The sequence below is a fragment of the Elaeis guineensis genome, chromosome 1 (genome assembly GCF_000442705.2).
Source record: "Elaeis guineensis isolate ETL-2024a chromosome 1, EG11, whole genome shotgun sequence".
NCBI classification, from domain to species: domain Eukaryota; kingdom Viridiplantae; phylum Streptophyta; class Magnoliopsida; order Arecales; family Arecaceae; genus Elaeis; species Elaeis guineensis.
In genome coordinates, this window is record NC_025993.2 from 167,025,466 (window position 1) to 167,097,554 (window position 72,089).

At 35.5% G+C, this 72,089-nt stretch overlaps 1 protein-coding gene and 1 long non-coding RNA gene across 19 annotated transcripts; one reads left to right on the top strand and one right to left on the bottom strand.

The window, feature by feature from the left end:
* Nucleotides 1–6,585: 6,585 nt before the first annotated feature.
* LOC105060271 (dol-P-Man:Man(5)GlcNAc(2)-PP-Dol alpha-1,3-mannosyltransferase) lies at nt 6,586–28,440 on the top strand. Its single transcript, XM_029260504.2, has 13 exons — nt 6,586–7,248; nt 7,371–7,405; nt 7,661–7,798; nt 11,666–11,734; nt 13,057–13,214; nt 13,361–13,427; nt 13,520–13,573; nt 19,961–20,049; nt 22,397–22,513; nt 23,333–23,451; nt 23,564–23,642; nt 27,899–27,955; nt 28,076–28,440. Exons 1-13 carry the CDS (start codon nt 7,113–7,115, stop codon nt 28,242–28,244), a joined length of 1,287 nt encoding a protein of 428 aa, XP_029116337.1. The 5' UTR covers nt 6,586–7,112; the 3' UTR covers nt 28,245–28,440.
* A 1,270-nt stretch (nt 28,441–29,710) lies between these two features.
* Nucleotides 29,711–38,473, bottom strand: LOC105060270 (uncharacterized). Of its 18 annotated transcripts, XR_012136237.1 has the most exons (5): nt 37,151–38,468; nt 36,984–37,065; nt 36,800–36,870; nt 35,265–35,445; nt 29,711–34,340 (listed from the first exon to the last, which is right to left on the bottom strand). It is a non-coding gene; the product is annotated as an uncharacterized lncRNA (long non-coding RNA). The 18 variants fall into 18 exon arrangements; XR_012136238.1 differs by having other exon boundaries at nt 35,265–36,870; nt 36,984–37,388; nt 37,650–38,473; XR_012136240.1 differs by having other exon boundaries at nt 35,265–36,870; nt 37,297–38,473.
* Nucleotides 38,474–72,089: the final 33,616 nt, after the last annotated feature.

The window sequence follows — 72,089 nt, forward strand, 5'->3', positions numbered from 1 at the left end:
ATAAGTGGCACCCTAGCAGTCCATATGTCATGTCCAATTGTATACATCTGCAGTAATATAGCCAATATCTCATGTGTATATGTCTCCCACAAAAACTGACAGAGTTAAAATAAAAAAAATTAGTAAGCTAAAATTTTAATAGATTATAAATACTGTAAAATGATATTTGTAAATAAATAAAATTTATCCATCTATGTGTATCAACTAATGTATCCAGCTGGCACCTATAAACCCATGCCACTTTCGTCGATACATGATGAACGTTGAATGCAACGTTCCATCTGCTTGACAGTCTACTCATATTAAATAATTTTTTTTAGATTTAAAATAGTACTAAATTTTAAGTAAATAAAATAATATTTTTATACCTATATCCCAATAGTTCATCTAGTGGAATATCGGGGTCATGCTGCTTTGGTGACATTTCGAGCAATTATCGCCATAATGAACTAATAGTCGGCATCTTCTCCCATACCCAAATCTGCAAATTTCAAAAAAATCATACATGATATATCAAATCAGAGCTATAATATTAAATTTTTAAAAATATTAAAAATATAAAATTTTAATTTACATACCTGTAGTAATACAAGATAACCATCAATCTCGCTCTGATCAGCATAAGAATCCCGGCACATAGCTCCGTACAGGCAAGCTAGTACTGCACTACCCCAACTGAGCCTATGAACGAATTCTAAATCCTCCAATAATGATAAAAATATTAACTTCATCTTGTTCGATGAAGTATCAGATAATAGAACACCACCTAGCAACTCAGCACCTGACCCCTGACATACTGCTGCACCATCTCCTTTGGTGCATCATCCTCAATATGAAAATATCGATAACGATCATCCAAACACTCTATCCTGAGTCGTGAATGATCGAAAAACTGGACGTCGGGCTCAAATCCTAGCAATCATAAGCATAAAGCCTGCCACTCTGAAATGATAAGTATGGGATCAACTCCGGTAACTGGATTGCCATCAACCGATAGTCTGGTAAGAATGTTGACATCCTGTAACATGATGGTCGCCTCACCAAATGGAAGATGAAACATGTGTCTCTGGATGCCATCTCTCAAGTAAGGAAATAATAAGACCAACGTCCATCTGTATGCGACCAATCCGATATACTCCATAGAATCTAAGATATCGCAAATAATCCATCACTCTAAGTGGGATACGCTCTATCCTCCAGAAGTTAGCATCGGATCATCGTAACCGAAGGTGTCTGGACTTCTACAAAAAAAATATAATAATTAGATAATTATATGATTTTAAAAAAATATTAATAGTAAGAGTAGGATTGGAATGCTTATGCCGCTATCTAAAATAGTCTGTGACCGATGGTGCTCCTACAATGTAAGAATACTCATGTCTCGAGGGTCTGGATACCGTGGATCGTAAACTATAGCACGCTAATGAATCTAAAATAATGATATTATCCTAAGTGTCTTAGAGTATGAAAAATATGATAGTCATTCATTTTATGAGAAATATATTTTAAACACAATATTGTTATATAATACAACTTAAACATACAATACAGTTCATCTTCGAATAGAAAACATAAAATACATAAATACATAAAATAATATTTCACATAAATACATAAAATAATATTAAAAATATATCTTCAGAGCTTTTAATTTTTTTCACTGCTTGAAGTTGAAGTGTGTTGAAGTATCCTAGGACAGCGGCCAACAATAGCTTCAACTCTAACACCGGGATCTTTCTCAACAATATGTCAGACTAGTGTGCCAATCATCCTTCTACTGACATGTTTGTAGTCTCGACTCAACCCCATAAACAAACAAGTGTGAGGATTCTCATATTTTGTAATTTGAAAATATTCATATTTTTTCAATAATGCAGCACGAAGCCTCCATTTACAATTTTGAATATTATCTGATGATGCGCATTGTATGGACCACAACTTTAAATGTGACTGAACTACATTGTATGTTCGATGCTTCATAATGTAATAAAGATCAACAGCTCTCCTTACATAATCTTTACTCTCAAACATTAGACTTTTAAAAAATTCAGTCATCGAGGAGTCTCAAAACTGATAGTCAGAGTTCAATCTTCGACCAGCACTAACACAACCACCATAATCTAAATTTATATCGTTAAAAAATTATGGAAGTTCGTTCAAATGAGGTTAAGGTTCTCCACATTAATATTAGGCTGAACATCTTCATCATCATCCTCATCTTCACCATCATCATCGTGACTACTACTGTCCTCATCCATCCAATAGTCTTCATCTCCACTTTCATCTGACTCAAAGCTTAGATTATCAAAATTTATTCCACCGCCTGCCCAGTCATTATTTTCTATATGAGTATCATCTTCCGCACTTACCACTACTTCTACCAAAGGAGAAGTCACCATAGCAGAAGACACAAGAGAAGTCACCATAGGACTTTGAATAATTGGACAACTAGGACCGACAGTAGTAGAATATTATTTTACAAATATGGCCTCAACACTATCAATTTGCACCATAGGAGTTACGAAAGGTGAGGAAGGCCCAACAGTATTATCCGCTTGGGTTAAAAATTGATTATAGTATCCAAAGTTCGGAACATCTTTCTTTTCAATATATAATTTTAAAAATTGATATTCTGAATATTTCAAAGCAAAGATCAGTATTTCTTCGACATCTTCATCGTCATCAATTGGAACTAAGATATACTTGCTCTGCATTAACTGTTCCGACAGATTATGAGATCTCCATTTCAATTTTATTTCATAATTTTCTTTGTCTACAGGAATACTGCTGTATAAACAGTCTAATAATTCTTGACGTAATAATGATGAAGATATTCTAATCATCCGATCTGCAAGGTGACTATACTGCACATCAGTTTCGCCATTCTGTATCGTGCCATCATAATACAATAGTACACAAACTCGAGTACTAATCATTTTCTCAGAGAAATCTATGACAAAATCAAAATAAAAAAATTTAGTATTAGTAATTATTTTATCATTTCAAAAGATTTATATAATAAATATATCATATCATCAACAAATAGGTACAGATAGGTCCTATCCTATTCAAAAATTATATTAATTTTATAAGTTAATTACATTAATCAAATGATATGCAATAGGGATCGAAAAAAATTTGGACAGTATTTTTTCTTAGTTCTCCCCACACGGCTGAAAATATGTGAGGAGAACTAAAGGAAAATACTGTCCGAAATTTTTCTCGAACCCTCTGCATATCGTTCGAATAATGTAATTACCTACAAAATTAAATGCAATTCCTAAACTATCCAAACTGGACAATCAATTGACCAATGTATATATTTTACGGTACCCGTATAAAAATATATAATTAAATATATATTTTATACAGATACCATAGAATATCCTACATTGGTCAACTGACGGATCTATCGTTCCATGAAATGCAACATATTTTAAAATTCTTAAATTAGGATCGAATCGAATTTTTAATCAAATCTGAATCTAATGAGATAAAAATAAAAAATAAAAAATAATGAGATAAAAATAAAAAATAAAAAGACTGAAATAGGAGGTGGGGGGAGCGAATGGGCCACCGTCGGTCGGCCGCTGCAGGGCCTTTGCCGACCAGCCGTCGCAGGGCTGCGTCAGGCCAAGGAAAGGGGGGGTGGGGGGGCGTGGCGACCGTGGTGTCATCGACGGGCCAAGGACGTGGGGGGGGGGGTGGTGCAAGGCTACCGTCGGTCGGCCGCCGCAGGGCTGCACTGGGCCGCTGTTGGGGGGCCATCATCGGTCGACCGCAACAGGGCCATGCGGGGCCGCTGCTGGAGGGCCGCTACCAGTCGACCACCGCAGGGCCGCGCGGGGCCGTCGTAGGACTGCTGTCGGTCAGGAACCGCAGGGCCGCACGAGGCCACTGTTAGGGGCCGCCGCCCAGGGGCTGCCATAGGGCTACCGTCGGTCGGCTGCAACAGGGCCGTGTGGAGCCGCCGTTGGGGGCTGCCGCAGGGCTGCCATTGGTCGGCTGCAGCAGGGCCACGCGGGGCCGCTGCCAGGCCACCGACGGTCGGTCGCCATAGGGCCACCGTCAGGATGCCGCTGTCGGGGGGCCGCCGTCGGTCGGCCACTATCTGCCGACGACGGGGGAGGGCCAACGAGGGGGGGTGGGCATGTGGGGAGGGGGCGGCCGCCGCCTGCTTGCCGTCGAGCCAAGGATGTGGAGGGGGGGTGGCATGCGGCACCATCGCTTGGGGGCAGCAGCCGACACGCCGTCAGCCGACTGCCGCAGGGCCACCGCCTATCGAGCAAGGGGGAAGGGCGCGGGGAGGGTCGGTCGAGCAAGGGGATGGGGCAGACGGCCAAAGGAAGGGGAGGGGCGGCCACCGCCGGCCCACCAACGGGCCAACAACATGGGTGGTCGCGCGAGTCCATCATTGGTCGGCTGTCGTCGGCGGGCCAAGGAAAATGAGAGAAGAGGGGAGAGAAGAGGGAGAGAGAGAGGAAGAGGGAGCTCACCACCGTCGGAGCTCGCTGCCGTGCCGCTGGAGAGGAGAAGAAAGACGTTGGAGGGAATGCCGAAGCTCGTCGCCAAGGTGAGTTCTGGTTCTGCTTTTTTCTCTTTTTTTTTTTGGATCTTAACCAGCTAAAATGCCATGGGAAATGGCATTTTCAAAAACATCATCTCCCATGATGTTTTTAAATTTTTTTTGAGGTATTTTTTTTAGAATATTTTTTTGAAAAAAATAATTTGATATGGAGATAGTAATTTGAAAAGATAATTTTTATTTGAATTAAAATTTTTATTTTTATTTTTATTTTTAAATTTTAAATTATAATTTTTATTTATTTTTATTTTTTTCTCATTTTTTATGATATTTTTTAAATTTTTTTTTGAGATATTTTTTGGGATATTTAAAAAAAAATAATTTAAAATGGGGATAGTAATTTGAAATGGTAATTTTTATTTGAATTAAAATTAAAATTTTTATTTCTTTTAAAATTTCAAATTATAATTTTTATTTTTTCCTTTTTTTTCTCATTTTTTCTCATTTTTTTCTCATTTTTATGGTATTTTTTAATTTTTTAATTTTTGAGGTATTTTTTTGGGATATTTTTAAAAAAAATAAATTTGAAATGGGGATAGCAATTTAAAATGTTAATTTTTATTTAAATTAAAGTTAAAAATTTTATATTTTTTTTAAATTTAAAATTATAATTTTTATTTTTTTCTCATTTTTCCCTTTTTTTATTATATATTTTTATTTGAGATATTTTATTAAAAAAATTAATTTGAAATGAGAAAAATAATTTGAAATGATGATTTTTTTGAATTAAAATTAAAATTTTTATTATTTTAAATTTTAAATTTTAATTTTAATTTTTTTCCATTTTTTTCCTTTTTTATGGTATTTTTTATTTTTTTTATTTTTTTGAGGTACTTTTTCTCTTTTTTGGGGCATTTTATTAAAAAAATTAATTTAAAATGAGAAAAATAATTTGAAATCATGATTTTTTTTGAATTCAAATTAAAATTTTAATTTTTTTATAATTTATAATTATAATTATAATTTTTTTTATTTTTTTTTATTTTTTCTCTATTTTTATGATATTTTTTTATTTTTTTAGGTATTTTTTTGGTATATTTTTTTTAAAAAATTAATTTGAAATGGGGAAAGTAATTTGAAATGTTGCTTTTTATTTGAATTAAAATTAAAATTTTTATTTTTTTAAATTTAAAATTATAATTTTTATTTTTTTCATATTTTTTTTATGATATTTTTTATTTTTTTTATTTTTTAGGTATTTTTTTGATATATTTTTAAAAAAAATTATTTTGAAATGGAGATTATAATTTGAAATGATGATTTTTATTTGAATTAAAATTAAAATTTTTATTTTTTTAAAATTTAAAATTATAATTTTTATTTTTTGCCCATTTTTTCTTTTTTTTATGGTGTTTTTTAATTTTTTATTTTTTTGAGGTATTTTTTTTCTTTTTCTGGATATTTTTTTTTAAAAAATTTTAAATAAAAATAGTAATTTAAAATTATAATTTTTATTTTAGTTAAAATTAAAATTTTTATTTTTTTAAAAATTAAAATTAATTATTTTTATTTTTTAAAAAAATAAATAATAAAAATCATCATTTGAAATTGACGTTTTTGAAAACGCCATTGTAAATGGTGTTTTCAAAAAAATTATTTTAAATGATAATTTAAATTTTTTTTTTTTTTTATGATCGTCCATATGGAACAGGGAGAATGATGATAGGGGTACTATAAAATATCATTTCAAATAATATTTTATAAATTTATGTTAATTTTATAAATAAATTAAAAAGTATGTTATTTTGATAAATATATATTTTTTAAATTACTTAGGTAATGAATTTGAAAAAGAAATGCGGTGGTCATTATTATTTTATTATTATTATTATTTAATAATAATAATAATAATAATTAATAAATTATTAATTTTAAAAAATAATTTTTTAAAAAATAATTTTTTTATTTTTTTCCCTTCACTTTCTCTTTTCCCCGCACGCTACAATCCCCCCCAACCCCCCGTTGCTCCGCCACCGACCCCTGGCCGTTTGCGCCACCTGCTGCACCGACCCCTGGCTTCCTGGCGAACCCGCACCCACGCCCTCCGTGGCAGCCTCCATCGCCGCCCTCATCCACCCCACCTCCCCTCCCGCCTACCGCTGCTCCGTGCCTTCAGCACCGCACCTCGATCCTCTGGTTGTCTGCGCCGCCCCGATCGCCCGCCCTGTTCACCCTCCCTCAAAAATAAAACCTGGAATCGCCGGTCCAGTGGTGATTTCGATGAAATCGTCATTTAGAGCGGCGATTTCAATTTTTCACTTCATCTGTCTATTTGGTGAGCTGAGGTAGCCGCGCGGTAGTTTTGGAAATAAGTTGGGGGACGGGATATTTTTGGAAATATATAATAAAAAAATAATAATAAAAAATCCCCTATACCCCACGCCTCTCTCAAACGTTGCGCCGAGATAGAGAGAGAGAGAGGGGTGGGCAGCCGGAGGAGAGAAAGAACTCCAGAATCGAAGATTTACAGCGAGTAGCGGCAGAGCGGAGCAGAGGAGGGGTCCTTCAAAACCCCCTCCCGGACGCCATGGCAGGAGTCAAATCGGTCGGCAAGAAACCCTGTGCAGCCCTCAGCGGCCCCAGAATTTCAAAGCCACTCTTCGCTTCAGCCTTGCTGATTCTTGATTCAATCTTGGTCTCCCTCATCATATGCTACGTCCCATGTAAGAGAAAAAAAGCTATATCTGCTCTCGTCTTTTCAATTCTGTCTCTTATTTAGTTCGTTTGGATCCGTTTCTAATGTTTTTTCCTTTATTTTCGTTTGCAACGCTTTCTTTCGATTCAGATACCAAGATAGATTGGGATGCATACATGTCTCAGGTAAAGATTCCGTGAAACGAACCTCAGTTTCATTAATTCTTTACAAGAAATTACGAATCTTGATTGGTGCCACCATTCTTTCAAGAAAGCTTGAATCTTGTTTAGAGATGATCTTTCGTTTCGGATCCTTCTGATGGTCGAGACATTTCGAATTTTGTTCAGCGCGTCCACTCTTTCCAAGAAAGTTAGAATCTTGGTTAGTGGAGATCTTTCTTTTCAGATTCTTTTGATTGTTCCGTATTGTGCGAAAGGCAGGTAGATGGGTTTCTTGGTGGAGAGAGGGATTACACGAAGCTGAAAGGGGACACAGGGCCTTTGGTTTATCCAGCGGGGTTTCTCTACATCTACTCTGCGATCAAGTTTATAACTGGCGGGCAGGTCTTTCCTGCTCAGGTGAAATATCGCGACATCTTGATTTTTGTTAATAAAATTCAATTTCAATGTTTTTTTGAATGTTTTCAATGCAAAATACATTAAGATAGTATGTGCTGAAATTTTCTATTCTTTAATAGCTCTTTAATAACGTGCATTATCTTCAGTTTCTTGGTTCACAATGCTTACATCTTTTCTCGTAGAACCTTCATAAGTGCTTTCTTCTTACACAAATGTCTAAAGTGTTGCTTGACGTGAAGCTTGATGTGAAGCAACGGTACTCAATACTGAAGGCTTTTGAAACCCTAAAATTGCATGAAAGTCGTGTATTCTAGTTTTCAGAAGTTTTTGGAGAACTGTTTCTGTCATTAGTTTGGGAATTCGATTCTAAGCATTCACGATTGTCCCTGAAATAAAACCGAAGTTAACTAATTGGCCAAGAACTTTGAAACAGAAATTCATTGTTAGAAAGAACATCTGCAGAACAGTCATTGTACACAATTACAGGAAAATAGGTACCGGAAAAAAAAGGCACATGCCACAAGGTGGGAATGTAAATAGGTACTTTCCCCGGTTTCTAATATATTCTAATACCACTTAATGTTCAAATATCTGTATTATTATAATTCAAGCTTCTTGGACCAGTTGAAAGACTCCACAAATCTCCACTTCGCACTTCTCCATACATTCTCCCTTTTCCTTTTTTGATGGATGAGCCCCACTTTCCTTTGTATCTCTCTTTCCAAGGGAGAGAAACAAGAGAAATTCACGAGCCAGAGGTGGGAGTTTATCTTTCAGGGCTTGTTTGGGATATCCAGCAGGATTGGGTTGGATTTCCTGCTGGATCCATGGATTTGGCAGCCTTTTTGGGTATAGCCCATATCAACCTAACACCCCTGCAGATTGAATTCTGCAGATCTCCATGGGTCTTTATTTCTTCCTGCAGACCGATAGACCCACAAGCGGGGATTTAGGCTGGGACTTAGACAGGCTCTTAGAAGATTGTAGACTGGGCGGACCAACAAGCTTGATCCCTACAGGATATTCCTATAGGAATACCCAAGCAGGCCCTCAGGTTATATTAATAACTTACAGAATCTTACATTATTCATGAATCACAATGTACGTGCTTTCTTTCACACATTTTTTATGTTTGTATCATTATTATCTTGAACTGAAATATAATCTCATCAAAGAAAATGTACAATATTACATTATATGACATTGAATTAAAATAAATGTAATACTTGCATACAAATTAAAATAACTCAACAACCTTGTCTAACCTGTCTTCTATACTCCCCCGCGCCCCATCCTATGTTCTCCTGTTATTTTGCCATTATTGGCACCTCCCTTAAGTTCTGCTGGTTGGATTTTAGTCACAATCTCTAATTGGGCCTTTGGCTATCTATACTCATTAATCATTGCGCATTGGGGGTTGCCTAGCTGTCATTCTCGATAGCCTTGGTGATTGTTGCTGTCTCTTGATGTGTGCTTGTCATGCCTTTATTCTTCCTAACCTAGCATTGATCATGGTCCTGTTTGGGATTGCTGTTGGCAGTAGAGTTTATGGAGCTTTTGAAAATAGAGCTTTTGAGAAGCAGAGCTTTAAGAAGTAGAGTTTTATAAAAAGCTATTTGCTGTTTGGTAACCACATTTATAAAGTGTTTTAGAACCTTAACATATATTTGGTAACTAAAATCAAAAAGTACTTTTGGTATGATAAAATGACAATAAAAGACATTATATAGTATTGTATAGTAGAGAATAATATAATATAATATTATATATTAAAATATTGTTATACTATATAATACTATTATCATGTAATATAATATAATTATAATATAATTTATAATGTAATATTAATATATTAGTTATAATCTAATGCAATAATAGATTATGATATAATATAATATAATATTATAATATAATTATATTATTATTATTAAAATATTATTATGTTATATTGTATTATTACAATTTAATAATATTATACTAGATTATATTATATGTCTATAACATAAATATTATTATATTTTAAAATATTATTTCATTATATAATATTATTATCATAAAATGTAATATAATATAATATATACTATAATATATTATTATTATAATTATGATATAATATATAATGTAATATAATATAATGGATTATAATCTAATCTAATAATAAATTATAATATAATAATATAATAATACTATAATAGATTATATTATATATTTATAATATTAATTTATTATTATATTATATTTATAGTATAATGATATAATATGATATAATTATGAGATTTGTTAGTGGATATTTTTGTTATTAAACAAAATTCATTTAAATCAAAACAGCTTTCCGACATTAACCAGAAAGTACTTTTGGGGGAAGCTTCAGAATAGAACTTTCCTCAAGTAGATCTTTTCAGTTTTTTAATAAAGTCAAAATAGCTTCTTAATTTTTTTACCAAACATCACTGTATCATTCCAAAGTGTTTTCTGAGGGATAGAAAGTGCTTTCTGATACTCCAAAAGCTTAGGCAAACAGGATCTAGGTCATCGCTGCCTTTTTCTTAGTAAGCTCCATCATGGCCCTAGAAGTCCATGTAGCCTCAAGGCTAGCCCCATTCCAATTGCATCGTCAAAGGTACTGATACAGGTTGTCTCAGTGTACTCTGGAAGATCATATCTATTTTAAGTTCAGATTTGATGATACTTTTAACTTTGTACTGAATATATACTGATGTTTTCGCTCTAATGTGTTCAACCTGGTTAGATTTCAGATCCGATGTCTTAGATTTGGATGAAGTATCTCAGGTGGAATTCACATTTGCTTATTAGATTTATTGTATATAGCAAGACAAGCCTATTTAGGTGTATTCTGGGCAATACATAATGCAGTCAATTGTGATACATGCCATGTGGGGGGGACCTTGGTATCATGCATTATATTCTCACCATTAAAGTTGCAAGTATGATTGAAAACAAATGCTGTAAATTCACAACCAATTATGTTCTAGAAGGATTGGAAGCTTCTATTGTCAGGAAACAAAAATATAAAACACCCTGACCGATGAGTTTCCATTACAAAGAGTTTATTCATCTTATTTTATCATTGGTGACTATAAAATACAGATGCTTGCATACTTTCATGCTTATGTATAAAGTTGAATAGCATCTAGATAGGGTAATGATGCATATGAAGACCACAGTTATCTTGCTATCGTGATTTTATAATACCAACTTATGAAGCAGTAATTTTTGAATATATACTATTTGAATGATATCACTAAAAGATCGATGACATCATCATCATCATTTGTTCAAATTGAAATAGGGAAACCCGTTAAATCTAGCAACTAAGAACCCAAAATAATACTTAGGATAACTGCACAAATTCTTATGCATCATGTAGATATTAGATGCATATTTATGTATACATACGCATTTCAAGGATAACTTTACACAACACACATTCTATTTTATCATGTAAATTTACTTGCATTTTATGTATATATACAAATTCTATACGCATATACACCTTGCAACAATCATTTTGCCCTGATGCTCGTGCATTCTTTACCCACCATTTGCTTCATGCCATATATTTTCAAGGCTTAACTCTACATTTTCGAAGAGAATGAACAGTATGCTTGTATGTTAGGACTGCTAGCAGCAATACATGGTCAAAACAGTTTTCTTTCTTTTCTTCTTTATCATAAACTATGCATAATCATTTGTTTAAGCCTTTAAGGTACCTTGCTATTTAATGTGTTAGATTGGATGTAAGATATATGGTACTGTCATTTGTAGGTCGATTGTTGGTTTAATTATTAAATATTTCTTTTGTTGTTTTCCAAAACTCTGGTTATGTGTTATTTTGTGCATTTGCAGATTTTATTTGGAATTCTGTACATTGTTAATCTGGGCGTTGTTCTGTTGATATATATAAAGAACGACATGGTAAGAAAATTTTTATTTTTCAAAACTCTGCTTATACGTTACCTTGTGCCTATGCAGATTCTATTTGGAATTTTGTTCATTGTTAATCTGGGCATTATTCTGTATGCATGTAAGTATGTATGTATATGTACTTATATAAAGAATTATGTGATAAGAGAATAGTATGAATATTTTTTTTAATTAAACAAAAAAATGCAAATGGCATTTAGGTTTTGCTCTTTGTTATCCTGCCTATCCTTGCAGCATGACAAATTTACATAAGCACATGAAGGGTGTGGTATGAGTAGATTGTTTGAAGTATTGTACGCTTATGTTTGTCACTTGCGCATCTTTTTGCTGCTTGGTTGATTTCATGTTTCTTGGATGTGTAGAAAGTTTATACTGTCTCTTAGCAAGCTGCTTCAACCTTTTTGATTGTTCAGAAGAGCTTATCAATTGAGAAACATCCAATGCATTCCTACTAATTAAATTAATTATTGTTGCATGTTTTTAATTGTTCACAAAGTTGATTGGTCGGGTTGGAGCAACTGTTGGATGAAATTGTGACATGCTAAAGCATCACTACATAGAGTGGTGATGTGTATTGTAATTTGTGAGGTGTCACTCTCTCTATCCAGATGTACATAGAAGGAGAGAGTTTGCACTTAGGATATTGTTCATACTATTTGGTCAACATGCGAAAAATACTTTCTGTTGTATTCTGGTTATCCTTGATCAGACATGCTTGCACAACTAGCACTCCGGATCCTGAAATACTTCCATTCTAGGAGACTCTGCTGTAATAGAGGACCGACAGCCCTCTTTTCACATACAGTCACAAACATATAACTAGCATTCCTGATCCTCAAATACCTCTGTTCTAGGAGATTGTTTTCTATAACAACAAACAGATGGCTTTCTTTTCATCCATTTGGCTGCCGGTTCAAGTTTATAAGTGGTCCATTTGATGGTTTTCTAAAGTCCTCTTTAATTAGCTGAATTATCTTTCACTACTTACATGCTTACAGATGACTAGATTATGGATGCCTTGGATTCTAGGCACACACATTGGCTACTAAATATTTTGGTTGAGATAACCTTCTGTGTATGTTGAAGCAAGTGTTTGTAGGCTGTAAAACGTTGAAGATGTCTCAGCCATTCTTTACTTTTCCTCTCAACATATGAAACTATTTTTACGTGCAGTATGTAACAGTTCTTTAGGTTACTTTTTTCTCTTAGTCGTTACATTCATTTTTCTTTGTGGCTATTGCAATTTTTGCCCCTTTCTCTTATTCATTTTTGGCTAGGTCTTAGTTCTCCTCATACTTGAATGACTGTGGCAGCTTCCATGGTGGGGTCTTGGGTTGCTATGTTTGTCAAAGAGAATCCATTCCATATTTATGCTTCGTCTCTTTAATGACTCTTTTGCGATGACCCTTCTCCACTGTTCCCTGGCTTTGCTTCTTTATCAAAAGTGGCATCTGGCTTTGATTATTTTCAGGTAATCTTTTATTTTATTTATTATATTGTCTTGTTGACGATTCCAGCAGCGTAGGGAATAAATCAACTAAATTATGCGTTTCTCTTCACATATGAAAATATTGATGCTATGATCATATTTTTCTTTTTTTCTCCTCCTGACCACAGTGGTGCTGTGTCAATTAAGATGAATGTGCTTCTTTACGCTCCCTCCTTATTTCTACTGATGTTGAAGGTATACTGAATAACTATAAGATATTGCTGTGACGTCTTTGTTTATGGTTTTGTATAGAACATATGACGTGCTTGGAAACATTTTTGATGCAGGGAATGACTATTGAGGGGGTTTTTTCTGCCTTGCTGGGTGCTGCATCATTGCAGGTACATGTGTGCGTGTCTTAGTATTGTTTATTCAAGTTAAGAAATTATGTTATACAACTTCTGCTTGCATGTCTTCAGAATTTGTTGGGGCACTGATTTTCGTCCTTCACTGGGAGTTTTTAGAGAATCTTAACACTACTTGATACTGCATTTGTATGCATGCTTTGTAAGTTTGTATAACTCGTGTATACCTTATACTGCAGAAGCATATTTAATTATTTATTACTATTTTCTACTGGTAGTGAGCAAACTAGATGACTATGATTAATTTTTTTTCCTTCTCTCTCTTTTTCTGCTTGCTTGGGGTTGCCCTTATAAATCATTCGTTACATTTTATTTTATTTGCTTGCATTTTCTAGCTATACCTTTTTGTTTCTTTCAACTTCTATCCATGTCAAAATTCTTTTCCTTATATATATATATATATATATATATATATATATGTTTGATCCTTTGCACAAATCTAAGCACCTATACTTATCAGGATCTCCTCATTCCGATACTTATATCATGTCTCCTTATAGCCTTCTGTAACATCATTCTCAATTAATATAACTCATTCGCTTCTTCGGATCTTATTCCTCATCTGATTTGTCTTGGTTTTACATCTTCATGTTTCCATCTCATGGGCTTGGCCTTTCTTTAATTCTTTGATCTTTTCCACTATATTTCAAGTGATTATTCGTGTCAGTTTGACTCTTTTGTTTTTGTGCTTTAGAGATAAATATAATTTTCTATATCACTTGTCATCTTCCTTTTTATCTAGTTTCTTTCCAGTTATAGGAGAATGTCATTGCACAGCTTCCTAGCTTTATAAGCTTGAATTTTGATAATAAGATAGGTGTAGTTACCTACTAAATGGCCTTTTAAGTTCAATGGAAAGCTCCTCTCTTTCTTAACTTGTTCTTGTGCTCCATAACTGATTTTTTTTGATGCAAGTTCAGAAACTTGATTTTCATTTTGGCTGGATAAACAAGTTTCATTCTCGATAGTTTTGGCTGAAAATCAATTAAAATCAGAGGAAATATAAATAACTAAACAGTTCAAGTTAAACATTGTTGTATGGTATATTGTATGGTTTGGGGATCTTAGATGTATCATTTTGGTGGTTTTGCTCTGAAACAATGTTTTTCCTTGAAATATATTATTAAAAATATTTTAGGGTGGAATGCATCATTTTACTATCCAATAGGAGTATCATATAAGACAATTTACTTGTTAATGAGATTTGAGTTTCAGGATAGTCAAAGGTGTGCCAAAAATATTTATTTTAATCTAATCTCTTTAGAGACTAACCCTAAAATGCCTCCAATCTATTTTCAACTCTTGTAATTTAAGTCTCATCTGGATAACGTGCTTGCCAACACATAAAGATATAAAGAGGTGACAAAGAAATAGCAAAAATAGCTCATATATGCACTTAATTTGTACCATAAGTTATTTCTGCCTGAAACTTTGACTGAACCTGTTTCCAATTGGTTTCCGCTAAAATCCAAATGTTTTTATTTTGGTATTGGAGTGTGAGATGAAACCTTAAACTGTGTTTTTGATGGGAGAAGGATTATATGGTGGTAATGAATGATGACAACTTTCTGTATTGCCCAGCATTTTGGCCATGAAACGTTCTGGGCCTTACCGTATGCCTTACAAAGCATTGATTTAATTCTGGAAAGGCATGTACTGTTCACAGCTCTCTAAAAGAACCTCTTCGCTTCGTACTGTTGGTTCTAATTTCATGAGATATGTACTTTGTCCACCTTTCAATTGGTGTGTACTTGTGTACAATATCAGTATAATTATATTAACTATCACATGGCCTCTCATTGACCATCAACTTTCACTTGGGACTCATTTTTTTTACTGTTTGCTGAAATAAGCAATCCAATCTTGAGTAAAAATATTTATGATCTAGTAATTGCAATAATTGTCAAACTTTAAATATGTATGAAATAACCAATCCAATTCTTGCTGATATCTTAATACCTGTTACTTGACAGAGTAAAAATCTAATCATGCACAAGATGTAGGTCGAAACAGTGCAGCATTCTTAAATAAAGTTCTATAAGATTTCTTATCCATGTGGCAATATGGTCGGTAGCTTTGTAAATATATATTCTATGTTTATTTTGATATAATGAGTCAATCTCATTGAGGTAAAAACCTATTTAGAGCCTGAGATTTGTAAATTGATTTTGGCAGGCTTTATGGTTTAAACAAGGTCTGTGGAACCGGAATCGGAATCTGTGCTGGTCAGTAGCCAGTACGAGTCAGTATGGGTCTGTATCGAATCGGACCGGACCGGCGTGAATCGACACAAAAAAAAAGGGAACCGGGGAGGGGGAAAAGAGAGAGAGGGGAGGGAGAGGGAAGAAATAGACACCGACAGTGACCACAGATGGGCCCCCAGTGCGCTCGAAGGACCGCCAAGGCCTCCATTTTTCGTCCGTCAAATCATGGCCAAGAGAGAGATAGAGGAGGGAGAAAAAGAAAAGGATGGAGAAAAAGCCATCGGAGAGGCTGCCGGATGGTGCAATTGCGGCCTACGGCGCCGCGGGTGTGAAACATGGGCGATCGTCCCTGTTTCATGAGATTTTTTTAAAAAAATCGCGATCATAGTGAAGCCAGCACGTCCATTGCCGACTTCACTGTCTCTCAAGTTTTTTAAAAAACTCTTAAAATAGTGAAGCACCAACGTCGTCGCTCTTTCTCTCTCCTCTCTCTCTTCCTCTGTTTCCCTCTCCTTTTCGTGTTCTGATTTGCCCAGCTGAATCATTTTGGTTTGCCGTCGGTGCAGCTCGGAATGCCATGAATCATCCGGTTCGGGATGGTTCAGTGAATGCTAGGTTTAAAGATTCTTTCTATACTAGCATATAACCTGTGCTTCGCAGCGGTGGCGGAATTTAGCTGAAATCAAAGATAAAATTTAAAATATTTTATCAACATATAAATTTTTCATACAATATAATATATAGTATTTTTATTAACTATCAAACTAATATCCATATAAATCTTCATCTTCCATAACCTTCTTCATTTAAACTGGAAATACAAATACCAAAAAATTTATTAGAGTACTATTGAATTGAGAAGGTTCTATAACAAAATATAAATCAAAATGATTGAAGAAATAAGCCATAATATTTGAAATTAAATTATGTCCAATGAAATAAAAAAAAGAAGAGAAAAAAAAAATTGAGGGATGTTACCGGTTGTGTTCGGCGATTTTTTATGAGATGTTTTTTTTTTTTGAAAAAGTTTGGTATGAATTTGTTTTTCAGCACCGGAAATAATAGATTTTTGTTGAAGATGAGATGAAGAAGGTTCGGAGCCAAAATTTTTTGGCAAATTATCAAGCCTTGATTCACTTTCTGAAAATATGTTGGTAACCTTGAAATTGTATATGCTATCATTGAAACTTTGTAGACTGAATATAATCTGAAACACGTAAGTACTATGGAGGATGTTTTCGATAATAACAGGTAGACTAAATCTGTCATATTGTGTCCATTGTAAAATTAAGTGTTGGGGCATCAATTAGTTGCAGAGTTAATTTTCCAAAAATTATAAAGATCATTGTACCGGTTTTATCTTTAACAATAATATCTTAAGATAATAGATATATTAAAATTTTCTAATAAAAAATATATTCATTTTAAGTCAATAAAATATAGCATTAAAAAATATATTACAACTTTACCATTGTATAGGGGGCTAATCATTTTTATTGTATTGATTGTATTGAAAAGAATCACCTTAAATCTATACTGCAGTCCTGGAATGGTAATATATTTTATGTCATCGTCATAGGTGTCAATTAATTTTAAACTTACCTTACAAGTAAATTTTATTTCTAAAAAATAATTAAATAATTTAGAATTTTTTGCATATGCAAGTTATTGGATCTAATGAAATATCATCCTGCATCTGCATTATTACTAACCCAACCCTAAACTAAATATAGTTGAACCAACAATATACTCAAATCCAATTTAGAGAAATAAACAAACTCCATATTTTAATCCAACCTTGGCCATTGATTTTTCATGCCCAATCTCTGGTATAACATTAAACCGATCCAACCTAGTATGTCTCAAGCTGACCCAAGCCCTTAAATAGAGTATTTATTATTAAATATTAAATCTTAAAATTAATCAGCAAATATAATCCATGATTTTAAATTTATTTTTTTAGATATCAATATTCTAATCCAAATACATATTATGTGCGTGTGTGTCTATATATATGTGTATATATATATATATATTATAAATTCATACAATCAAAAGTATCAACTTTATTTATATCGATCTTTGGATATTTTTTAGACCATATATATACTAAATTTAAGTATTTTTATAGATTTCAACTAGCACTCAACTCCCGCGTTGCTGGGATTTAATTGATAATAATGATAACATTTTACATTAAAGATTGCTCTCACCAATAAATCCCATGATGAGGTTAAAGGATCTATGAGAGTTCTTTCCAAAGATGGTCTCTCAAAATAGTGAAAGTTGCTGTATTTAGTATTATTTTTTTATTACACTATTTATATTTTTATTTTTTATTTAAAAAATATAAAAAATAAAAAAATAAAACTTGACATGTGGCGTTGCAGAAGATTATCTTATAACCTTACATGTCAATACGGAATGTCATCCTTAATATCTGTGTATTGCTTTACTATTATTATATAGATATAGGATCATAAGCTTCATTTATACTGATCTTTGGATGTTTTGCGGACCACATTAAATTTAAATATTTCTATATATTCTAATATAAGATCCTAAAATTAATCTTAAAAATCCAAAAAAATATTGTTTTTGATGTAGTGTCATCCAATTAATACTATCAACTATTTTTTAAATTTTCAATATTTTTAATCCATGTGTAATAAATCAAAATATTTCACATGTTAGAACATAAATTACTAAAATTCATTTAAAAAATCCAAAAAATCATATTAAAATACAACACATAGGCTTGAAAGTGCAATGGGCCAATCCTACATCTAATGCTACAATTTGGGCAGATTTTTTTAGGTACCTGACCCATCCCAAACCCAAATAGGATCCATTTAGCAATGTGTTATAGAGTTTGGGATGGATTTGGAATTTAAAATTAACACCTATTCAGATTTGGGACTTGTCCCTCGGGGGCCTCTTGATTATATATATATTTTATAAATTTATATAAAATATGTAAATAATTGGAGGATGAGAGGATTTGAGCCCTAAATCTTTGGATGGCCTAGCTACGACCTTTATCAATAAAATTGTATCTATTTTTAAATTAATTAATATTGTATGTATCTTCTTTGGAGTCTTATATATAAATACCCAACACAACACCCAAGCTATTGTCTAAGCTTCCCTAGTCGGCCGCTCCAAGCCTCCCCGCCGATTGAAACTCCTAAACACGGAAAAAATAGAGGAAAAATCGGGTAACCACTATCTTAATCTTTTTTTCTTGGTAAAATTAAATGATAGTATTTATGCCCTTTAGTCTCATATATATAAATACCCAACACAAAACCCAAGCCATCATCTAAGCTTCCCTATTTGGCCACTCCAAACCTCTAACCCGATTGGAACTCCTAAGGACCGAAAAAACAATGGGAAAACCATGGGAAACATAGCAAAAATCAACAAAGAAAAAAAGGAAAGATGGAAAAAATTGAAAGATAAGACCTTTTCCCACAGAATGATATTTTTATTTCTTTTCATTTCATTCTCTTGTTCGGAGATTTATGGGGAAGGAGGACACTTGAGGGAGATTGGAGGGGTTTCTTGGGTTCCGATTGGTGTTTTGTGGGTTTTTGTGCAAGTTGTGGCGGTGTGAGTTGGTCCCTTGAGGTTTTAAGAGCTTAATCTTGGTAGAAGCATGATATTTTATAGGGCTGGGGATTTTCCATCGAAGGGATTCTTCTTTGGCTACAAAATTTTCAATTCATGGTTCTCCTGGCTACAAAATTTTCCACCATAGAGGATCCACACTTTAGAGGGCAAAAAAATCTCACCATTCTTTTTTTTTAAACCGTGCATAGGGGAGTTCAAAAGCCGCCACGTCTCGAAGGGGAGGCTCTGAACTCCCCTTTAATGTTTTAGAAGATGTTTTAGCATGTTGTAAACCTCAGTTTTGTCCATGATTACTACATTATTGTGGATAATTTAGCTTTATTTTTCGCATGCATTGTTTTCACTCCTCTAATAGAGAATTAGTTACCTTATTTCTTTTACACTTTCCTGTTGCTAAAAAGGTTAAGTGGATGTATATATCTACCTACCTGACAAGTTGCCAAAGTGATAAAGTATCAAGTTTAGAAGCATTTGTTTCCATATTTAAAAAAACTAAATAAAGTTTTGTTTGTTGAATAATATGCAGATTCTTTTGGGTTTGCCTTTCCTGTTAACATATCCGATTGGGTACATTTCAAGAGCCTTCAATCTTGGACGCATCTTCATCCATTTCTGGTACATATCGAGCTTGAAAGTTAACAGTTCTTTGTACAGCATATATGATGTTTCTTTGAAATCTAGAACTTACCCAATAATAGGGATGTGAATGAACCAAAACTCATAGATGGCTCAGGCTTGGCTCAACAATGGGCCTATTCAAGCTTGTTCCTTCAGTTAAATAGGCCAAGGTCAAAATCTATTTTTAGGCTGGCTTGTAAGCCAGCTGAGCTTTCATACAGCCAGCATGCAGAAATGATCAGGTTTTGAAGCTAGTTTTGAGGCTCAGCTCATTTACGTGTCTCATCACTTAGCTTGAAAAGCTATGTCTGAGCATCTTGAGCTGAAATTGACAATATTGCTTACATGATTTAAATGAGCCTTAACAGCTAGTTCTGGATGTTCGACCTATTTGTAACCTTACCCAAAAGTAGTCTAGATTTCAAATAGATCTAATCATAACTCATGTACAGTACCTATCAACAAGGCTACATTTCCATCAGTGTCCATGTCTCTCCAGTATTGGCATGCCAGGTACTTGTATGTTGGAATGGTATCACAAGATGCACATATCAAGTTGAGTAACCAATAAGGGCATGATAGGTGATTATGAAACGCTTGCAATTTTCTAACCATATGGCATTATGGCTACTTTCTTTTATCGTCATTGTTTGCTCCATAACATGAGAAGTAACTTTGTTTTTCTTGAATTTCATGCTTTAAGGACTTGATGTTTGCTTTTTTGTCATCTTTTCCAGAAATTTTTTTTTTAATTTTTAAATTGCTTATTGTGGCCATCTGACTATCATCTTTTGTATATTTTCTATCTAAGCTCAAATTTCTTGTGAGTCACATGTTGTCCATCAACACTAATATTTTATCTTCTTGAGGGAGGAACTATAAGATTCCTATTTGCATCTGGATGTTTTTGATGCATGAAATATGAACATGGGTGTTCAACATTTGGTTACTTCTTGAGCTTAAGAAGCAAGTGTTAAAGTTAACTATGCATTATTCTGCCAACAGGGGTGCTTGCCCATATGCATACACAGGTTATAAATTGTATTACAAATGACTAATGTTATAGGAAAAATATATGCTTGAGTAAATTGGATACTTGACTCCATTGGAACATCAAGTATCACTGAGGAGGTAATTTCTATGTCCAGAAAGTGAAAACCTTGCTCAGTTTCTTTCATATGACATTGAAATGCAGGATGTTATTAATGATAGCACAGTATTGGTGTTAGTTGTATTGTCGTCTACATAGTGTTCTGATATTTTATTGCAAGTTGGGTTGGTGATATAATGATGGCTCTGGTTGAATCAAGTATTGATTACTTGATTGAATGATCTCCAGGCATAAGTGAAGGTGGCAAACATTGTAAGTAATGGAAAGTGAAAAAGCTGGATAAAGACCTCAATGGAAGTGACCTTTTAAAGCTCCTTATGGCTTATGGGATCTTTCTAACCGAAAGGAAATGAGATTCCGTGTTTGGGTTTGTTCTAGGTCCTGAGCCTTTTGCCATGCATATTATTCCACAATCTTTAGAGGAGTAAAAGGACTGATCATGGTAAAATTAAGTTTGAAAGAACCCAGAATGCTTAAGTCTTTTTCACTCACAAAACATTAAGTTTTTGAAACATGCTTATTATTGATCAAGGTTTGATATAGCAAGTATACATCCATGTGAATAAGAACATGGCATGCGGTGTACTTTAGAGGTAGTTATTATTAGAGGGAGGATTCATGGAAAGGGCATCCAGAGCTTGATAGTCCTAATGATTGATCTTTGGTGCCACATCTACTAAAGACACCTTGCTCCTACTCATCAGCTTGCTTCCTAATCTTTGCCACCAACTTTGTCATAAGTCAATCTTAGTTTAAGCATGATTCATTGTTTTATCATTTTCTGATTCCTTGTGTCATAAATTCTTAATTTAGATTCCTTGCATCTTCCATTCATTTTTTGAGCCAAAAAAAAAAAAAACTTCTTTCGTATGGAAATGGTATAAGTTGCCAATTGAGTTTCATACCTTGTATTGCATGTTATAATTTCATATTACCACTTAGTTGTTAATGAATGCTGTCATAAATTATGTAGGCATGCTTGCATGTATTTATTTATTTATGTAGTTATTTCTTTTGCAATTTGCACTATGTTGATCTAGATTTTTTCAGCCACTCAAAATGATCATTGCTGTTGAAAGCTCCTGTAACTGTTTTTTCTTTTGTTTCTTATCTGTAGTTTTTCTTTCTCCAAGAGTAATTTGAGCCCTCAATGGGAGATACATGTCTCTGATGTGCATACTTATCATGTGGAGTTTGATCCTTTGTGAGATGATCACTTCATTTTTTTTCCAGGTCTGTAAATTTCAAATTTGTTCCAGAAGAATTTTTTGTATCCAAAGAATTTGCGGGTGTTTTGCTGCTGCTTCATCTTACCTTGCTTGGAGTGTTTGCACATCATAGATGGTCACTGTGAGTACACAAGCCTTGATGATTGCTTATTTTCATCATGAGTTTCTTTTTTTTCCCCTCATGTCTTATCTAATTTTTGAGTATTTATGCTGTCACGTACCAATATTATTTTATCTTCACAAGTAATCTGGGTTTGTGACTTAAAAATCAAAAAACATTTTTTGTCTGGTGTAAGATCTGTCATGATATCTTGGTATCGCATATATATAACAATTAACAAAACAGTTTTTTTTTTCCTTCATTGGTAATTCTTCTCTTTTCTCTGATTTATATAATATTTCTAGCATCTGGTACCAACTTTTCTTGCTGTGGTCATCTTTTCTTTATCTCAAATGTGCAAAATTAATTATTTAATCTGTCATCTGATACTCATTCCTTATGCAGAATTATCTTTACTTGATCCTTGCAACTATATATGTATTCCTGAATGAATGAAAGTGAAATGTATATGGTGCCCCTTTTAAGTAGTTTTCTTTTTCCTTTTTTTTTTAAAATTTATTTTTAAACACAACCTGTGTGTGCAACATACCTGTCATGCAGATATGTCAGGAGGAGATTGCGGAACATGTTGGTACGCAAGATACTCAATGCAATCTGTATGACAAAAAACTGATTTCTGGAGTCTGGCATATTCTCTATCTTCCTCTGACATGCTGCAAATGCAGATTTTATACTTACCTATAAGAACAGCTTGACCCAGTGACAATTAGTTCTATGCTACCATCTTTGAATATATTGAAGCATGACTCATATTAGCTCCATGTTGTCATTGGACTTTCAGACAGCTTAGAATATACTGATAGTGTCAGGCAATGGCAGGCATGAAGGAGGACTTTTCCATCTGTTGCATTCAAGACTTAGTAATGCTGTATCAAGACTCTTCTCTATTCGACAGTTTCTTTCATGCGAATCAAGATACAAAACTCTTAGTAGAGAACGTAAGCTTGGAGTTCTTTAAGATAAAGTTTATAGTGTGACCACATTTAATTTTGGTTAGTGTTTTTATAATCTCGTGAAATTGAAACTAAATTGCTTCTGATATTTACCCAGATATCACAACAGTAATGTTTGTTGGGAACTTCATCGGCATTGTGTGTGCTCGATCTCTGCATTACCAATTCTATTCATGGTAAGCATTGCCAAACCAAGATTCATTAATCTATCATAAATTTGAAGACAACAGTTTAAACTTTATAGTGCAGCGCTTCTGTGAATACTGATTGTAATGAGTGAAGATTCCCATGTGTATACCCATGATATTTATAATTTTCAAGTTTCATCATTTAGATATATGGAGCAAAGATTTATTTGTCAGAGGCAAAACTAACATTTGTTCTTGCTTTGATACTTCTGCACAATTTAAAATTATCATGGCACTAGTATTTTGTTTTATTCCTATCCATATTTTAAAGTTGGACCATTCATCAAACCAAAAATTGGATGGGATCACAGATCACTAGTTCAACCATCAAGTCAACTAGAATCAAACCATGACATCATGATGATGTAATAAATATATTAATTATTAATATATAGATTAGATCAAAGAAGTATCTAAATATATAATAAGATATAGAGCTAGATTTGGCTACACTTAAGTGGATCTCCACTCAGATCCGGCCAAATCTAGATCAGACAATGAGGGGTCTTATATTGATAATCTGAGCTGTTGAATGTGATCTACTAGCTCTAAATTGCTTACATATTAAAATTATGTGATTTGGAGACCATTAGCCTATGCATCAAGTGGTCAAAAAGTTGGCTAGTTTAAATAATACAAACAATACATATTTTTTTCGACCACTTGATGTCTTGGCTAGGGATTTCTAAATTATATGATTTTTAGTATGTAAGCAATTTAGAGGTAGTAGATCATATCCAACAGCTCAAATCATTGATTTGAGATCCCCATCATTTGATCTAGACCTAATTGGATGAGGGTGGAGATCCACTTGAGCATAGTTAAGTCTAGCTCATAAAATATATATTTATAATTATATAAAAAAGTCAAAATTTTCTAGTATTCTTCTAATAAGTTCCAACACTCTTTACAATCATGTAATATGGCAAAATTACATATTTTATACTTAATTCAAGTTTCATCACTTAAAAATGAAGTTATTCATGAATATTTATAATTTTTTATAAATGAATAAATATTATTATACTACCAATAATTCAATATGTCTGTGAAATTCTAGTGACCAACAAAATAAATCGAGCCCTATCCTAATCCCTATTAAAGGGAAAAGAAATATTCTAATTCTTGACTTCTTTGTTAAAAGAACTAAAAAAATCATGAGCATGGGTGCTTCCATCATGCCAAGTGGAGGTCAAGGCCTAGCTCTATTCAAGCAAATGTGGATAGTGAAAGGGGTGGGTAGAAGGGGAGAGGGAGGGAAAGGTGCTTTGTTCAAGTGCTTGCCATCTACCATCCTCCTACGAGCTTGAGGACCTAGCCTCAAGGGTCAAAATGCGAGAGGGGCTGTGAGAGAGAGGGCGGGGGTGTAGGTGGTGGCACCATTCTGGCCTTTATTAGGGGTTGCCAATGGAGTCCAAGATTGTGGCTCTTGAGGGTTATGTCCACTGTGGTGGAGGGATAAAGAGAGGGTGTGACAGAGTCCCAGAGCAAATGCCATTGTTCACCAAAAGTCGTTATTACAAGAAGCCAAGTCCGAGTGCGACAAAATTTTCGATGAATCAATTGCCTGATTTGATTTGAATAATTGTTTGCGAAAGAATGCTATTCTCAAACTATACTTCAAGTTGTGTAATCATAAGGTTAGTGGCCATTTGATTATTATAGAGGGAAGTAAAATCTCATCCAAGTTAAATTTTTTCAGCACATAACCTTGAAACCAGACAAGATTTCACTTTGTTCCACCATCTCATAGTATACAAACTAGATCATCATAAAAACATCTTTTGCATCCTTCACTATAAGTGTCTTACAAGGCTTCCTCCCTACACTAGTAGTACAACAATTTTTTGCTACTTGAAGTCCTACTTGAAGATACACAAAATGTCTCAAAGTCCCTCCGAAGTGGTAGCCTCACTATGTACCCACAATTACTTCAAATCTTTTAGTATTCTAGGTCAAGGTTTGCTATACGGATCAATACCATATTGGGCATGCCATACTGGTACTGAATCTATACGCTGTCTCATATTGTACCAACGCTTGGTACACTTTACTCTCTTACCATATTGTATACAAACATTCTAATAGGATGGTGCCAATATGGGTCCTGAGACGGTAAATCTTGGTCTAAGTTAAACAAGCACTCCACTCTAAAATATAATAAATATATAGGTGAGCTACATGGCTCAATATGTAGCCAAACATATCAAATAATATAAAATAAGAAAAGATAAAAAGATGAAAACAATAGGAATCAATACTTGTTGAAACTTGAACAATTACGAAAAGATGTCTTATGAAAGTTATTAAAATTTAGTGCATTTATTAATGTTGTTCGTAAATTATTATACACTGAACAGTCAATGCTTATCAGTGTTGGGGTACCACAGTCGCTGCCGTATATGTCCTTTGTAGAGGAAGATGAAGGGGAGTGTTGAGAAACTCAATCATGCCCTCTTCCAATTGCCCAACTCAACTTAATAAGTGATCCAAAAACTGTTCAGTTCATTTAACTTGGGATGAGTTCTGATGAATTGTCGGTTTGACGGGAAGTTCATGTGGTTTTAACAAAATATTCTTGTTTTCTACTGGAAGCAGTTTAATCAAAATATTCCAGTTTTCTAGTAGAAACAGTTTTAGGGGTTTGTGCAGACTGGAGACCTTACTGATTATTTAACTGGTTCAACCAGCCAGTCCTGTACGTTAAAACATTGATTCCTACTTCTCAACAGTGTTTACATGCAACTGATCAGGCTTTAATTTTGATAGGCATTAATGTGAATTCTTGTGGATAATAGTGAACTTTTCAAACTACAAGAATGTTTCGTGGTTTTATATCATGATTTTATATCTGGCAGACCCACGTGGTAAATTCTGACCAAAATCGTGGCAGAGAAGTTTGACACTAGATTTTTTTCCTCCCAAATTGCGTTCATGCATGCAGAATTTTAGTTATAAAGCAAATTTTGAACCTAATTTGGTGGCTAATAAAAAATTAATGCTGATCACTTACTAAGATTTGAATTTGAGGTTAAGTAGGTCATGTTGTTCGGTCATGCAATGTTACAACCCATTTTTCCAGTTTGGTATAGTTGCGCATTCGGGTGCAGATTTGGTACTTGGTACTATAAATATGTATCTGGACTTTACATGCTCAAATGATAAACTAAAAATAAAAATTCTAAACACAATAAATACCGGATATGAAGGATGTTGTGCCCAAACTTGTTGCTGTTTCTGATCATGGATTGGAAAGTGTCTCATATTATAACTGTGCCATTTTGTGTTGGCAAAAATTTGTACATTGTGCCATATTGTGCTAAAGTTGGCTTGTATTGGAAGAAACATATGATACATTGTTCACCTCCTTTATTCTATATTCCTCTATAATAGTCTAGAATTCTCCCATCAGAACTACCAAGACCTTGGAACTAATTTAATGATGGTTCATGTACTTAATAATGATCTTCTTCTCTGGAAAAATTATCATCCCTCTGTTTACAATTCATCTGTTTTTAATGCCTCTTAAGAATAGCTGTAGCACCAAACCAAAAAAAAGGGATCAGTCCCTCCATCATGGCTCTTCAATACTGTAGCAATCATGTAAGACCCCACTTCAGAGTTCAGACCCTGTTCTGCTACACCTCTAACGCCCACTCCTGCAGGTGCCCCAGTTCACCCCAGCCACCCACCCCTATACTCATTACTCAATTCACAACCCAAACCTAATTCCCAAATCTGATACATAACTAAAGCTTGGTTATTTGTTACTGGCTCCCATAGAAATCAATTCAGATTGAAGTTTGAAGACCATAGGATCTCTTCCTAATTCCTGCTACAACCCCTAATTAAATAATTAATTGTACTAGATTGCGATTGATAATTTATTGTATAAATGAATATATTCATGTGGCTCTTCTCATTAGTTAATGTGTGAGTATCACATACTTAGGGAAGTGATATAAGATATTAATGTTGAAATAATTGTTGGGCCTGACATCTGGCTGTGTATTGCTTACCACTTGCTAACATTAGTGTGGGTGACTTGCCCTAAATTGCAAAAGTATATGGCTTTTTGTTTCAACTTTTTTTTTAATAGGGATTGTGCTTTTTTTCACTCCATAACATTTATCTGTATGCTTAACAATTACATCCTATTTTTCTGCATCCAGGAAAATTGGTTTTCAAAACTGCAATCCTAATTTGTTTTGTTCAGGGAATTTGATCTTTCTAAATTGTTACAGGTATTTCTACTCTTTGCCTTTTCTTCTATGGAAGACGCCTTTCCCTACTTCTCTCCGGTATGATGCTGAGCACACTTACCATTATTAGTTTAGTTGTTTGCTTTTTCATCAAGAAGCATCACATCTCAGTGATTGCAGAGTATGATCTGTTCTAATATTTTTAGCTTTGCCATCCAGGCTTGTTCTGTTTGCTGCTGTGGAGCTCTGCTGGAATATTTTTCCTTCTAACTTTTATTCTTCTTTATTATTACTCTGTATACATCTCTCCATTTTATGGGGCCTCTGGATTGCCCCATGTGAGTATCCCTATGTTGATGGAAAACCATCCCAGACAAAGCAGGAATAACCTCTTTCATGATGACAGCCAAGTTGTTGGTCTTCTTTAAGCCATGCTAATTGTATCGCAATTCTTACGAAACAACAAAAACCTGTATCACAATGCAATTTTAGATCTTGACTGAATAGTTTTGATGTCCTGCATTGTTGAGGCTGTTCCCATGCTTGTAATGGAAATGATGTTTTACCTTTTTCTGTTAACTGTATTTCCATGTTTGAAACAGCAAGAAAGGTGCTTGACTGCAACTCTTGGTCTGGAAAGCATGAGAAACTGATTCATGGGCAAACTTTATCTCACCAATGGTAAGATAATTTCCAAAGTGAAGTTTGTAATTATCCATGGGGACTTCCCCCTCCTACCTTTGGCATTTTGGTTGTCCTTTAGGCAACCAGTGACTATGAAGGAAATATTATTATTTTTTTTTAATTTTTACTTTCTTATTTTTGCAGCACGTTTCATATACTCTCGGGAAAGTTCGGTCTTCCTGGACAACTCCATCAGTTTCTGATATCAGGGCTGATTGCGTGAACCCTCTTTGGTAACTGGTGTTGATTTTTTCCTTTTAACTGCATCAAGTGAATAGTGGACCTAAGATGAAACTAACACTTTGTCCTATGTCTGCAAAGAGGAGTTTCATTGATGACTGGTGGTAAAGGTCTGCTACTGGGGAGAAATATCCACAGATACTTGGTGCTTTTGATGGAATGTTGACGATCTTCATTTTCCTGAACCGTAGAATTTATTAGAGGCGTGCCCCTTAAATCTTTAAAATCACAGTAGGCCACATCATGCTTGCTATGGTTGCATCATGCTTTGCTAAGACTGATCTTGATGATGGCTGTTGTATATTTCCAGATCGTGGATCATCTATTCCCCAGCCAGTCGGCCAGCTTCTCAAATAAGTTTCCACTCGCATTTGATGTGCGTGATTTGCCATGTAAGTGATTGATAAAAACACAATGGTTATCCGAGTGGTGTCCATGTTCCAGGATGGGTGCACCATGGACATGGATGTAGGGTAGCATGCTGCATTAATTGGCTTAAAAAAAGATTATTCGGCTTTAAAATTATAATAATTCTTCGCCTTCGGGTAGAAGTTTGTATTGTGAAAGATAATGTCCATTTCACGTATAATTGGACTCTTAGGGGGCAAACCACTACCAAATTTTTTTTTGGTCCTTGTGTTGTTTAGAAGTCTAGGTTTTTTTGGGTGTTTTTTTTTTTCACGGATCAAATATATTTTATGGATCTTGTATAAGTATATCCATTAGAGTCAGAGAACAGAAATAAGGACGCCATCGGCGTGGAGAGCAGAATCATGTCTGCTCTGCAGTGTGTGAATTTTAGTGGTTAACTTCCGAGTGCAAATAGCTGAATATAATTTTAGTTCCCATAATGCATAAATTGATGCTGTACTTCCGTAGTTGATGCATTGTTTAACGAGTTTCTGAACATGACTGGATTTGGAACTCATATTTGGAAAATTCTTTTAAGCTCACATCACAACCATCCATTTAAACTCAAATGCACGATCACATAACCACCCACCTCCGATGGATATTCCAGGTTCTTTTCTTAACCTGACCTTTTTCTTTCATTTCTCAACCCTTTGGTTCCCCGTAGACACTACACGAGCATGAATACAACAAAAAAAATCAAAGAGTACAACATCCCAAAAGCCTGTCGAAGTAGACTCCAGCTCAATCAAGACCACCATCTTTGAGTGCCTAACAACGAAGGCCGCAATCCATTTTGCAGCACCGTTTGTCTTCCGGTAAACATGGTTTCCTTCTTTTCATTTGCATCACGGGACCAACAATGTCGTAGCCTTGTATTAGTATAGCATGATTCCGCAAGGCACCGATGAAAGTACAGAAGGCAAATGGGTAAGAGTGGGCAAAAAGTTGCATCGCAATGAATTGGAATTGCTCCACCAAAATCAAGATTCATGGTTACATGTGAAAAATATCGTGTCATCACTAAAATTTTTGCATCCAAGAAATGAATATGCCGTGCCTATACTAATGAGCAAATTGACATAAAAGCTGACAATTGATCCGTTGGAAACATAATTTCACTATCCATATTATTATAGGCTATAATTTAACACTCTAGAATGCAACCGATAGCAAACAATTTCTGTTATCACAATCAAAAATTTGCACATGTACCCAGAAAATGAACTTCAAAACCAACAAGCAGACGTTAAAACCGATATTCCAAATCAGTCAAAAGTAGGAAAACAAGAGATACTTATCTCCCACTACACATAATATCGGAGGATTATGTATGCGGCCTGGTTTACATATCCATGGAAGAAATTAGCGGCATAAACTCTCCAGATCAGTGGTAAGAAACAGGCAGACAGCCTGCATACACAATGAAAAGCAAGATTTGGATTTGTTGGAATATAAATTACACATTGCACCACAATCACAAGAGGGGAAATGATGAGAAACTATGTCGTATCTTCCCAAAAATTATAAAACCATAAATCAGTAATACAAGTAGAAATGAACTTGATATGAAAAAGGATAAACGGGAGAAAAACCTAGACATGTTCATGACCCTGGGAAAGCTATAAGTTCGTCCTCAAACAAACTAGGGTTTCCCCCCAACTTGTGCTGGTGATTGCATGTGGTCAATGCGTTGTTAATGCTGAACTTGTGTTAGGCTCAAGCAAAACTTAGATCAATCAGTGCTAAACAGAGATAGTAAGTCCTATTTTCAGAAGGTTTAATCTAACAGTCCCATCTTACATTCGTTTTCAAAAAGTAAGAGACTAAGAGTTGCTTACAGGAAAGAAGCCTTTTAAAAAAACTTTTGTCTGCCAACTTCTTGAGTTTTGCCAACCATTGCGTTGCTAAAACATTCATCATTCCTCCACAATCTCTAGTAATCTTGAAACAACAGCAGAAATTCTCTGTGAAAGATTAATGATATGCGATAGTATAGTAAAATCGCTTCAGACCTCAAATGCATAACACAGGACCACCTCTGCAGCACCATGTTTCTCTGGCTAACACATGCCAATTCGGGTTATGATTGTACAGCAGGCCACCCTCATAGCAAAACAGTTCAAGTGTGACTTCGTCAACTCAAATTCCAGCAGTGTTGCCCCTAAGGGCCCGTTCTTTTGTAGGTAAAAAATTTACCCATGAAACTATATTTTTCTGGGTAAGTATTTCCCAGGTAACATTTAGACAAGAAAATAACTTACCTATGTTCTTTTATACATGGGAAAGTGGCTTTGAAATCTATTACCCATGTTCTTTTGCATTATTACTTTCCCGGGTAAGTTGCTAAACTTTATCCATATTTCCCATAATACCCTTTATGCTTCTTGGATCAAATTTGATGATTTATTTATAAAGCTTAATTTTTTTTGTACCAAACTAAGTAATTTTTTTTGTACCAAACTAAGCTTTTAGTCTATACTAAATTATCCTAACATAATAAAATTATCAACTTCTAATAAAGATATATTTTATTAGTCTGAGTTATTAGGCATTAACGATAGAGGCATCGGAAACGAGAAAAAGGATATTTTAGGAATAAAATTAAGAGATCACTTTACCGGTTGATGGGAAAATCATTTAGCCATCCCCTGGATGGGTAAAATTTTTCTCCTATTTCATGGGGAAATGTCACCCATGGAAAATAATTTACCCATCTTGAAATCTGTGAGAACATGAGTAAGTTGGTCAATAGGAAAGTTGACCAACTTTCCCATGATATTTACCCACAAAAGAACGAGCCCTAAGTAGTGGGTTCCAAGCATGCCGTAAAACACATGGCAGTATCAAAGCAATTGAGGGGGAGGGGGAGGGGGTGCGGGGTGGGGGGTGTTTGGGGACTGGACTTTAGTCCCATATCGGCAGTGAGTCAAGGGTACACCGCCTTATATAGGATTGGAGTCTGCCCTTCCCTCAAGAGGTATCTTTTGGGCCGAAGGCCTAAAGGGGCAAAGCTATGCGGCCTGCGTGGCCAAAGCGGACAATACTTTTTGTGGGGTCGGAATCAACGGTTTTTCCTCTTTCGACTGTGAGCTTGGGGTCCCCTGTCCACAACGATGGCTCAACACTAGTACCCACCAAGGGGCCCTTCGATAGACGGTGTCCCTCTGACTGGGGGGGGGGAGGACTTTAGTCCCACATCGGCTGTGAGTCAGGACCGCCTTATATAGGATTGGAGTTCGCCCTTCTCTCAAGAGGTGCCTTTTGGGCCGAAGGCCTAGAGGGACAAAGCCGTGTGGCCTGCATGGCCAAAACGGACAATACTTCTTGCTGGGTCGGGACCAACAGCTCCTCCTCTTCCGACTATGAGCTCGGGGTCCCCTATCCACAATGATGGCTCAACAAAAGCCAAGAAAACAATTATGTCCAGCCAGCCAGGGAAAACAAACTGGTTGCTTAGAACTCCAAAGAGCTGGAGAAAGAACAGATTTTTCTCAGAAATGATGGTTTCAGCATTACCTCTCAGACAGTGTCCTTGCTATCTAAGAGAGATCTCTTAAGTGAAATGGAAAGGGAAGATATAACGGAGCTCCTTGAGTTGGAATTCCAGCAATGATGGAAAAGCCTTCTATTTCACCCAATTCTCAGCTCCCTATCTTATGCCAAGGAAATGGCAATAAGGAACCCAAGTTTTGGTGTGGATTGCTTACCTGCCAGGTTCATCCCTGTCCACATCTGTAAGACATGCTCTGCAGTGGTTGTTTAGGCCTCAAAGAATGATTTCAACAGATGCAACACTTGGGTAGGCCCAATTCCATTCATAGATTTGACTTGTGCTTTTGGGCATGTATGCAACTGAATTTCTGGATGACAGGTTTGAGAGAGTCCTGGGACCCAAGTGTTGACATGGAAGACACCAACAAAAGACAACTCTTCTAGATCCTGTGAGCCAGAAATTGATTATCTATCTACCCAAATACGATACAGATCAACATGAAGTGCATTGATGCCATGATACCAGGGCTACATCGATCACACCAATGACAAACCATAGTTGGCTTGGTTTGCGGTGAGAACTTTATTGAGCTCAACCAAAATCTAACAAAAGAGAAGTTTTGAACTGGTGACTTTTTATGCACATCGCATCATTCCAACTAACCAGCCACCTTAGTTATGAAAGCAGCAAAAAGTTTGCTTTGACGAATACTTATTTGAAACACCAAAGATATTGTTTTGATCCTCCAAATCTAGAATACTAACTAACAATGGTACCATCTACCAAGGCTCATTATCTCGGTACCGGATCCTACACTGGTAACATTCTATTATAGTATCAGTATGCTTGGTACAGTACCTAATTTAGCATATGGAGTGTCGATAGGCCCTTTGTATTGTATACCAATTCGGTACTGGTACGGTCGATACACCCTGGTACTGACTAATACACCAAACCTTGCCATCTACAATTAGTTGGACAACAACTCAACAATATGAATCATATAATGCAAAAGAGGCACCTACCTATGGGGTGCAAGGTTATATAACAAGGTCTTGGCATGCAATCCTAATGCTACTATTCCAATCATTTCCCAACATTTTTGTCCCCCAACAAACAAGAGGCAACCACATCGCTAATAAGATCACCTTGTGGCTAATTCAGCTGCATGGCTTACTGTCTTATAGTTTGATTACTTGGTCTTTCTTTTTGTTCAAAAGATACAAGAAGACCCTTGGGCAAGATAGTTCAAATGTGAAAGTCTATTTGCAGTTCATGCTACTAATATCTTATATGCTGGATGCTATTGAGGCAACAATAGTCCATAGCCTGGAGCCAAAAAGCAAGTACCAATGAGAATATGAAACTTCTGCAGGTAGGGATAAAACTGGAGTGCTTATCAAAATAGAAAAATATGACTATAAAAAAAAAAAACATGGTGGTTGTATCCCAAGAAGTATATGAAATATTGGACATATAAAATAATAAGGCAGCATTAAGCATAACATACATTGACCACAGGTGTTTTACATAGTGCTACAAGGCAGGCGCAAACTTGAGCTATAAAGATTCCAAACAAGTTAAAGGAAAGTTTATATATCTGACAGTCTCCCCCGAGACGTTGCATAAGAGTCCACCAATGTACATCACATGCTGCAAATGTTTATATATAGATTAAACACTATGTTTTTGTCTCCAAAAGAAAAGTACATTCTATATGTGTATAAGATAGTCACAGCTGAGATAAGGGTATATCATAGCATTATGATAATAAAACTTTAAAAAGAAAAGTATAATTATGATGATGGGCAATACAATATCAAAAGATGGATCATCAAAATGACTGGAGCTACTTTTTCATGATGAAATCAATTATATGCGAGATAATTAAATATCATTTCCAGCTTCTTTGCAACCAGGCTTATGCACAAATCAATGAGATATGACCTATGTCTGGAAATTACAAGCTAACAATTTTTTAAGAGATTCAAGCAATAAGTATAAGAACAAAGAACTTGCAAACATTTATTCGTGTGAGCAAGGAATGTCCCGTGCAAAAAGTAAAATGATTTGCATGCATTTAACTTAAAAGTACAAGTGAAACTTTCAGCACAGAAGCAAAAACAAAGCAGGAATGGCAAAGGAAAGCATTGAAAGAAGAAGTTGAGAACTACATGCCCATTTAACATAGAAAAGTTAAAATACTACTACTCTAATCTCTAATCCTTGCAAAAGTCAATTAAAAAATCCATTTGCACATGTTCCCTTCACAGGGTTTGGAAATGATATATACAAGATTTTGACTACATCATTTAGACAAAAACCTCCATCTGATTAAAACTCTTTCCACATGAAAAGATCTATTTTTCATGGTTCTTTATAAATTTTCTCTTTCTTACTACTTAGAATTTGAATCAGTTGACAATCAATCAAATGATTAATAACACCGACTAAATTATTCTCATTATACAATACAGACATTCTAAAACTCCATTTGCCCATTTATATGAGTTTCTTAGCATTGTATGTAAATATGCATGATAAAACCTGAGTAAAAGCAAATAAGGAATGATTTACCTGATGATTCAAACCAATTTAAGAGCATATGTTGATGTATAACATAAGATATACATCAAGCTCATGGGAGCCAAATGTTTTGTTAGAATCATGACAGATAAGAGGTTCCCTTAGAGACAGATAAGAGATTCTCTTAGAGCCAGGCAAGCATAGAAGATTCAGAAAGCTCTCAACCTGCAAACTAAAAGGTTTTAGATCACAAATCTGGTTGTTTCAAGAAACCGACCTTCAAATACATCACTTTGAACAAGATATACAGCCTTCCTCAAAGCAAACCTGAAATATTTTCTATTATGGAGATAAACAAATCAAATCTTGGCATTGAATTTCAACTAAAAGTGACAAACATGAAAGGTGGTAGATAGACAACCAAGCCACAAAAATTAGACATTTAAACTATTAGCCACACCCAGTTAATGTAAAGATCAGAGAAAATATTCTGAGTATGGATTTCTTCACCAATGCCATATACTAGATTGTCATCTTAGAAATAAGCGTAAATGCTTAGTTTGCAAAGGACAAAATGAAAAAGCTACAACACATTAAACTGCTGGTCAAGTAAGAAAATTAATGCATGTAAACAGGGAAGCATACAGCAATCTCTTAGGTAAAGCATCTGAATAAGACAACAACATTTATAAAATGAAGAGTTAATTGACAAGGTTTCTAAAATGCATTTCGTTCATCTCACTGGGTGGCTGGAACCAAGATGTACCAAGATCTCAGTTTATCTCAGTCAAGATGGAAAACTGGGACAATTTGGTAAGCAGCAAGAGAGTCCTAGTTCTTGGCTGATATATAGAAACTGGGATTAACTACTACTTTAAGACATCAGCTTTGACATTCAATATTTAAATACCCATTAAGATTGTTTACTGAAAAATAAGAAAAAAAAATCAAGTCCAATATGTTGAGCATCAGTTGATGTCTGAGGACATGCTGCTTTACTTCACCTGAGATAGCAAGGGCTGGCAAGTTTCCAATACCAATATGAACCAATTTCTAGGATGAGATGAATTGATGGCAAATGAAGGCATCCAAGGAAAATACAAATACTGCATGCTCAAGCCTGGTAGAGATGTTAGCTCTTAGGTGGCTAACCCAAAACAACAAATGCCATGTCATTGTGTCAAAACATAAGATATACTACAGAAGAAAAGGATGGCTTATAACACAATGGAACTGGCTTATCCTTCTTCATTTGTATATAGCTTCTTTCAACAACTTAAGTTTTAGCACTAGGTTGAGTAACCGTACGTTACAGGTGTAGTCCAATATGATACAGTACATCCCCAATACTGACAAATTGTACAATGTTGAAGTCAGCAAAGCACTTGTAGCATGTGTGTGTAATGGGGTATAACCCCAAATCCGTACTGATATTGGTAACATACCAGGTCAATGTGGTATGTCCCATACCACCCTGTATGTTTCAGTACCCAAAACATTGGGTTTTTTAATTTATAAATGCTAGGAGAACTTGTTTCCTATCCCTATTATCCACTAATATAACATGATGAATAGGCTGTAGTTACCAGAAGAGGCTGCAGGTGCAGGGATGAGTTTCCAGGGAGATTTTGAAGCAGATGTGTGAAGCAACAGATCCCTGCTACTCTTGAACAAAAAATATACATATGTAACTCACTTCTTGGAGATCATGTATATACGATGTGTACTTTGATGCCTTCTGAAAGACATATAAACATTTAAAATATATACCTGCATCCCTGAATGTTGTTATGTATGGTTTTAGGGGCTTCATCTCTAGCACTTATCCAATATAGTCCGGTGATGATTATACCTATGTCAATCATGTTGAGCTAATAAGATAATAATAAGGTGAACCCAAATACAAAGCGTAAGACTAACTAAATATGCTTATGTACCAAGTAGTATAAATCTATAAATATGAGATCTGGCTAGCAGTCTAATGGTATGAAGGAACTCTAGGAAATAATGTGGTTGAGTTCTTCAATTCCCAAATTGCAAAAGATGTTTCGATTGAGAACATAATGATCCACAATTGTCATACCTGTCCAAATCAGCTCACATTTTATAATAAATTCATTGGAAGAAACAATGACAGTAAGTAGCAGTCATAAATATGCCGCATCTCTGAATCACCTGAACCACCAATTGATTAGGTACATTGCATCTATACCCAGCAGACACAGTAGATATGTCACCATAAAAAAAAAAACATGACAGAAAATCATTTTGTCAAGGAGATCCCTTACTCTTGCCGATCATGGATGACAGACAAACAAACAAAACAAAAAGTAACAAGAAAAATAAGAAGGAAAAAAAATCAAAATCTCTCTCTCTTTTTTTTTTCTTCTCGATAAGGACTTAAGAGAACATGAATTTCCAAACAGGACAACATACCATGATACTAGACAGAAGTTTACCATGGCATTCTTGACCCTTTTGAATCTGTAATCATACACCGCAAACATCTTACCCATAACATTAACTTGCGAATAAGCATTCGTACCATCCATCTTCTTATAAATTATAGCCTTTCACCACTCGAGATGTCAGATCCAATGTTATCGGAGTTGTATCTGTACCCAAATCATGTCAGCCGAATAGTTTTCGTTTATGTACTTGATGATCTGAATGGTAATCAATCAATCAGCCGATCGATCTAGCTTGACCAACCCAAACTTGTTTTATTTCGACAAGGAAAGACGAGATCACCAAACTAGATTCCAGAGGAAGGCCACAAGAAACGAAGCCCTAATAACAAAAGAAAGGATAGAAGGGAGATTGGGCGTTGGCAGTGCGGGGGATGTGAGAGCCGGATGCAGAGGTTTATCGACCGATTCCCGCTTTGCGCCCTCGACTCGTTCCTTTTTCTTGCTTTCTTGACGTGACAACCCACCCACCAGAGTCCAGACCACCAAACACACAAGGCCAGGAAGAGATCGATAAACCGCTGCGTCCAGAAATCACTGAGGAAAAAACCAATAGATCGAGAGAGAGGAGATTTGATTCAGAGAGGGAGTTCAGATCGCTTACTCTAAGGAATATGACGATTGATTCACCCCAAAGACAGAGAAAGGGAGGAGGAAGGCCAGATCGGGGAAGAATGAGGGGAGGAGACAGGAGAGGTTGACAACATGGGATGGTCGAGTAGCGCTCGAGCTATGAGCTCAGCATGACGAATGCCGATGCGGCTGAGCTTATTTTATGGCGGAGGTTGGTTGGATTCCATTTTAATATGATATCTCCTTGGCCAGGACTTGAGATATCGTTAAAAATAGGACGTAATTGCTGGTTCAGTAAGTAGATGATCGTTGATTCCGTGACGTCCAAGGTTGGGCGTGGCCCATGCACGATAGAGATGCCTCGTATGTGGGCAGCGCCTCTAAATGCAAACTATCCAAGTCCTGTCATGAAAGATGGCGTGCGCGAATGAATTGCAATTTTTTTTTTCCCGTAGTTTTTCTGAACCGGGCAACAACCTCGTACGTGCCTTGAAACCTCTGGTGCTTCCCTACGAGCGTAGCTCATTGTTCATATTACTTGGATGCCCCTATTTAGCGGTGCATACGTCCCTTTTGAGTGATGTCCCATATCTAAATTTGCAAGTAATATTTAGCGATGCTTGTTGGGAGAGATCCAATGCATGAATGAATTGCAAAATTTTGATTGGTATGAACTTGAGATGATACATAATTTCATGAGTAATATATATATATATATATATATATATATATATATATATATATATATATATATATATATAAAGAGAGAGAGATACACTTAAGTGTATCTTTATTTGGATCTGTTGTAGATCTGCACCTCGGCCTCAGTCTAAACAATCTCATCACCGCCGAACAACTTATAGCTAAGCTATAAGAGATGGCATTTGCTGGATTGGACAGACATGATGATCGCCTAATATAATTTATTAGACTAGCAGCAGGTCTTCTGCCTCAATCTGATCTTTTTTTACCTCGACAGACGACCCACTTCAAATCGATCAACTTCAAACAACAAGATCATACATTCCTCGACTTTGGCAACCTAATAGGTCGGTTGTTGCCGAGGAAGACCTATTAGGTCCGCTGTTGCCTAAGAAGATCTACTAGGTCGGTCCTTGCAGAACTATTACATCTGTCTACTGACTCTTCTTCTCCAAATTTAGAAAGTCCAGATAAAGTAGAACTCCTTTGTGATCGAATCTCTCATAAAAAAGAAACTCCTCATCCGAATCTATCCATCCGATAAATCCAGAAATCATCACAACTTTGAGTTGAATACGCCTCAAACTCCTCTCTCATAAATTAAAAGCTCCAGGATCCTCCAAAGGTATGCAATTAATTGACTCCTAATTCTCTCTTCTCATCATTCTCTATCTCCGAACATGAGTGTCGGACGGTCTATACCAGAGCCCACCCCCCGTTGTGGATTTGTTTTACAGGTATTCGAGCGAAACTTCAACAACGGATCTATGTCGGCCATGGCTACTTCGGCACCCGACCTCAGATGGGAAGATCGGCAGCAATATTTGGCGCTAGAAGGAGGGCCCTCTTCGACTAGCCTTGAGATCCTACTTCAAAACTCGTCCTGAGATCCTATTTCAAGAGGAGAGGAAGCTTGTCACTAGTCGTCAATCATCATGAGGATGCGCAAAGGAGCATCGAATGCGTCACAACGTTCCAATGGTCGGCAGGAGAAAAGAATCCTCTACTATCTCACCAGCATCCCAGTAGCACTCCCGATACCAGCCATTTTTCACGATCAATATAATAGCCTTGTTCAATAAGTACAGGCTCTGTCAGCTGTAGTGCGGGGGATACAACAAAACACGAAGCCTCTCCTTACTGAAGAAGACGTGTGATCGGAAGGGAAAGAAACTGTTTCTCCTCGGAAAGCCCAGGTTGCGTCTATAATTTTTTTTAATTCATCTACATGATTAAAAATCAAATTCTTACCTGATTAGCAGTGAAACCAGAGACCAAATCTCAAATTATCTGATATAAACCTTCACGGAGGTCTGGATGTGTAGATTCTCTACTTCGCATGCACGTCAGACGCCGCAGAAAAGCAAGATGAACTCCAATCTAATTATCTTTGCAACTCAATCAATCGAGGGATGAGATGTGTTGGTGTGACACCTCACACCAGCAGATAGGATGCCCAAGATGGATCCACACCCAAGGAAAGAGGGGTGGCAATAAGAGGAGAGGGCAAGGGAGAAGAAGGGATCTTTCTCTCTTCTCATACCTCTCTCTCTTTCTCTCTTCTCTCGATCTGATTTGTTTACTATACATCCATAAGTAGAGACCCTCTCTATTTATAGATAATTTTCATGACCTAATAAGTATAGGAGTTTTAACTCAAATCTGATTTGAATCAGTCCAATACTCATGAAAAAAAGATTCCTACATGAGATACAATTGCCATCACATATGACAACCAATTTGCACCCACTTTCATACCCACATGGGATGCCCCAAATGAGCAAAGCTCTACGTGTTGGTCAGCCCATAATAGAGGAGAATCCTAGTGCAAGTGGGAATAGTCATATCTCATCAAAAATGGATCTGATTCGAATCCAATTCAAAGCTGGTTCGAAATAATTTCAAAAGGCTGTCAATCCCAAACTCTTTAGGACTTTTATACCAAGTCTAACTTAAATTTTAGATCCAATTAAGGCTAATTAATTAAAATTTAATTTAAAATTAATCAGTACTTAAATTCAATCTTTCATATGCTCTATGAATCATAAATCAGAAATTATTTATCTTCGGGATCGAACCTGAACCTTATGTGTAGTGCTAGCTAGATATAGTCAACTCTTCAATCTCGTTTGACCCATAACTTAATTTTCAATCAAGTTAGCTTATATGTTTAATCAAGTCAAGTACTTTCAAATTGAACATATAAACATAGATAAATTTTTTTCTACTTTGTCTAACTTGTGTGCATGACTCCATAGGTTCAAACACTAAGCCAGTAGCACAGGAACTAATTTCTGCACTAATCGAGATACCATCTAGCAATGATTTCTGATGTCCAGATAGGTTGAATTATTGTAAAAAAATATTTCAGAACTCATACACATGGTTACCGCATAATTCATCCTTTTGATCCTGAATGCTCTAGGATGGTCTCAGGTTAACTGTCAATCGAGATTGCTTCATCCGTATTGTATTTCAACCTTTCAAATCTATCCATAGATTAGTCTGACCAAAGCTTTGCTAAATTGAAATACAGTGATATATCAACTTCAATAATCTGGAGAGATCAATTTCATCTTGATCCATATACAGACTTCATAAATACTTGACTGTACCCAGTAGTCTTCCGTCACTGCATTAGAAATCCAGATAGTCCAGCACCAAAGCACAGTGAGTTGTTTGTAAGTCACTATGGTGATCTCAGATTTGAAAGACACTTATATCCATATGTTTTGCGAGCAACTCTTGACAGCAGAATGCTCGACAGATGAGTCACTTGTTCAGTGATGATACATCCCTACATCTCATATGTATGCCATACCAGTGTCACTACACTCCTTGGTTAAAAGGACAACTAACTCATATGGCACACAACGATCTTTACTCGATAAACGTCATCGTCTTGTAATGACGTATCATTTGATCGCGAACATATTTAAGAATTATACGATAAATCATCTCTTTATCGCATACTAGTATAGTTCTAAGAACTTCATCACAACATAAGAGCTCAAGGAAGATGTTACTTTGTGATGAAAAATATCAGAATAATTTTTATTCAATAATCAATAATTCATATACAAGGATTAACTCAATCATCGTACGATTGATTTTAGGATACAATTTTTAATAATTCTCACTTGGACTAAAGTCAATCAGGACAGTATTTTATATCCATCTTTCATTTGAAATCATCGAACTCTTTGATCCTGAGAGCTTTAGTGAAGGGGTCGGTTAGGTTCTCCTTTCCATCGATCTTTTAAAGTTCAACATCACCTCGATTCATGATTTCTTGCACCAGGTGATAGTGGCGCAGAACATGCTTGGTATGATAGTGCGACTTGGGTTCTTTTGCCTGAGCTATGGCACTGGAGCTATCACAGTACAGCAATATAGGGCCATCAATGGAAGGTGTAACTTTCAGCTTGCTGATGAACTTTCGCAACCACACCACCTTCTTTGCAGCATCCAATGCAGCAATGTATTTTGCTTTGCATACAGAATCGGCCACAGTATATTGCTTGGAACTCTTCCAGCAAACAGCTCCTCCATACAGAGTAAATATGTAGCCCGATATGCTTCTACTGTCATCACAATCTGAGTGAAAACTGAAATCAGTATATCTCACAAGTTTCATATCAGTGTCTCCATAGATAAGCCATTAATCTTTAGTATTTCTTAAATACTTAAGAATTACTTTCACAATCTTCCAATGCTTCTCATCCAGATCAGACTGGTATCTATTCACTACCCCTAGTGAATATGCCACATCCGACCTCGTACATGTCATAGCATACATAATAGATCCCACTGCCAAAGTATATGATATTCTACTTATGCGCTTTCTCTCCTCAGGAGTTATCGGACAATCCTTCTTGGAAAGAGTAACTTCATAGCCTATCAGAAGATAGCTTTTCTTGAAATTATCCATGTTGAACCACTTCAACAGGATGTCGATGTATGTGGTTTGGGACAATCCAAGCAATCTTCTAGATCTATCCCTATAGATCTTTATCCCAAGGATGTAAGATACTTCTCTCAAGTCCTTCATGGAGAACTATAATGATAACCACAGCTTCACACTCTGCAAAGTCAAACTGTCATTTCTTAATAATAGTATGTCATCCACATACAGTACAAGAAAGATGACTATAGAATCGGAAGCCCACTTGTAGATGCAAGCCTCTTCTCCATTCCTAACGAAGCCATACGTTTTGATCATCTTGTCAAAATGCATATTCCAACTCCTAGATGTCTGTTTAAGTCCATAAATAGATCTTTTCAACTTGCACACCTTTGACTCATCTGTGGATGTGAACCCTTCAGGTTGTATCATATACACCTCTTCTTTCAGCTCTCCGTTAAGAAAAGTGATTTTGACATCCATCTGCTAGATCTCATAATCTAAGTATGCAGCGATAGCAAGTATAATCCGGATGGACTTGAGCATTGCTACAGGAGAAAATGTCTCATCATAGTCAATACCATAATGATGACGATAATCCTTGACAACTAGACGGGCTTTATAGATCTCTACCTTTATGTCCGCTTCTTTTTTTCTCTTGAAAATTATTTACACCTTATGAATTTTATCCCTTCGGACGGATCAACTAGTATTCATACACCATTGATCTCTATGGACTCTACCTCAGATTTCATGGCCTTGAGTCATTTATAGGAGTCAGACCTTTGCATGGCCTCCATATAGGTGCTCAGATCCTCATCATTCTCATCAAGTTCGATGGGATCACCATCTTGGATCAAAAAATCGTAGTATCTATTCGGTTGATGTGGTACTCTATCGGATCTCCTTAATGATGTCTCTACCGGTTCTGAATTTGATTCACCAATCAAATTCAATTCTGTATGTATCGGTCTTTCTACTTCATGAACTTCATCAAGTTCAATTTTACAGGCATTAGCTCCTTCATCAAGAAATTCTTTTTCTAAAAAGACTGTCCAACTGCTGATAAATACCTTTTGTTCTACAGTGAGGTAGAAGTAATACCCTTTAGTTTTCTTTTGGTACCTTATGAACAAATATCTGTCGGACTTCGATCCAAGCTTATCTGTCTTTAAACGCTTGACATAAGCTGGACACCCCCAGATCCTAAGGTATGAGAGTACCAGCTTACGTCTAGTCCATATCTCATATAGAATTTTATCGACAGACTTGTTGGACACCTTATTCAGAATGTAGCAGGCAGTTTTTAGAGCATATCTCCAAAAGGAGATTGGCAGACTCGCAAAGTCCATCATGGATCTAACCATGTCTAACAAGATTCGATTTTTTCTCTCCGATACCCTGTTATGTTGTGGTGTTCCAGGAGGGATCCACTATAAGAGAATCTCATTCTCTTTCAGATATGTCAGAAACTCACTGGTGAGGTATTCACCTCCTCGATCTAGCCGAAGAATCTTAATACTCTTCTCAATTTATTTTTCTACTTCAGTATGAAATCGTTTGAACATTTCAAATGATTCTGACTTATGCTTCATAAGATAAACATACCCATACCTCGATAGGTCGTCTGTAAACGTAATGAAGTAGTAGTATCCTCCTCTGACACTTATATTCATAAGCCCACATACATCAGTATGTATTAGACCTAGGACATCACTAGCTCTTTCACCTTTTTCTTTAAAAGGTGACTTAATCATCTTACCAAGTAGACAAAACTCACAGCTAGATAATGATTCACAATCATCTATCTCAAAAACACGTTCCTTGATCAACCTGTCAATCCTATTCTTGTTCACATGACCAAGCCTACCATGCCAAAGATAGGATTCACTGACATTATCTAATTTAGGATGTTTATTGGGTGTGTACATTATACTAACAAGCTGTGATATTATGTATATGTCATATTTTAATTATCCACACACAATTATAGTATCATTCATAATAATATCACAAAAATCATCTTTTATCATAAACGTATAACCAAGTTTGGTCAAAAAGTCTACAGAGATGACATTTATCAAAAAAAAGAGACAATAATGATAATCATTTAACATGACACTATTGGACTCGAAGACAAGCTGCAAAGTTTCCAAGGTCAGAACTAAAACAAGACTTCTATCTCCAACATTAAGGAACCGCTCGTCCTCTCGAAACTTTCTACTTACCTGCAGTCCCTGCAATGAATTACATATATTAATAAGATTTTCGGTATTCAATACCCAAGTAGTAGTATCACAAATAGAGAAATTATAAGTTGTTATCATATAAGTACCTTGTAAAACAACCGCTTGCTTCTTTCTCTTATTTTTAGGCATGTTTGGATCAAGGGTGGCTATGTAAACAGGATAATTCTTTTTTCAATGACTCAGCTTCTTGCAGAAGAAGCACTCTGCCTGGCTCTTGTTAACTTTTGATAGTTCGCTCTACTTGGGATCGACAGCACATAATTTTTGCACCTTTTTTTTCTTTCCTCTCCTAAAGGATCGATGTCCTGCAGATGAACCTCCCACTAAATTCACTGGCTCCTTCTGGAGCTGGTGATCTTTCTCAAAAGTCTACAGTAACCCTAGCAAACTATGGTAGTTCACCGCAGGCTTCGTTATTCTATAATGACTGAGAAAGGGTAGGTAAGATTTCGGTAGCCAATTGAGGATAGCATCCTTACCAACTGTTTATGCAACGAAAAGTCAAATTTGCTAAGGTATTCAATCTGCTTAATCATGTACAATACATGATCGATGACTGAAGTCCCCTCTCGTATACGAGCATTGAAAACTATGCAGAAGGTTTTGTATCTCTCCGCATCCTCAGGGGTGCCAAGGACTCATTCAAAATTTGAATGATCTCCTCTGGCTGTGCATCCTCGAACTTACGACTAAGTTCATTATTCATGGCTATTCTCATCACGCAACGCACAGTCGTATGGTTATTGAGCTACTTCATGTAAGTGTCTCTCACGGCACGAGGAGCATTGGTTGCAGGTTCTTCAGGTGCCTGATCCGTAAGGACGTACAAAATCCTCTCGTGCTCCAAGACGATCTTCAACTTTCGATACCAGCTATCGAAGTTAGATCTGATGAGTCTGTCACTGTCCAACAGCGTATGGAGAGATAGTGTGTTGGTCATAACTGAAAGAAAAAAATATTAACCTATTACTATATGAATTATTTTTAATCCTGAAGACATGGACTTTAGTCTAAAGGTCCTCCTACTATTTTTATGAATTGGTAGCCTCTACCTCTAATTCGAAGAATTACACTAATTTCTTAGTGGATATTAGAATCCACACGGATTGCATTCGGACCCGAGTATGGCTCAGCCAACCCTAGTGCATCCATGGGTAGGTTCATAACCAATTATTTCTCCAAACAACTTCGAGCAATAAGTTTTGCCCCAGATTTTCCTTCAGCAGATATGTGGCACCTCCACTGAAAATCTTAGTTAGGTCCAACCATTAACATGACACATCAAGTGTATCCAACAAATAGATGTTCAGATCCGAGTGTAGCTCGACCAATCTGAGCATTGATCTGAAGGTATATCATGATGGTCATATGATGAATGATAATTTCAATATATAATAGATACCAGGCATGTGGCACCTCCCATACCTATTTAAAATATTGGACTCATTATCACGTACCTTAATGAGAGGCAATGATCAAGTTATCTTATAACTTTATCATTTTATGGACCTAATAATTTAGAGAATTTAATTTCATTGATCTAAGAATAAGAGAAAAAGTTGACCTGCAAGCTGCAAATCCTCCCACTGACTTCACCAAATCATGTAAAGGATTAGACACAAGCTGGTCTAAAGATACCTAAATCAATCACACTGATTCACCTTAATGATATAGATCTGCACGAATCAACTAATGACCTAATCAAAACATAATCTACCATATTGGTCAGGTAAGTGAGATCAGTGGGAGGGATATGCCCTTAACTCACCATAGATGCATCTAGGTGAATAGCTCCTAATTAAAAACTACTTGATCGAATCTATCAAACTTACTTAGACACCAACTGGTTAATTAGCTTTGATTTAATTCACCAAAAGATTCGGGCTCAACCATGGAGCCATGATCATGGTCCATTTATTAGGGTCAAACACATGGACTTGATCAAACTTCAATTATTGAGATTGATTTAGAAAAATACTGATCTGATCTAATTCAACACTTGATTAGATTTAATCAATTTCTCTACATGGTCCATATATGTCTCTAACCCTAGGTCTAACCCATTAGAAGGACCTAATTCATGCTAACCCTTTACCCATCATTTTTTATAGTATCTTAATGATCTTCAATTTTTAAATCTAGATCATTCAAAATTTAATTCATAATTAAGTATGTGAAACGTGCGTTTCAGTCTGTAAAACTATTCTACAAAGATTTCAGGTGAAGCATACCGTATGTTTCAATACATGAAAATAAATTTTTATAATATGTTTAACAATTAAATATACATAGATATGATCTAAATTTTATATATACATCTCATGTATCATGACAATCTTTAGATCAATACCGATTACATCATATGTAACATGCAATTCAGATCTAAAATAATTTTATATCTGAATTTTATGTTATTATAATAAATCATAAATCACTTTAAATCTAATCTAAACATATTTATGATCAAAATAATACATAAAAATCTATTCACTTTTTTTTTTCATGAAATCGGATCACAATAATACTCCTACACGTCATAAGAGAATCTATCGAATAGATAAAAGAGAAATTAATCTTTTCAATCTCTTATGATCGAACGATCTGGTGATCTCATCAATCTAAGTACTAGGCTACTAAGATCTGAAATCTAATTTCATATATAATTACATCAACATGTAATTATTGATAAAACTATTTTATGTCATGAACATATCCTTGATGTTATCAATTATATTCTTCATCTAATCTAATTAGATTTAATATATCATATACATCATATCAGATCTGAAATACATCTTATACTGGTTATAAAATATCAATTTTAGATTTAATATCATATAAAAAATTAATTAGATATAAATATGAATGCATAAAGAATAAATTTTTGATAAAATTTGTTTTCACACAGTGCTGAATTTCAATAGGATTCAGATCTAAATATCCATCAAAATAGATCCAATTCAGATTTAAAATAAATCTCACTTCATAAGCAAAACAATAACATTAAAATTTTATTAAAATAAATTTAAAATAAATTTTAATTCATATTATTATTTTATCAGAAATTCAACAACAGTAGAATTCTATTATAACAAACTTATAACAACCTCAATCAACCATTGATTAAACACCTCTAATCCGATCAAAATTAGATCAAAAATTTTATATAAATAGATTTAAATTAGATTTAATATCTTACAAAAACTCTCATTTATATCTTATGTAATTAATCTCAAAAAATTTTATTATACATACATATATTTCAGGCCTGCTCTGATACCAATTGAAGAGAAAGAAACTGTTTCTCCTCGAAAAGTCCAGGTTGCATCTAAATTTTTTTTTTATTCATCTACATGATTAAGGATCAAATTTTTATCTGATTAGTAGTAGAATCAGAGATTAAATCTTAAATTATCTAAAATAAACTTTTATGAAGGTCTGGATGTGTAGACCCTCTACTTCGTATGCATATCAAACACTGCACGAAAGTAGGATGAACTCCAATCCAATTATCTTTGCAACTCAATCAATCGAATGATGAGATGTACTGATATGAAACTTCACACTAGTAGGTGGGATGCCCAAGATGGATCCACATCGAAGGAAAGAGGGGTGGCAACAAGAGGAGAGGGTAAGGGGAAAGAAGGGACTTTTCTCTCTTCTCACACCTCTCTCTCTCTCTTTCTCTCTTCTCTCGATCTGATTTGTTTGTTATGCATCCATAGATAGAGACCTTCTCTATTTATAGATAATTCTCATGACCCAATAAGTATAGAAGTCCTAACTCAAATCTGATTTGAATCAGTCTAATACTTATGAAAGCATGATCCTACATGAGATACAATTGCCATCACATATGACAACCATTTTGCACCCACTCCCTCACCCATATAGGATGCCCCAAATGAGAAAAGCTCTAAATATTGATCGATCCATAATAGAGGAGAATCTCAGTGCAAGTGGGAATACTCATATCTCATCAAAAATGAGTCCGATTCGAATCCAATTCGAAGCTGGTTCAAAATAATTTCGAAAGACTGTCAATCCCAAACTCTTTAGGACTTTTGTATCAAGTCTAACTTAGATTTTAGATCCAATTAAGATTAATTAATTTAGATCTAATCTAAAATTAATTAGTACTTAAATTTAATCTTTTATATGCTCCATGGATCATGGATTAGAAACTGTTCATCTCCGAGATCGAACCTGAACCTCATGTGTAGTGCTAGCTAAACATAGTCAACTCTTTAATCCTATTTAATCCATAACTTAATTCTCAATCAAGCTAGCTTATATGTTCCATCAAGTCTAGTACTTCTAAATTGGACATATAAATATAGGTCAATTTTTTTTTATTTTGTCTGACTTGTGTGCATGACTCCATAGGTTCAAATACTAAATCGGTAGCACAGGAATCAATTTCTGTACTAATTGAGATACCATCTAGCAATAGTTTTCGACATTCAGATAGATCAAATTATTATAAAAAAATATTTCAGAACCCATACACATGGTTACCGTATAATTTATCCTTTTGACTCTGAATGCTCTAGGATAGTCTCAGGTTAACTGTCAATCGAGATTGCTTCATCCGTATTGTATTTCAACCTTTCAAATCCATCTCATGGATTATCCTGATTAAGACTTTGCTAAATTAAAATACAGTGATACATCAACTCTAATAATCTGGAGGGGTCCATCCCATCTTGATCCACACACAAACTTCGTAAGTACTTGACTGTACCGAATAGCCTTCCGTCATTGTATTAAAAATCTAGATAGTCCAGCACCAAAGCATAGTGAATTGCTTGTAAGTCACTATGATGATCTCAGGTCTGAAAGATACTTATACCCATATATTTTGCGAGCAGCTTTTGACAGCAGAATACTCAGCAGGTGAGTCACTTATTCAGTGATGATGTACCCCTACATCTCATCTGTATGCCATACGAGTGTCACCACACTCCTTAGTTAAGAGGACAACCAACCTATATAGCACACAACGACCATTACTCGATAAACGTCATCATCCTGTAATAACGTATCATTTAATCACGAACATGTTTAAGAACTATATGATGAATCTTCTCTTTATCGCACACTAGCATAGTTCTAAGAACTTCATCACAACACAAAAATTCAAGAAAGATATTACTTTATGATGAAAAATATTAGAATAACTTTTATTCAATAATCCATAATTTATATACAAGGATGAACTCAATCATCATACGATTGATTTTAGGACATAATTTTCAATAGCCAACACAAGGAAGACTGCCAAATTGACTCTCTCGCTGCCCAACGACAGGGACTAGTCGTCATAGCCGACCTTCAAGTCTTTGTCGCTGCCATAGGTCTCCTACCCCTATCTCGAGGAGGGATTTGACCCTAGGCCATGCTTCTCCTCGGTGCCAACAAACTAGGAAAGGCGAGATGAAAAACAAACTTTGAAAAATACAACGACAGCTAGATGCACTTCGAATATCGAAGCAGTTAGAAGATGACCTAGGATTCAACATCGATCTGTCTTTCACTCAGAGGTTGATGGATGAACCCTTTCCACCTTGATTTAAAATGCCTCAAATGGAATCCTATGATGGAACAGCTGACCTGATGGATTATTTGGAGAACTTTCATATTTTGATGCTTTTGCAAAGGGCCAGTGATGCAACTCTTTGTCGAGCTTTTTCTTTTACTTTGAGGAAAGTAGCTCGTCACTGGTACTCCAACCTACGATCGGGCTCTGTAGATTCATGCCATCAGTTTAGCCAACTCTTTGTTGCACACTTCATCAGCAATCATCGATAATGGCGTAATTTGAATTTTCTAGTCAGTATTAAGCAGAAGAAGAATGAATCTCTTAGAAATTACATGAGCCAGTTCAATACTGCTACTCTAGACATGTGAAATCTAAATTAGCAGAATGACCTTTTTTACTCCCTTAATTTAAATTATCCAAATTTTTTTTTTGAAATATTGGAGTGAGCTGAGAATTATACTCAGGCCGATGAAGCTTGGGATCAGCAAGGAAAAAATTTTGGTCGGACATCTCATCAAAGCTTCGGACAAGAGAAAAAGAAAGATTTCCGACGAGTGTAGCATCGATGTCCTGAACCCAAGCCTCGTCATTCTTGGACCCCACCTCATAACAACCAATCTAGATCTCCTGTACCACCTCACTGATCTAAGTCCCCTCCTCAAAGATTGCATTATTTCACTCCACTAAATACCCCTTGGTCTTAGATCCTAATGGAGATAGGGCAGTAAGAAGACCTACCTCCTTCGAGGAAGATGGTTACCCCGATGCACAAGAGAGATATGAGAAAGTACTACAGATATCATCGTGATCACGAATATAACATCGAAGAATGCCTGTAGCTTAGGGAGAAAATTGAGATATTAATCTGGCGTGGATGCCTTCGTCAATATGTTGACGTACAATAAATCTCGAGAAATCCATGTGATGAACCTCCTCGACAAGAAAACCCTCGTAAAGATCAACCAGTTATAGGAGAGATTTAAATGATCTCTAGGAGACAGCTCGATCAATGCACCCCAAGTCCTAGCCAAGCTAAAAGTAAGGAGGCGAAAAAGCTGAAGGTCGGTGATGAGGTCACTTTCTCGGATGCCGACCTAGATGGAATAAAATATCCCCATGATGACCCTGTTGTTGTTTCTTTAAAAATTACTAATTATGATGTACATCGGGTCCTAGTTGATAATGAAAGTTCAATTGATATTTTATTTTATGATACTTTTTATTCATATGAAATTGGATTCTGAACTGCTAACGAAAAGGATTATCCCTCTGGTTGGATTCTTGGGTACTACGATCCCAGTAAAAGAAACCATCCTATTAATTACCATAGCCGGACAATCTCCAAAACAAGTGGTTGCACAAATAAACTACTTTATTGTAAAAAATCCATCTATATACAATGTTATATTAGGCCGATCTGGACTCAACGTACTTAAAGTTATAGTGTCGACTTATCACCTGATGGTGAAGTTTTCTCCTCCAGAAGAGATCGACGAGCTTCGAAGGAATCAGTGGCTTATGAAGGAATGTTATATGGCAACCCTATGAGGAGCGGCACCTGTGGAACAATCGACAGACGAGCTAGATATATGGGACGAGAAAGCTGAACAAAGAGAACAACCAGAAGACGACCTGATATCAGTACCCATTGGTGAAGATCCGAATAAAGTGGTCCAAGTCAGTTCAAACTTATCTGAAGAAGATCGTCTGCATCTCATCTCTTTTCTATAGATAAATATTGATATATTTGCTTGGTCGACTTCAGATATACTAGGAGTGGATCTAGAGATCATGGTACATCGGCTCAATATGGATCCAAAGTATCGTCCGATCAAGCAAAAGAAACATCCTTTTGCCCCTAATCGACAGAAGAACATACAAGAAGAGGTGGACAAACTTTTAAAAGTCGAGTTCATATGAGAAGTATATTACCCAGAGTAGCTAGTCAATATTGTCCTCATCTCAAAATCAAATGAAAAATGGCACTCATGCATTGACTACACCAACCTCAACAAGACGTGTCCTAAGGGCAGTTACCCCCTACATCGTACTAATCAACTGGTGGATGCGACCACAAGATATCAGCTCCTATCATTTATGGATGCATTTATTGGATACAATCAGATCTGGATGGTCCCCGAGGATGAGGAGAAAATCATCTTTTATTGTGCAGAATCTAATACCATGCGTTGCAGCAGAAAGAAAGAAGAAACAAAATAAGAAACATAATACAAATACATGGATCGACTTCAAGTCTATCTCCATGGGGTGTGCAAGCTTTACTATGACAGAATAAAATATAACAATACAAGAGAAACTCACCACTCAATCCTTGTATAAGAGTCTCTCAACAAGAAGCTCCAAAATTCTCACAAAAGCTCTTTAAAACCTTTCTTGAAGCCATTTTATACCTTCAGAATGTCACCAGCTATCCAACGCAATAAATACCTTATCAATCAGAGCTATATAGGCTTTAGAATCTCCAAAATAATGTTTCATTAGGAATATCGAGTCCAAATCAATCTTAGAACCATCTGTGGTCATCCGATCATGATCGCCTCACACCAGAGCCATCCGATCATATACTACAGCCTCAGATCAAGCCTGATCACATCCAGATTGAGTTCCAGCCATCCGATCATAACTGCACGTGATTTGGACCATTCGGATCATGCACAAATGCCCCTGGACCGTACGTAGATTGCGTGATCGATCCACACTTGCCCAGCACCCTGCGATCTATGATGGACCGCGACATGGCGTTGGGTTTGGGTGCCTGTTGGGTCGGCCCGCATGTGCGCCCATGCTGGGTCTGCCCGTGCCCTGGGCCATGCACTCCTGTGTGTGTGCGCGCGTCCATCGGGCCCGACTGCATCACCACCAGCCTCTACCATCTCATGGGCCGTGCCACCTGCTCCGAATCTTCTTTCGCGCATGTCTTCATCATCTGGACTCCGTTTGGACTGTTCTTGGACTCGTTGGACTCTATTCATCATCTCAGACCTCATTATGGACTCAGTGTACAATCTTCATCTCGATTCGATATTCGACCTCCATCTATCTTTGAGAACCTGTGATTCATCTTGCCCCCATGTCCTAAGGCATTCCTGCTATCTCATGGATGGATAAATATGAGAGTCAAGCCAGACTGTTTGATCCCACTTCTGTCATAAGCTGTGTCTACTCTAACCAAAGATCTACTCAAAGAAGTCTCCTACGGTAATAGAAACTTCACTCTGCGATATCGCCTCTCATCCTCCTAAGTCTCCCATCTAGTGTCCGATCCACCTCCATCTGGAGCTCCACCTTGCTCTGGGCTCCTCTTAGCTCCTGAAGCTCCATCTCACACTGCACTCCCTACCAAGTAGTAATATCTTCTCGTCCTCTTCTTCTCTTCTAAAATAACTAAATCGCTGTACAACACCTTCAAAATTCTTCCACCAGCTACCATCCTGTAGCCCCTCAGATTCAATCTGCTCACTAAGATAAGATTCTGTCTGAAATCGGATATGTATCAGGTCTCTTCCGATCTCTTTACTATACCATAATGTATCCTCCAGCTGACCATCCCGATATCTCTGATCGTACAGCTCAATCTATTCGATAGATAAACTATGCCTTCACTGCTCTCTAAGGAGTCAAACTGCTCCTCTATGCAATATACATGATAGGTGTATACAGAATCTAAAATCTATTATTGGAAAGAAGTAGATACCTTATCAAATATCTCCAGAACATCACCCTTTGACTCACTACTGGCCGTAGCTATAGTAGCTCTCATCCGATCTCTGAGTTGAGGATAATCTTTGGCTAGATGCTCCAATTCATCACACTGATAATATCTGATCTTGCTCAAGTTTTTCATCCTGGACTTGGACCGCCCTCATCGTGATCTCCTATCACTCCGTTTACCACCTCCTGCTCCTTCAGAAACCACCAAAGTTGAGCTGCCGCCACCTGAGCTCGAAGCTGGATTCTCTCTTTTAAAAAATTTATTCTGAAAAATCACCGTGATGACCTCATCCATCTTGATGGTGCTCTTCTCTACTATAAGAGTAGTCATCAAAGACTCATACGAAGGGAGAAGCGACATTAGCAACACCAGTGTCCTGATCTTCTCCTCAACTTTCTTGCCAATGCTGAGAAGGTCGGTAAGGATCTTTTGAAAGTGACTGAGATGCTTCTGTATACTCTATCCTTCAGTCATCTACAGTAGATAGAACTACCTCTAGAGGAAGAGAGTATCGGTGAAAGACTTCATCATGTACAACTCTTCGAGCTTCGACCACAGTACCATTGGAGAAGACTCGTCAAGTACATATATCACCATCTCATCTATTAGGTACAAGCAGATCATACTCACCGTCTATATCTGAAGCCGCCTCCAATCTTGCACCTTTATAGTAGTCGGCTTCTCCTCACACAAGAGAGCATCGATCAATCCTTGCTGGATAAGTCGTCCTTCACCCTCGCTTGCCACAAGAAGAAATTGCTCTTCCCATCGAATCGATTGATCTCCACCTGGATTGTGCTTATCTTCTCCATCTTTTATCTCGATCATCACCACCGCAACCTGCACTTTGATACCATCTTACTCTGATACCAATTTACTCTAATACCAATTATTGTGCAGGATCCGATACCACACATTGCAATAGGAAGAAAAAAGAAATAAAACAAGAAACACAATATAACTATGTGGATCGACCTCAAGCCTATCTTCACGAAAAGTGCAAGCTTCACTATGAGAGAATAAAATACAATAATATAAGAGAAATTCATCACTCAATCTTTGTACAAAAGTCTCTCAATAAGAAGCCCCAAAATTTTTATAAAATCTTGAAAGAATAATATCCTACAAGCCAATCGCATAGGGATGCGAAGAGACTTTTCTTTATTTTCTTCATACTTATTTGTATGACATTAGTTATTTTTATTTATGAGATATTATATTTTATCATTTACTACATCATATTTTTTATGATTATAATAAATCTCATAGATTAGGACAATGATTTTAGAACCATGATGAGATTATGTCAGTGAGACCTAAAATCTTGATAGTCTCAATCTAAAATATTTTTAGTCATTGGCATCGAGTCGGAGATCGATGATATTGATAAAATTGGTACATCTTATGTATACTCGATGGAGAGGATGGTTGATCTCACAACCACTTGTGTGGTGACACTAATACAAAGATGTAGGTGCTCATTAGAGAATGAGTTTACTAAACTAACCTGTCAAAAGAATATCTAATAAGCCTTACAGCATGTCAATAGATGGTTCTTTAGTGGGAGTGGTGCATGTGATCTTTTGACCTGAGATCACTATGGTACCTTATGTATATAGACTCTTACTTTGGTTTTTCTCTAGCATACCACTTTGAGATGTGTGTGGGATATTTTGGATATGGTGAAGTGTGCATGGAGATTGTGAGTGGTCAATAAAAAATTGATCACTCTTTATAGGAAGAGAGAACATCCTATGTGATCTCATAGGATGATGACTCTGAGAGTCTCTGATCAGAGCAGGGATAAACAGTAAAAATAATTTTTACTGGTTCATCAATCGAGTCATCATCATCGAATTGAGATACATATGAAAAGATATTTGGGTTTGACATATTTCAATACCCATGGTCTTTTCAAGATGTTGTATGATCGAAGGATTGAATTGCTCGGTAACTCACCATGGAAGGATAATTTTGATATTTTCATCAAATTTTAAATCTTTCAGACAGTCATGACATATTGTTAGATGTCAATCTTGACTTGTAGACTCTTCAGAATTAAAAAAATTTAATTCAAGAATCAATTAGGAGGAGTCTTAGTTGATTGGGACTCTCGAGCTGACCTAGTCTAATCGGATTAGGATAACGTCGAGAGTTTTGATCCACTGCTGGCTAGATTTAGAATCCAATGGATCACACACAGTAAGAATTTAATTTTGATCCAATCTATTTGAATTTAGAAAGTGTTTGGTTGGAAGAAATGAGATTCGAAATCAAAATAGGAATGGATGACTCCTATTCCAACCATTTGGTTGAGAAGAGTTACATTCCGATTCCCATTCCAGAGAGGAATGAGAATGATCCAATCTCTCTAAAACTCATTCATGGATCTTCTCTATAGATTCAAAACCCATTCTAGGGTTTAAAATTAAATTTCTTAAAATACCCCTCATCTTTCGTTTCTCCCGTTCGAATAACCTTGATAACCCTCGATGACCATGGACTCCTCGATAACCTGATAGAAAAAAAAATGATAGAAAAACCCTAGCCTTTGGTGGATCTCCCTGGCTCCCCTCTCATTGTCGTTGCATTCAATCCTCCACCTTTTGCCGACGGTCGACGGCACCGATCTCTCCTCTCCTCATCTCTCATCATCGGTCGATCTGGTCTCCGATCTCTCTCTACCTCTCCTTTCCGCTTCTGGAGCTCTCCCTCTTACCATCATCGGCGCGCTCTTGTTTCTTTGAGGTTTGATCTCTTCTTCCCTTCTATTCCTTTCTCATCCCACGTCTAGTCCCACTCCTTGACCAGAACCCTAACTCTAATTTTCATCTTTATTGGCCATTTCCCTCTCACCACTTTGTAAATTACATAGTATTTTCGTTCTTAACTACAACTTGACCAAGTTGTAATTTTGTGAATCACATAGTTGAAAAGCTCTTATTACAAGGTTTTGTGGAGGTAGGATGTGCAGAACTGATGTATCTCCAGATTATGTATGGATTTTGCTTCTTATATTATATTTGCTTACATAAATTAAAGCTTCAATATCTAGAACATGTTTTTCCTTGATTATGTTTGTTATTTGATGTTATAATGGATTTACCATTTTTCAGTCAGTAATTTTATTTATGTTATAATTGGAGAATGAACAACAGAAGGGCTGTTTTTACAACCAAACAATGTCGCAGGTTTTTGATCGTCTGAACCCTGAAGTGATAGCCGTGTCCTCAAATCTGCACTTATGTTATTCCTGTAAAAACAGCCCTTGCTTAATCAAACAACTAAGAGCTGCAACAAGTAGTTTCCTTTTCCCTACTTGTGTCTGATGCTATCCAACCCACCTTGAGATGCAAGTTGAAAAGTTCTAAGATAACAATTTGTTCCAACGCAGCATATGTATCCCAAGATGACTGAAATGCATTTTTTGTCTACTTTAAAAATTATTTTTAAAAAATCAAGATAACAAAGTTGTAGCATATGCATGGTTTAGCTTTTCACTCATCTTTTTCCTCATTTCCTTCACAAATGTAGTTTTCCTTTGAGGAAATAGAAGTGTTGTCAAAAAATGTAGTTCTATTTGTCAATTCTTATAAAGCCCCTACAATCAGTTAATGAGGTGAATCTCTCTGACAAGCCCTTTTTAATTGAAGTGTTATGATATTTCATACTCTAAGGTTTGCTTGATTTAATTACTGACCTGAGGAAGCAAATAGCATATCTAAAATTTGAAGACTTCAGCAACCATAACAGCATAAACTGCTGGGTTTTCATAACAATCCAGTTTAGGGTACCATTTTACTTGAGAATTAACACAGTAATGGATAGACGATGACAGAAAAATAACTAAAAATTGATTATTAGGAAAATCACCACATCCCTTTTGCAAGCTCAGGTGATGCTACCCAATTCCTTCCTCTGATTTTTGCATATAAGATGGAGCAGTTCCTCTGTATATAATACAAATCAACCATGTTCACCATTGCTGTGTACAAAGACATATACCCATCCCTTCTGCCACTCTTGTTTATCTTACATTACTGCCTTTGCCCAATCCAAGAGTATCCTCTATGAATAATCCTATTGTACCCTGAATGCTAACTCTCAATGCACATGCATGTCATGTGGCTTCATATACATTTCGTAGTTGCTAAACTTTTTCCACTCTATCAATTACATCCAACATTTACTTGTTCTGAAGTTTGTCATGCACATGCATTGCCATTTCTCATCTCCAATTCATCAATATATAAATAGAACTTGATGTACAAAATATTACAGATGTGGGCCTCTAAACAAGATTTTCTGTATTAAAGATGGGGTTGGTAGATTTTTCCTAGAAAAAGGGACCGATAGATGGAGCTTTAGGACCTGTTTGGATAATCCAATAGGATTGGGATGGGTGTCTTATTGCATTCACGGATGGGGCAGCCGACTTGTACATGGCCCATATAAAGCCAACACCCCTCGAGCCTAAATCTTGGGGTAAAAAAAATTAAAAAAAAAATCTATACAAGTCTCTTTTTTTTTCTTCCTGTTGGCAGGGCAGCCAGAATATTCTTGTTCATTGCTGTGCCATCATAATTATGTTATTCCTTCTATGTTATGCTGTACTAGTTTGCCTTTCTACTTCTTTGTTCCTTCTGATGTACACATGTTACTTTCACTACTTATATCTATATCTTATAACCAGGTGCTTTTTCATTTCATAATAAAGCTTTGGGCTCTTATTTATCAATTTTATTTTATTGGTTATCAATATTTTTACTAAAAGATAATACTATGGATAATTGTGTACACAGAAAATGGCTCGTCATCCTATGGATTTGAGAAGGAGAAGAATGCATTACATTAGCGTTATGTGTATGATGTTTGCGGTGATGTTTGTGGTATATATGACTTGGTATTTCACAGGATTGATCTATCTTATGAGGCATCAGTTGATAACAAAAAAGAAAGAGAGAAAATTGTTAAGAATTAAAAACCTAGGTAAGCTTGTTAATGAGAATGACAGAATATGTGTGAGTCAACTCTGAATGGATAGAAGAATATTCGGTATACCCTGTGAGATGCTTAGAGATATTGGGGGATTGAGAGATTTCTGAAATATGTCATTGCAAGAAATTGTTGCTATGTTTCTTTGCACAGTAGCCCACCATCAGAAAAATAAGACAATTGAAAATTATTTTGATAGAAGTGGAGAAACCGTGAGTCGACAGTTTCACTTATGTCTTAAAGTCATATTGAAATTACATAGAGTTTTGTTCAAAACCTCTGAGCCTATTACAGAGGACTGCACAGATGATGCATGGAGATGTTTCGAGGTATATAATAATACACCTTATTCTATTTTCTTATTACTTAGATATTTTTGTAAATTTTTTTTGATGTTTTAGAATTGCTTAGGAGCATTAGATGGTACATTCATTAGAGTGATTGTTTCTGCTGAGGACAAATCAAAGTATCAAACAAGAAAAAGTGATATTGTAACTAATGTCTTAGGCATTTGTTCGCCTGACATGCAATTTATATATGTGCTGCCTAGTTGGAAGGGTTCTGCATATGATGCCTATGTGCTTCGAGATGCTATAAGTAGACCAAATAGTTTAAGAGTGCCTCAATATATATATTGATGAACACAAATATACAAATGAAGCTCATTTTAATTTTCTTGCCTTATAATTACAATATGTAATGCTTTTTCATTTTATATGTCAAGGTTGCTATTACCTATTTGATTTTGGATATACCAATGGAGAGGGATTTCTTGCCCCATATAGAGGACAACGTTATCATCTTAATGAATGGAGAAATGGACGACGACCACAGTCTGTAGAAGAATATTTCAACAAAAATTATGCTCAAGCTAGGAATGTGATTGAGAGATGTTTTGGATTGCTCAAGGGATGATGGGCAATTCTTAGAAGCCCTTCATTTTTTTCTGCACGATCCAATGTCGCATTATTATGGCTTGCTATCTCTTTCACAACTTAATAAGGAGGTATATGCATAAAGACCCTATAGAAGAGGAAGAAGAGGAAGAGGAAGGAGAGGAAGAACAGAGAGAGGATGAAGTTGAGTTCATCACCACTCTTGAGACATCTGACCATTGGACCAATTTCAGAAACACTCTAGCTCAACAAATGTTTAACAATTGGAGATCTACATCTTTTAAGAGTTGATTGTGTTTTATGTTTTTTATTTTTGTTCAAGTATTTTAGTTGAATATCAGAACATTAGACCTAGTATGTTATGGACTTGTTATGAAATTATTTACTTGTTATGAAACTGTTTGTTACATGGTTCTACTTGTTTGTATACTTCATATTTGAATTTTAACAATATTATTGTTATATACTTATAATATATGTTGTTTTTAAGATAATGGCTATACTTGTTATGATAATTAAAATCATAATTTATAATTATTATAGGATGGAATCTGATGAATGTAGCCAAATTAATCATGGCAGAGGAAAGAACAAGCGTCCATGAAAAAATGATGAGCATGCAGTGTTACTAGAATGCCTTCAGGAGTTGTCCACTGATCCCATATGGAAAGGGGAGGGTGGTTTTAAGAATAGATATATGAACAAGTTGGAGAAAATGATTGAAGAAAAACTATTTGGTTGTGATTTGAAGGCTACTCCACATATTGAATCCAGGATAAAATATCTAAAGCAAAAGCATAGTGCTATTATAGAGATATTATTACAAACGGGATGCACATGGAATGACCAAAAGAAAATGATCTCTTGTGATAAAATATGGTACATGGAGTGGTGCAAGATATATTTTATAAATATTATTTTTGTAACTCAAATAATATTTTGTTTATTGTTCATCTTCTAATATATATGGTTTTCTAATGATTGGTGCATGAGTCTGCCAAAGGTTTGTGGGAAATAGCTTTTTCTCATCTAGATGTACTTGAAGAGATCTATGGGAAGGACAGGGTGACAGAAAAGGGTGCTGAAATATTTGTAGAGGCTATTGAAAATATAAAGAGAGAGGAGACAGCTATTTTGAGTGATAAAGATCCAATAAACCTTAACATGGATGAGGACGATGGAGGCCACTCGGTTACACAACTTCCTTCGATAGAGAGGACATCTTTTAGCAGTTTGAGAAAGGCAAAGAAGCAAAAAGTTGTCCAACAAAAAGAGGCAAGGATGGCGAGAGAATCCGATCCTATGAATGAGACTTTAGAGGCCATGTCTATGAACCTTGAGACATTTATGTTGCATATGGATATGCATTTTGGTACCATAGCTGAAGCAATGGCACGTGAGCAGGAGATAGCTAAGAAGAATGCGGTGAGAGTAGTGGAGGAGCTACTTACATTGAAGACATTGACTAGTGGTGAAGTGATAAAGACGGCTAATATTCTCGCAGCAGAGCCTAGCAAGAGTGTAGTGTTCTTCTTCCTTCCACCATAGTTGAAGAGGCAGTACGTGCTTAGCCTTCTTGACTCGGGCATTAGTGTATCAGATTTTAGACACTAGTATTTCATGTGATGCTATTGTTGGAGTGCTTGAATTTTTGTTATGAAAATATGAGAATCTTTTGGTTAGATTTTCATGGTCATGATGATGTTGGATCAATGAATTGGATCATGTTTGTTTTGTTTGGACTCTGAGATTTGATCAAATTTGGAGGTTGCTGGCATATCTATTCTCCTATATTTGGCTATGATATATATCATTTGCAGGATTGTCATGATTTATTTGGATCTCGATAATTTTGATATGACAAATGATGTGCGGTTTAGGTCTTGAAATGGTATAAAATTATGGCATCATCTACTTTCACATCTTTGGACTCCAAAATGCATGTTTGGGATCATGGTTTATTAGCTCATGGATGAATTCTATTAATTATTGCTGAATTCATTTATGCTTTGACATTCATGCTTTGCTCTAATGAATTAGTTGTGATAGTAAAATTGGTGTTGATTTATTATAATTTTTCAAATACTATTATGAACTTCAGCTACCTCTCAACGGAAGAAGGAAGAGGGAAAAGAATGACTAATACCAAAAGATGCTGGAATTATCAGCACTTGCTCATATTTCTTCTCATACATATATGTTATTTGTCCTTTTACTATTTTTCTTCTTTGTGCTCCTTCATAATGTTGTTTTACCCCCTTATTTGTATTTAATTTGATATTGTTGCTCTGAATTTTTGAGATATTAATAATTATATGTTATCTGGTTATAGCATTCTATGTTTTTTGATTTACCTATGATAAAGAGTCAAAAAGGTATCAATCGAGGTAGTGGTTTTGGAGATTGTAGACTGTAACTATAAAGCTTGTGTCTATATTTATTTTTCATTTTGGGCACTACTGCAGTGAATAATTACTTTTGTTACTACTGCAGTGATATTCTTCAGCCATGCAGTTCTTCATCTTATCATGTTTGTTGTCAAATATTAATACCTATTATCTTGGAAGGTACAAGTTGCACGATTTTTATTTATTACCCATTGGAGGAGATGGTGGAAATTTGTGTTTATAGGCTTGATAAATCATGGACCTATTGTTTGGTCAGATTCTGCACTTTCAACTTTGTTCATTTTCCTATAGATTGTTAATTCTTTATTACTTCTTTTGGTTTCACACAGCAAGACGGTTACCCCGTGCTCATCCAGCTCAGAATCCAACAAGAATGGTCCTTACAGATATGTACTCGGTATTAGATAAAAGATAATCGGGAATGGGTTACATACCACAAGGGTAGCACTCCAAGATTCTGCTATCTCTTAATTTAGCACCAAGTAAGATGTAATGGCTTCAAATTGACACCGCTAAAGTTTAGGAAAATATAATAGTAGGCAACCTGTAATTTTCGGGGCATCTATCATCTATTGGAGCCTTGTCACTCCAAAATGAGTACAGTTCATTGGAGGCTGGCATCATGATGGCGCTAGCTTGATATCACTTAAACCTTACCCAATATAATCATGGGATTAGATGATATTCTCATACAGTGGATGTTGTTTGTTTGTTGTTAGTGGCCATAGGGTACTTTGGGAACAAAAATTGATATAAGAATATTCCTAAAGTCCAAAATTTTTTTTAAAAATAAAAAAGTATGAGTTTAACTTCATTTATCTCCTTTTCCAGCATTTTATTATGATTATGTCGGTGGACACTTAAAATTGCACGTTGTTGAGTTGGATGTGATAGTTATAGATCTCAGTATTAAAAGAAAAAAAAAATGCTGCCATTTTCTTGGGTAAAATTAACTGAATCTTGTACTGTTTTTCTATTATTTTGTCGTCAGAAAATTTTGGTGATAGCTTTTTGAGTATTTTTTTTTCAAAATTTGAATTACCTATGCACTTGTTTCTACTTATTCTATTGAATTATCATAATTTGGTTGAAGAATCTTCATCTTAACTGTTGGACACTAAAAATGTGGACTCATCTTATTTAATTCTCCAGCAGTTCTTTTGATTTCTTATTCTTGACCTCTAGAAGCATATTATGTGTGTGTTTTGCAGCATAACTATTTCGGGTGCCTGATATGTTTGGGGCTACTTAGAAATTTGTGAATTTTGGTACTCGCTGCTATAAGTTTTTTTCTTTCCTTGTAATGGCATTTCTTCTTTCAGTCTATATAGACGTTTATTTTAATTATTTGATAAAAATGAATATGTTTTGTGGAAAGGATGAAAAGCAATAGATATACCAATAAGCATTTATTCCAGCTGGGATTTTGTTGTTTAAAACTTGTGCAGTATCATGTCATATTGTCATTCTTCACTGAACTTAGACCAAATAAGGGGACTCTTGAGTCCTGATCTTTCTTTGCATATTTGCTTTAATGAATAAATATTGTGGTATAAACTGTAGGAGGAGCTGTGTCTGTTGAAACTTGAAAGCCTTCAAGTATCAAATAGATGGATGGTAGCATCTAAAGATATAGTTTCATATCCTTCATTCTCTTAGCTTGATAAAGAAAGCCATGATGAGGAAGACTTCCAATCTGATTTCTGGAGTGTCCCCAAGAAAAAGGCTTGCTCATCGGGGCAAAGATCCTTAAGACAAGGAGATCCTTATCGGTTAAGGGATGATGAATGACTTTCTTGATGGATATGATTCAGGTGAAGAGTCTTGCATTTCTCCATAGCCCAAAGCACACCCTGAAGTGAACCTGAAAAATGTCTTGGGTGGGATAGTTGCAATTCTCACTGGGAGGAGCAAAGGACGTGGCAACTGTTCAACCCCGTCAAATTTCTAGTACAACATTTTTGGGATCTGAAAGCAATGGAGACAGTTTCTTACATCTCTCAGTGTACATACCGAGCTTCTGTAGATTCATTTTTGGCTTGTTACATCTGACTGCAATCAGCATGAGTTTAGGAGCTTGTGTATGAATTTGCAACAAAAATAGAAGAGGCTGAAAATTTATTTGCAAATTGAATTATTGTGTCTTTATGTATTCAAGGTTGAGGAAGGCTTTTTCTTTTTTTCCACTAAGCTCTGGATAAACAGATGTAAGGATGTTTTTGTTATCTATTTGTCAAAGCTCCAATAATAGTTGATTTATTATCTATTTGTTATTTTAAAAAAAATTAATTTTTGAAGATTTTTAGTTTAAGGATAAAAATAAAAATTTGAGTTGATTCCAATTCCTATATTGAGATGAACCAAACAACAACAATGAGAATCATCCATTTCGATTCTGATTCCGGTCACGAACCAAACGCTTCAGAAGATTTGGCCATTCCGATTCTGATTCCAAGTCATTCCGATTTTCATTCCTATTCTCATTCTGATCATGAACCAAACGCCCCCTATTATAAATTCAATGGGTTAATTAAATTGCTAGCACATGAATTAATCCAAGTTCCCAATTAGATTCAGTACAAAGATGTTTGTGCTAACCCTTTGCTTATTGACTTGACCTAATGTGATTGGGTTTGAACCATCTAATTATTAGTTAGTTTATTTGGATTTTATGGAAGTGTTCCATATGAAATCATCTTCTCCACGTCAAAACCACACAAAGAAAAATTTGTGGCATCATTTATTTGGATGTTTAAGGAAAGGAGTCCTTCTCCTTTACTTATCTTAAATTTCTTACCAACTTTCACACATCCCTTAATTTTGTGCGCCATCAGATGGGACTTTGGAACATGTGGACGGGGAAGTGGAGGAGTCTTTCTCCAGGAAAGAACTCCATGCCAAAATAAATAGGGATGCCATACATTTATGCGATGAGAAATGGAAGAGTCCAATTCTCTTAAAACTCTTAATTTCTTCCATTATTTCTATGCATTTCTTAAATCCTCATGATATGAGATGTCTCTTGGGATTATGGGGTGCAGAAGAGAAGGAAGAGTCCTTCTCTGGGAAGGAGTTTGAATGTCAAAAATTATTTGGACTCTCCCTTATATGCATTGAGTTTATGGAAGAGTCTTTAATAGTAAGGACTCTTATAATCTCATGCTAAATCCTTTCCCATGTGTCAAGAGTTGTCGTTATAATTTTTTTCAGGTAGAGGAAGAGTCTTTCTTCTGGTTAATCTCTTTTGTTTCGATGCCAATCCTTTGAATTCCACAAAAAAAATTAAATGGTGCGTGAAGGGATGCCAAGAGTTGGCATCCCATGGTGTCGTCTCTTATTTCCTATAAATAGGGGGCATTACAACTAGGCTTAACATGCCAATTTGGGCTGAGAGTTGGCATGGAAATAAGAGAAAAATGATGCAAAAAATTTGAGAAAAAGATAAAGAAAAAGGGAGAGAAAAATAGAAAGGAAGGGAAGAGTGAAAATGGAAAGCATGAGATGCTTGTCCAAAAATCAGATTGTTCATGTGTTGAATATATAATTTGATTTGTGTGTGGTGAAATCTTTTGAGGAAGAATTTTTAAAGAGATCTTAGTAGAAGTCATGAAGGCATACAAGCAATGGTGCAATCAGTTCTTGTGGAGGACGGATGGCAGCAAGCTTGCGAAGAAGGCTGCAGCACCATAACGAGTTGGGAAGGGCCCTGATCGCTCCCATGTGGATCACCATTGGAGGGCTTCTACTTTGAAGTCATGTAGAGATTTCAAAATTATCAGATCATGATCTTTTTATTGGTATATGACTTCTAGTCTCTTCCTGATATATATATTTTTGATCGTTTGATTGTAATCATCAAGGGGTTCCTAAGATTTTGCATTATGGTGTTCTTGTTTAATTATTAAATATTATTTTTAATTATTGAATACATGTTAAAATTTTTAAAATTCATATTTCGCTGCATCATCGAAATTCAACAGTGGTATCAGAGCCACTCTTGATTGATTCAATCAAATTTCATATTATTTTTTTAATATGGATTAGATCCAGTTCAAACAATGTCAAAATCAAATTTTCTAATGGATGTTTACTTGATATTCTTGATGCATTTTTATTTGTGATAAATGTTATCAATCCATGATCAAATCTTGGATATGAATTTTCATGAGTTTTGACTTGTATGACAAGTTTTTGATTAGATCTTATGATCTAATTTTTGATGGAATTGATATCCTGTGCATGTGATGCATGGACTCTTGGAATGCTACATATGGATATAGATTGCCAAGACTCAGAGTTCTTGTATTTGATGCATTTACCTAAGATCTAAGCATGGACCACCATGTTATCGTGCACTCACCATTATGAGTTGACCATCTTGGTTGATGCCCGAGATATGTGTGGGGTCGAAAAATTTTTGGTCATAGAAAGGATACATCAGACATGGATTAAAATTTTTATCGATGGATTGGTTAAACTATAATTCATTATTCTAATATGATTAGAATTAATTATTATAGATTAAATCAAATTTATGATTCAAATTTGATTAGAATTCATGTTTAAAATTAGGTTGATCAAATTATCATTTACCTAATTTGATTAGGGTTTGATTCATGGTTGACCGAATCTATGCTAACCTAATTGGATTAGGGTTAATTTAAGAATTGATCAATCTAACTCAAATGGATGATAAATGATTGACTTAAAGTTTATATTTGGGTCAAGAATTAAACCCGAATCAAAAATCCTAAGATGGATCCTGTGTCCATATATTTGAACATCTTTATTGACATGTGTATGAATGATATCACAATGAAAATAATATGAGTTGTTTGTTATGATATTTTATAATTATTATAAAATTTATGTTGATTGGTTATGGACTATGGTACATCCATGTGATTGATGTTTGCATAAATGCTTCCATGTTGGCTGATTATATAAATGCATCCGCAAGAGTTGCATTAGGGGCTGGGTATCCCTGATGCATTATATTATTAGCTGAACCTTTTCTTTCTATATTCCCAACTGTTGATTGGAATTTTTATATATTGATGTAAAATAATTGAAAAAAATTTATTTGAGAATAGATAAAAATTATTTCATTCTATTTTCAAATAAAAATCAAGCATTCATGGTAGACTTCATGGTGATGAAGACTAGACTATCAAATTTTTGAAGAGCAGAGGTGCATTAAGATTGACCATAAGATAGTTCAATCTATGATGCACCTAAGGTTAGACCCATTGATCATCCTATGGCTCGGATGATTTTTTCAAAAGTCCATAACCATTTGTCTTCCTCTATATGCTCTTACTTGCTGGTAGTTAGGAATTAGAATTTACATAGCATATGATGCATGTATATGTTTAGGATATGCTTGAGATCTAAGTCCCTCATTCAAATTATATTAAATCATAATGGTGAAGTGTTAAAAATACTACCTATGCCTTCCTTCATGCTAAGCCTATACTATATCAAGAACTATAATAGGCTTATTGTGCTATCCACAAGGCTTGCTGTGGGGACTGATTTGATACTGTCTTGGTGCATTATGAAGCTAATAGTATTTAGCTCATACTAAGTCAATAGAGTATGTTAAAAATTGTAGTGAGTTTGTTGTGCTATCCATAAAGCTTGCTATAGTGATTGGTATGATATTGACTTAATGATGCTTATGGCATATTCTGATAGTGCTGTCTTGTTGTGTTATCCACAAGAATAATATTATTCAGGTATGACCATATAGGATTGAAGGGTATGATTTAACTAAAATATTATAGTTTATTGTGCTATCCACAAGGCTATAAATATTTTAGAGGCAAAAGTTATGTTAAGAGTTGCATGAGATGCAATTAATAAAGAATTACTTACCTTTGAACTCATAGGATCTTGTTGTGCTATCCATAAAGCTTTTTATGAAGAATTGGGATCTCAACCCCACTAAAGAACTTTATGATAAGGTTTTTTAATTTTATTCTTGAGGACTATAAAATTTGTTAAAATAGTTGGAGACACAATTAGAAAAAACTTCATCAATAATTTATGCATGTTATCATGAATAGTCCTTGAATGTTCTTATATACACATATGCATCTTTACTATCATTGCATAGTAAATTTTTAAATAGACCGAACATCATGGAATGATTGAAGAAAAAAAAGTGAAGAATATCTTCACTAGGATATCTAATTTATTATTACAGCAATAATGAACATTAGAATTAAATTGCAAGAATTATCTTGCAAATGTGAAGCAGGAGCAGGATGCAAAAGTTACATCTGCTAATAATTTGTATGAGATACAAATTAATTATCATTGAGTGTTTCAGCTTTAAAATTTTAAGTATGTAATACCTTATATAGGTTCTGCTTATTAAAAGTATTACTCGACCTATAAAGCTGAAGTGAGGTGATTACTTATCTTTTGGTACTGATGGATAGTCCATTCATTCATACTGAGGCTGTAAAAATCTACTTATTTAGAAACTAGTAGATCGTTGTTATGTGCTTGAATTTATCAGATACATTATTTCAAATCTTTTACTATTGTAGCATTATTTTAAAATTAATGTAAAGAGTAAATGTTACACTCCTTCAGATAAATTATATGGCAATGGATTAATGATAATGGTCTCATATTTATATCACTCAATGATGTTGTTCTTCATGATTGATGAGAATAAGAAATAAATATGTGACGATCATATATCTCAAGGCAAGCAAGGTATTAAGTCTTGAACATATAGATGTTCGAAGACTAATAATATCTCGATCCAGAGATTGACATTTCATATGTGATATGATGTGTTCTCAAAAATACTTTACAAATCTTATTGTCTTATTTTGAGAAATATCTTAAAAATTACTGGATATGTTAGATATTGTCAAAATCTGTTACTAGCACTCCATATGAGATATGAAAAAGGAAGAGGCAGGTTGCCAACCCATGTGAAAGGAGTTGATGTACATAAATTTTGTGCTAGAACAGATTTGTATAAATTTATATGTTATCCTAAAGAGTAGTATGAGTTGCTATTTTTACCACCCAACTGGATAAAAGGTGTTTTATCAAGTAGGTATGCCACCTTTTAGCAAAAAAAAAATTTTTGAGAAGAAAACAGTGGGAGGATAATTGAACTTAAGAAGTTCAAGACCTATGAACTATCCTAACCTATGGAATGTCCACAAGTTAATCCTCGATCAAATATGCCTATTGATGAGACACAACCATGACATACACCTCCTCACCGAAGGTCAATCCGAGTGTGTAATGTACCATTTAAATATGAGACTGTCATTGAGAATGATGATACACCATACATCATTCAGAATGATATTTTCTTGACCTATTCGAAGATCGTCATGAGTAGAGACTGACAGTTGGCTTGAAACCATAATATCTGAAATAGACTGCTTGTACATCAACCAAGTATGAACTATGGTTGAAGCATCTATGGATATAACCCAATAAGTTGCTAATATGAATGTCAATCTGGATTTTTGTTATTACCACATACCATCTAGAGAGTTTATCTCCAGTGGGAGGGCAAATGTATTTATGGATTCAAGCGGGTATTGAGGAGTAGGTACTTCTATTTTTGATAAGACAGTCAAAATATTTGACTTTATTAAATATAGATGAACCACGTGTATGTACAAGAAGACTAATGGGAGTCTCACTAACTTCTTGATTATGTATGTGGGTGATATACAGCATATTGGTAAGATAGTCCCAATATTGCACTCGGTCAATGACATGCTTATCACAAATATTTTCATAGAATAGACTTGGATTAAGCATCCAATATGCTAGGCATCTATAGGGATAGATGTAAGTGGATGCAGGGCTTATCCCAGTCTAGGTATATGAAATTTATATTGAAAGAGTTCAACATGAATGGGTGTAAAGGAGTTTACTTATCCATATATTCAATGTACCAAGCCTGATGTGAATTATATTCTGTGCATAATCATTGATTTCAGACAGATTCGTGATAGGATCTTTTGAAAACTGTGAAAAGCATTCTCAAAGTACTTGAGAAGTACTAGAGGAGCAGTGAATTGAAAAAGTTTTAAACAGCTAACTATATTTATTTTGGTTAAATATTGTTAGTAAAGATTGCTAAAAAAAATCATCAGATGAAAGGGTTCATCACTGAGTTGGGTGTGGTCTCACTAGGAACCCATGCACATCCTAGGCTCTTTCACCTCATTCATGATTTGATCATAAAATGAGTTCATATAAAAAATAGTATAATAGGACTAGTTCACTAAGCCTTGCACAGCAGCAGTGTGTTCGCCATCCTGATAGCATGGGCATCAGATATAGGGGCGATTGACTTTAGTGCAAGTGGGAGATTGAAAGAATAGCGCCCTACAAGCCAATCGAATGGGGATGCGAATTTTTTTTTTATTATTTTTTTCTTACTTATTTGCATGATATTAGTTATTTTTATTTATGAGGTATTGTATTTTATCATTTGCTGCATCATATTTTTTATGATTATGATAAATCCTATAGATTAGGATAATGATTTTAGGGCCATGATGAGATCATGCCAGTGAGATCTAAAATCTTGATAGCTTCTATTTAAAATATTTTTAATCGTTGGATCATCGAGTCAGAGATTGATGATACCGATAAGACTGGTATATCCTATGTATGCTCGATGGAGAGGGTGGTTGATCTCACAACCACTTGTATGGTGACACTAATACAAGAATATAGGTACTCATTAGAGAATGAGTTTACTGAACTGATCTATCAAAAGAACATCTAATGGAGTCTTACAGTATATCAACAGATGATTCTTCAGTGGGAGTAGTGCATGTGATCCATTGACCTGAGATCGTCATGGTACCTTGTGTATATGGACCCTTACTTTGGTTTATTTTCTAGCACACCACTTTGAGATGTATGTGGGATATTCTGGATATGGTGAAGTATACATGAAAGTTGTAAGTGATCAATAAAGAATCGATCACTCCTTATAGGAGGAGAGAACATCCCATATGATCTCATAGGATGATGACTCTGAGAGTCTCTGACCAGAGCAGGGATGAACAGTAGAAATAATTTCTACTGATTCATTAACTGAGTCATCATCATCGAATCGAGATACATATGGATAGGTATTTGGATTTGACATATTTTCATATCCATGATTTTTTTGAGATGTTGTGTGATCGAAGGATTGAATTGCTCGGTAACTCATCACGGAAGGATAATTTTGATATTTTTATCAAATTTTAAATCTTTCAAATAGTCATGGTATATTGCTAGACATCAATTTTGATTTATGGACTCATCAAAATTAAAAGAGTTTAATTCAAGAATCAATTAGGAGGAGTCCTAGTTGATTGGGACTCTCGAGCTGACCAAATTTAATTGGATTAGGATT

Bases quoted from the DNA above. Each gene is read 5' to 3' on its own strand.
- LOC105060271 (XM_029260504.2), top strand. From the start codon at position 7,113: ATGGCAGGAGTCAAATCGGTCGGCAAGAAACCCTGTGCAGCCCTCAGC. The intron at 7,406-7,660 runs GTAAAGATTCCG...TGCGAAAGGCAG, and splicing joins GGGATGCATACATGTCTCAG to GTAGATGGGTTTCTTGGTGG. The intron at 23,643-27,898 runs GTAAGCATTGCC...AAATTGTTACAG, and splicing joins CATTACCAATTCTATTCATG to GTATTTCTACTCTTTGCCTT.